The following is a 72,089-nucleotide window of genomic DNA, read 5'->3' on the forward strand; positions in this document are numbered from 1 at the left end:
GAGAGACTTCAGAACTAACACTTAATGACGTCAGTGACCCAGAGGTCAAAGTTCAAAGCAGAGACAGGAGGAGGAGCTGTTACTGCTCTACCTCCTGATGAATGAAGAGCCTCAGTAATAAACCTCCTTTTGTGTCGCTGCTCCTCGTGAACAGCTCAGTTCACAAACTGATCCTGTAACTGTAGAAACTGTTCCCTACAGTTTCCTTGTAACTACTGCAGAACTCTCAGCAGCTAAAGTCACCGTTACTGATCATTTAAATCATTTTTATTTGTTACATTTGCTCGTTGGAGCTGAAGCAGGTCTCAGTGAGGGCCGCTTCTCCCCCCGTGTGTCTCACACTTGTATTGTGCTTTACAAGCCTGTGTTGCCAAGTTTCTCAAAGAGACTCACCCCCACTGTGGTGGTAAGCTAGTATTGTAGCCACAGCTGCCCCGGAGGCAGACTGACAGGAGTGAGGCTGCTAGTCTGTGCCACCGTGTCTCACACTAACAACTGTATATGATTTAATATACGTATAATATCTAACCAAACATATAAAACTCCAGAACTGATTTACCTGAACTGTGATGAAGGAACATGAGGAAGATTCTCACAGTCATGTCTCTTTTACAGGAAGAAAACTCCGTGGACTTTTCTCTGGACTGTCGACTGGACTGGGCCTTATCTTGGTGATTGCAGTTCTGTGTTACTTCAACATAAGACGGTTCAAACGTTTACGCAGACGTTTAACCAACACCATCTCAGTGATCTGAGCTCCTTTAACCTGACCCCAGATCGACCCCCGTGTTTGTTTGGGGAAACTTTACTTCATGAACTCCATGTATCCAGTGTTTGATAAAGTTCAGGGAAATCATGTTTGAGCCGAGTCTGAACTGAAGTTGTTTCAGTTTGTAAAGTGAAGTGTTTTATTTAAATCATTAAATGAAGGGTGAGTTTTCTTCATGTTTCAGGCGTCTCAGAGTAAAAGTGGGTCCTGGTGGAGTTTGTCTGAGGAATGAGCCGAGTCTCAGTGAAGGTTCATACGATACACTTTAGTCTCTGCACTTTCTTTATCTGCAGATGTTCCAGATGTTTTGGTGAAGGAGCTCTGTGTTAAAGTCTGAAGGACGTTTGTTCCTCGTTATAATGTTTTTGTAATAAAAATGGAAGGATTTTAAAAGTGTTTCCGTCTCACAGCAGAGATTGTGAATCTGACTTTCTGCTTAAATAAACTCAAACACATGAATAAACCTGCAGATTATTGGTAAATACAGGTGAGAATGTGGACTGTTGTGGATGTAATACCTCCTGTCGTCAGACGGTGGTGCTGTTTCCTCAAGTATGGATTTCAGGAAAGGCTTTGTCTCACAGAGCTTTAAAGGAGAACTTTAAAACATGTTTTTTGTGGGTGTTTTTATATTTGTGTCTGTTGTAAAAGAAGTCATTTGTGAATAAATCTGAGATGTGACGTTTGTGCCGTATTTTGATTTGTGGATGTTGTGGATGTAACACAAACAGTCTGGTTTGGCTGCAAGTTCTACCTTTGTGACTCAGTCAGGGACAAAGTTGTACCTTTGTAACTCGGTCAGAGACAAAGTTCTACCTTTGTGACTCAGTCAGGGACAAAGTTCTACCTTTGTAACTCAGTCAGGGACAAAGTTCTACCTTTGTAACTCAGTCAGGGACAAAGTTTTACCTTTGTAACTCAGTCTGGGACAAAGTTTTACCTTTGTAACTCAGTCAGGGACAAAGTTCTACCTTTGTAACTCAGTCAGGGACAAAGTTTTACCTTTGTGACTCAGTCAGGGACAAAGTTCTACCTTTGTAACTCAGCCAGGGACAAAGTTCTACCTTTGTAACTCAGTCAGGGACAAAGTTCTACCTTTGTAACTCAGTCAGGGACAAAGTTTTACCTTTGTAACTCAGTCAGGGACAAAGTTTTACCTTTGTAACTCAGTCTGGGACAAAGTTTTACCTTTGTAACTCAGTCAGGGACAAAGTTCTACCTTTGTAACTCAGTCAGGGACAAAGTTCTACCTTTGTAACTCAGTCAGGGACAAAGTTTTACCTTTGTAACTCAGTCTGGGACAAAGTTTTACCTTTGTAACTCAGTCTGGGACAAAGTTTTACCTTTGTAACTCAGTCAGGGACAAAGTTTTACCTTTGTAACTCAGTCTGGGACAAAGTTTTACCTTTGTAACTCAGTCTGGGACAAAGTTCTACCTTTGTGACTCAGTCAGGGACAAAGTTGTACCTTTGTAACTCGGTCAGAGACAAAGTTCTACCTTTGTGACTCAGTCAGGGACAAAGTTCTACCTTTGTAACTCAGTCAGGGACAAAGTTTTACCTTTGTAACTCAGTCAGGGACAAAGTTCTACCTTTGTAACTCAGTCAGGGACAAACTCCTGAACACAGGGCTGTGAGCTTACATTAAATCACCTCATATGAAATTAAAAGGGTGACACTGCAGTGGAAGTATGTTTTTAAAGACATAAAAACAATAATAGATATTTACATTTAGACAATTTCACTTTTTTTAATTTTTTTTTTCAATTTAGTTATTTGGAAAGTCATTCAAAAATCTGATGTGCAAACAATAATAATAAAGGTCAAATATGAACTTGTTTGGGGGGAGGCAAATTATTCTGAAAAAACGAACAAACAAACAATTTAGACTTTAAAATATGTAACTGTTTTTGAAGTTCCCATAAAGATGTGTCTGCAGCGCCCCCTTCAGAAAACAATGTGACAAAATGCATTTGTCCTCAATGACCTGTTCCGAGGGCTCGGTGTGAGGAGGAGGGGCTCGGTGTGAGGAGGAGGGGCTCGGTGTGAGGAGGCGGGGCTCGGTGTGAGGAGGAGGAGGGGCTCGGTGTGAGGAGGAGGGGCTCAGTGTGAGGAGGAGGGGCTCAGTGTGAGGAGGAGGGGCTCGGTGTGAGGAGGAGGGGCTCAGTGTGAGGAGGAGGGGGGGCTCGGTGTGAGGAGGAGGGGCTCGGTGTGAGGAGGAGGGGCTCGGTGTGAGGAGGAGCCACTTTAGCATAGGGACCTCTGGTGCTAACTATCATAGCCACTTTAAAGAGGTAAACAGATTAAATGCTTTTGTTTTCATTTAGTAGAAACTTAAGCCACATGGATCATTTGCTGCTGTCGCTTTAAGAAACAGCTGTTGAAATAAAATAAGACTAAAGGGAAATGTTTGGATCATTTGGATTTATTTTTCTCCTTAAATGTCTTTGTTTGGACACTATGTTGTTGTTGGACACTAGGGGGCGACATGCACTTTTGTTTGGCCTGCTCCACCAATAACTTTAAAGAAGAAGAAAAGCAGCTGTTGGTGATGTCACTTCCCTTTCCCCTGTTTAAGGACGGATTGTGTAAATGCAGCTGAAGCTCTAGTTCCCTCACGGCACAGATCTAACAGTCGACCCATGAAAGGTTCAGGAGTTAGATACCTTAGAGGCTGTGATGTGATGGTTTCAGACGCAGCCTCTGTTCTCGGGGCTGAGACGTGTCTGCCTTGATTAGAGGCGCCTTTCTCCGCCCTCGGCGCCACCGCCTGGTCTCGTCTGGAATCGAGGCGAGGCCACTTCGTCTCATCTACGAGCGATCGCGACGTCGTCACATCTGTCGGCCGTGGGAGCCATTTTACATTTTCATGTTTGATAAACATTTTATTAAAATCCTATAATCAGCAAAAACCATGTCCATAAACAGGGCGTTGCTTCTCCTGCTGTAACAGATCTGTCATTTTATAAAAACGAGTTAGACCTGGTGCATCAGCTGTTGCCAAACATTCACCAAAACATCTGGCCAAAATTGTGGAAGTAACAATAACAGCGATCGCTCGTGTGGTGATGCTTCAGACGCAGCCAGAGGGGGAGGAGTGAGGCAGAGTGAGCAGAGACTTCCTGGGTTTCACGGTGGTTCAGCCGCGCCATGTTTGGGTCTGTTTGAGTTTGTTTAAGTCCGGTAACATGTGGAATATAAACAGCAGACATTCCTGAATATGGATTTATTTTTCAAACTGGTTTTACTTCAATCAATATTCTGCTTCTCAGGTGAGAAAACCTTTGACTTTGTTCAGTTTAACTGTGGAAATTAGTAAATATATCCTGGTTGTTCTGGTCCATGTCACATGTGGACCTTCAGAAATGTTCTGTAAATCTCACAGGTTTACTGTATGTACAAGTATTCACAAGTATCACAAGTATTCACAAGTATTCACAAGTATCACAAGTATTACAGTACATTTGGTGTCTATACGCCTTTATACACACATGGAGATCTGTGTTAGTAAATACTGCTGGTCTGTGATTGGCTGAGCAGCAGTCACATGATTTATAGAAAACGTCTCTGACAAATACCTGCCTGGAGCTTTTAGGGTTTTGCTGCAAACAAGTCATTTTAACAATATAATCATTAATAATGAGAAGTTTAAACTAAAAAGTAAAATATTATGAAATCCAAATAGAACTAGAATCTCCTCATTCAAAAAATGAGGCTTTGTTAGAGTCATTTTACTTCCATGTAACTTTCCACAGTATCACATTCTTATGAACCTGCATCAGATCAGATTATAACTTTATCAAAACAATCACAATCTAAACCAGGGGTTCCCAAACTGTTTGTCTCCGAGGCCAAAATGAAAAAGTGCCTGTGAGTCTCGGCCAAACACGGCGACGTCAAGCACGAAAAACACATAAAACTGCAAATTATGAAGCTACTTTACTTATTTACTTTTAATGTTTTTGATAGGCTACATTTGCATTTGATTCTCTCTATGCAAATAACATGCTATATTAAAACAAATGGTAACTCTGGCAAAAGCCTAGTTTTAGAAAAACAAAATCAACCATTGTAGCAATTTAGTGCAAAAAAACCCACACACCTGTATCTGCAGCTCCTACAGTGACTTTACCTCATTCATTAACTCAAAGAAAATGCCACATTAGATTATTTTGAAAGTGTCAGTTCAGCATCAATTCTTTTATAAGTCACTTTTTAACATATGCTGTTGTTGACGTCAATAACCTTTGCAATAAAAGTTGGAAAACTGTGAAAGTTGATGCTACAACGCTCTGTGATAAACACCAAGACACAACAGTGTTTCCTTAACTTTGTGAAAGGAGTGAAACAGCGCCCCCAATTTGACGCTGGTGGTCAGAAAGTGAACTGCATCCATATTTACCTTTGAGAATGAACGGAAGAGAGTCAGTATTAACCACATGCGGAGCAAAAGGAGGTCACTCTCTGGCGGGACAACAGCTTTGTGCCCGCGGGCCAAATGTGGCCACTTTGGGCCCCCCTGATTTAAACTTTCATTATGATTCATGTTGTTCATCTTCAAACTTAATGAGCAGCTGTCGTCTGTTGCAGGAGTTGCAGGAGTTGCAGGAGTTGATGAAGTTGGTGAAGTGTCCGTCTCTGCTGCAGTGGGAGAAGACTGTGAGCTGCCCTGCTCTGGTCTCTCAGGCTCCGAGGTCATTGTTTTGGAGTGGATTCAGTTAAATCAGCGCAGTTGCCTGCTGCTGTTCAGAAGAGGAGAGGACAGATATGAAGACCCGGTCTACACAGACCGAGTGCAGCTCCTGGATCCACAGCTGACCAGAGGAAACCTCAGTGTGGTCCTGAAGAACGTCACACTAAAGGACAGAGGGAAGTATAGATGCAAGGCTGTATATGAAGATGGGCAGGTTCAGAAGATCTGTCAGTTCATCCTCCTGAACGTCACAGAGCGAGGACCAGGTGAGAGCGAGAACATGGACATGAAGTCAGAGTCAGATTTTATCACATATTTACACCTTAAACACAGAAGGTCAAACAGAATCAGTGTCTGCAAACCAAATCATCCATTCACATCCTCTGTCATGTCTGATCAGCAGAAGTAAATGTGTTTCCACAAACTGATGTTCACAGAGACAAACATGTTTGTGTGTGAGGAGCCTCTGAGAGGAACCATCACAGGAACAACATTTACACTCATCTCACACAGTTCAATGTTGAAATAGAATTCACCCTGGATGAGTTTCTCACACTGACGTTTCCTTTTACAGATGCATCGCCCCCCACAGTGAGGACAGAACCTGCTGAGGGCCTGGGGGCTGGAGCTGTGGTCGCAATAGTGATGGGACTGATGATCGCACTGGGCCTTCTTATCGGATTTATTTTGTACTTTAAACGACCCAAGTGCTCACAGGTTCTCTCAGGTGGATCTGATTTGGAAAATGAAATTCCCCGTTCAAGAGATTCAAACACGTCATTCTCCAACTCCATCAAATCTCTCCAATGGGCCGTGAACAAAACCTCTTGTCAAAGCCCGCCCTCCTCCTGCTCCCAGGGAGACCCCCTACTGACCCCCCCTAACTCTGCTGCTCCCCCCTCCCTCAGCCCTCCGTGAGCTGCCCCCTTATTGCGGTGGAGGGGTTTTATTTGTGGTTCAGCTGTTAGTCCTGAGCCACGTCTGATCTAAACTCGAGTCAAAAATAATAATAATCCCCTGACCGTCCACAGAAACACGACAGAGACGCAAAAGCAAAACAATCTGGAACAGAAATGAGGAACAATTATCTTAAACTAGAAATGTTTGCAATTGCTGCGTAAATTGCGATTGACTGCGGAATAGATCTAACGCAGAAGTCACCTGAAAAATCCATGAAAAGGCCTTGAAACTGTTAAAATACTTGAACTTGAACCTCCTGAAATCCTTGAAACTCCTCAAATTATCCGGTAACTATGGTAATTTGAAATATTTGAAACTGCGGAAGTATTTGAAACCGCAGAAATGGCTGAAAGTACCTGAAGTCCCATTAAAATGAATGGGCAGAATTCCGTAGAAAAAAACTGGAAAACTGCAGAAGGCGGATTTTTTCTGAAAACTGACAAGCTGCGGAAGCTGAACAAGCACAAACTGCAGAAATTGCTGAAACTGCGGAAAAAACTGCAGAATCTGTGAATTTGCGGAAGCCCCATTATAAGTAATGGGAAAAATTGGCCGAATTCCGGCCCGATTGTGGAAAAACCGGAAATCGCTGAATTCCCAAAAGTAATAGCTGGATTCTGTGTAATGTATAACTTGCTGAAATTGCTGAAGCTGTGAAAGCTGTGAAAACTCCTGAAAAACGGGAAAAACATAGATTAACTAGAACATTTTGCGATTGACTGCGGAATAGATCTAATGCAGAAGTCACCTGAAAAATCCTTGAAAATGCCTTGAAACTGTTAAAATACTTTCTTTGAAACTCCTGAAGTCCTTGAAAGATTTAAAACATTGAAACTCCTGAAATCTTCAAAACTGTTGAAACCTTGAACCTCCTGAAATCCTTGAAACTGTTGAAACCTTGAAACTGTTGAAACCATGAAACTGTTGAAACCTTGAAACTGTTGAAACCATGAAACTGTTAAAACCTTGAAACTGTTAAAACCTTGAAATTCCTATAATCCTTAACACTGTTGAATTCCTGAACACTCATGAAATACTTGAAACTCCTAAAATTATCCGGTAACTATGGAAATGTGGTCTGGACTTGGCCTGGCTTCTGCAGTTTTCCTGGTTATGGTTTTAATTCCGGTAGCTATGGGGACTTGGTCTGGACTTGGTCTTGGTCCAGGTCTTGGTTCGGGTCTTGGTCTGGGTCTTTGTCCCAATCCTTGAAACTGCAGAAGTATTTGAACTGCAGAAGTATTTGAACTGCAGAAGTATTTGAACTGCAGAAGTATTTGAAACTGCAAAAGTATTTGAACTGCAGAAGTATTTAAACTGCAGAAGTATTTGAACTGCAGAAGTATTTGAAACTGCAAAAGTATTTGAACTGCAGAAGTATTTAAACTGCAGAAGTATTTGAACGGCAGAAGTATTTGAACGGCAGAAGTATTTGAACTGCAGAAGTATTTGAAACTGCGGAAGTATTTGAAACTGCAGAAATGGCTGAAAGTACCTGAAGTCCCATTAAAATCAATGGCAGAATTCCCGATCCCGTAGAAAAAAACTGGAAAACTGCACAAGGCGGAATTTTTCTGAAAACTGACAAACTGCGGAAGCTGAACAAGCACAAACTGCAGAAATTGCTGAAACTGCAGAAAAAACTGCAATGTGAATTTGCAGAAGCCCCATTATAAGTAATGGGAAAAATCGGCCGAATTCCGGCCCGATTGTGGAAAAAACGGAAATCGCTGAATTCCCAAAAGTAACAGCCGGATTCTGTGTAATGTATAACTTGCTGAAATTGCTGAAGCTGTGAAAGCTGTGAAAACTCCTGAAAAACGGGAAAAACATAGATTAATAATAATATTAAAGAACATGAAAACCAATGGTTGACTGCGGAATGTATTCTGCAGTCAATCATTAATCTCAGCCCTGATGTGAGGGTTTGGATGATGCTGTTTTTAATCTTATTTCTATATTTCATGAGACGTGAGATTCTTTTCAACATAAGGTGTAACATTATTCACTTCATGAAGCTGAACTTAATAACACTTTGTGACAGAACTTTTGGCTCCAGCGACGCCAAAGCTGATTTATGTTTGTTTATAATGTTTACAGATAATAAGTGCCTGAGTGCAGCTCAGCGGGAAATAATGAATCATTATGAGTTTAGCTCTGGACACATTCAGGTTTCCTGCTTTAGTTCTGACTGAGGAAAACTTTGTGCTTTAAGAGTTTAAGGGGATTTTCTCCAGTTCTTCCCCAAGTCTTTCAAAACCTTCTTGAGAAACGTGTGAAAACCTGCCTCTGCTGATACGATGTGTTTATGTGATGAAGGACAGAGTGAAAGAGACGTGTCCTGGTATAAATCCTAAGTATCACCATGTGTTTAACGATGAATCCTTTTATATAATGCACGAGCACAGACTCTGCATCTGCTGCTTCATGACAGATAATGAGTAAATGTATATATTTACTCAAGGGCAAACTCAACAGTTTTCAGCTCAAATAAATGAAAAAAAATGTAACAAAAAAGACGACACAAACATGATATTCCTGCCACATGTACTGAATATATTTTTTAAACATTTTGTTATTGCTGTGTTTTTATGTTTGTAGACGTTAAAGCTCTTTTTTAAAGCATTAAAGTATTATTAATATGAAAATAATGGGGCAAAAAAACAAAAGAGTCACAAAGACACTTCAACACGAGGGAGAATCTTACCTCAGTGTGGTCGTTCTTAGCTTTCAAATGAGGCGTTAGAGGCAGCTTAGTGTGTGACGCTGTTACGTAACATTTATGCACATTTATAACAAGGAAGTCAAAGCTGGAGAAATAAGACTAACTTTATTTTTTTATATATTTTATTTGAATTGCATGAATGTACCTTTATAGTGTTTAACGTGTTAACACTGGGTCAGGAATGATCTAAATGTGTCAATCAATAATCAATAATCTGCTGTTTAAGAGGCGCACTGGGGGGGGACTCAGGCCCCTCTATGAGCACCTTAAAGAACCTCCAGCCAGTTCTTACAGGCTCCTCCACTGACACTAAACAGAACTGATTTAATAGATTATCACTTTTAATCATTTTTATTGGTTCTGATTGTACTGCATATTTTTAATGTTGTTTTCAAATGTTGACTGTTTGCTCAGGTTCATGTTGTTTATTGTGTTTTTTTATAATCAGAGACTAAATGTGTTGAAGTTCATGTTTCTACAGGACATGAACAGTTCCTTCTTCAGCCTTTAACACTGAAACACTGAAAACAGAACCTGTGCAAACAAGGACAACGTTCTCCTTTACTGGGTCAGTGAAAACATTACGGGTCATTTTGAGTGTAGCCAAGAAGTATTGTAAAACTGATTGTATGTGCACGACTTTGGAGGCCGTTCATGTTGTAGCTAAACCTCTGGCTCCTCCCCATGACTTTGTTCTGTGTCTTATATAAATAAAGATATGATTTAAAATGTCCTTTGACCTGTTCTTCATTTGATCCGATTTCAAACGGTGGAGAAACGTCAGCCTGACCTCATGTGACCTCAGAGCGAGGACGGGGGCGGGGCTTAAGCAGAGGCTCTGCACCTGTCAGTCAACGACACCCAGTAAATAGAATAAAACAAACATGTGTTTGTATCTGGGTCAAAACAGTCAGAGGTTTGTACATGAAGCGACGCTGATGATCTGCAGTGACTTTAGGTTCAATATTACATTTAAAACTCTCTGTAGAACATCTCAGCCTCAGGGCGTCTCACACACAGTTATGAATCATATAATTATCCCTGACATAACGAGGCTTCTGAAAACATCGTTTAAACCACTTACCTTAACAGAGCACATTCTCTCTTCTTAATCTAAAAGCTTCTGCAAAAAAGTCACACAAATATGACAAAAACACACAGAAAATCAACAGAAAAATGAAGAAAAAACAACTTCATCGAGAGAAGTTCAGCTTTACATGAATCCATGATGTCACAGCCTACAGGCCAGGGCCTCATTTGAAAGCTAAGACCCACAAAACTCACCGTCACTTTTATTCAGGTTCTTTTTCATCTCATTTTTTGTGGCTTCTTGTGTTTTCGTCACATTTCTGTCACTTTTTTGCTGCGTCGCCTTTTTTTAGTCACTTTTCTGTTGTGGTTTTGTCACGTTTTGTCACAGGGGACGATGTGCTCAGTTCAGCTGTGGTTTAACCTCTTAACCCCCGCCTGAACTGAGCACATTTCCTCCAGTTTGGCTTTACCCAAATCTAAAAGCTTCTTGGAAAAAAAGCAACAAAACAGCAACAAAAACAAGGATGAAAATGCCACAAAAACGTGTTACAAAATGACCATAAAAAGCCACAAAAGAGCAACAAAAAAGTGACAAAAACTCAGTAAAATAATGGCAAGAATGAGCTGATGAAGAAAGTGAAAGAAGTGATGACAACATTGGCAACAACGCCTGGAAAAAGGTCCTTTAAGATCAGTTTTGTAGGTCTTAGTGTGAGAAACACCAAGACACCACAACAGTGTTTCCTTAACTCTGTGAAAGGAGTGAAACAGCGCCCCCAATTTGACGCTGGTGGCCAAAAAGTGAACTGCATCCATATTTACCTTTGAGAATGAATGGAAGAGAGTCAGTATTAACCACACACAGCACAAAAGTAGGTCACTCTCTGGCCCCACTTTGAACACCCCTGCATGAGACTGTTGCTCTCCTGTCACAGAGCTTTTTGATTTGGGTAAAGCCTGGACACCTGGGTAATAACTGGAGCAAATGTGCTCAGTGAAGGCGGGTGGTAAGAGGTTAAAGGTTCGTAAAGATTGTAAAAGTGTTTGGTTTTGATTCTCTCTGTTAACGGCTTTTCTACTTTGTCCTTTATATATAATGTTACAGATAAAGAACAATATAAGGCTCCCGATGATGATGATGATGATGATGATGATGACACATGCAGCAGCAGCATGAACTGAAGTGAACTTTGGTGTTTTGGCTCCAGCGCCTCGAGGTCGTTCCAGCCCTGGTGAAAAACCTGCAGACGAGTCTGAACCTGAACCTGTGACGACGAATCAGGAATTAAGTGTTTAAGCCGGAGTTCCTGAGTTTCACAATGAGCAAACTCTACAAAAACATCTTTAACCCCTTAACTCCCGCCTGAACCGAGCACATTTCCTCCAGTTTGGCTTTACCCCAATCCAAAAGCTTCTGGAAAAAAAGGTGTGAAAATAGCAACAAAACTGAGACGAAAAAAAGATGATCGAAATGTGACAAAAAAGTGATGAAAAATGTATGAAAAAGTGGCAAAAATGTCACAAGAAATTAGCAAAAAATGGACGAAAAAATGACGAAAATGTGACAAAAATGTGATAAAAAATTGACAAAAAAATACAAACATTTGACGAAAAAATGACAAAAAATTGATAAAAAATTGACCAAAAAAATACAAAAAATTGACAAAAAAATGTCAAAAATGTGAAAAAAATTTGATAAAAAACAAAACAAAAATGTGACAAAAAAGTGATGAAAAATTTATGAAAAAGTGGCAAAAATGTGACAAGAAATTGACAAGAAATTGACGAAAAAATGACAAAAAATTGACAAAAATGTGATAAAAAATTGACAAAAAAATACAAACATTTGACGAAAAAATGACAAAAATTAATAAAAAAAATTGACAAAAAAATGACAAAAATGTGATAAAAATTTGATAAAAATTTGACAAAAAAAATACAAAAAAAAAACGAAAAAATGACTAAAATGTCATAAAAATTTGATAAAAAACAAAACAAAAATTTGACAAAAAAAGACAAAAATTGATAAAAAATTGAAAAAAAATGACAAAAATGTGACAAAAATTTGATAAAAATTTGATTAAAAAAATACAAACATTTGACGAAAAAATGACTAAAATGTGACAAAAAATTGACCAAAAAAATACAAAAATTTGACGAAAAATGACAATAAATTTACACAAATGAGTTGAATCCCCAACAAAAAAAATGATGGAATAAAAATGTGCTGACTTGAGGAAAAAGATCCTCTCGGTTCAGGCGGGAGTTAAGAGGTTAAAACTGACTGAACTAATCAAATCTCACTTTTAGTCTGATTTTCACCCGTCGTTAAGCCCCGCCTTCTGGCTTTACCCAAATCTAAAAGAGAAGAGAACCCGGATGAGGCCACAGAGGAACGGTTCATTCATAAAAAGCACCTGTCGCCCCCTGGTGGTGGAAACACTCTGGGACGTTTGTGTTTCTATAATGACTGTGCTTTATTTAAATGTGTGAGCTGAACAGGTCAAAGGACATTCAAAATCTATCTTTATTTCATCATAACAGAGACAGAACATCAGGGATCAGCACAAAGTCATGGAAACGTCACATGAACTTTAACCACAGGACAAAACAAACAAACCTGTGACTGATTTAAGACTCGATGATAATAATAAGTATTAAAGCTGCTCCTCTGTAGCTGCACCGACAGCACGAACACGCCCCCTACTGTTCATCTGAAGTAACAGCTCTGTGCCGGGTCCTCAGAGTCAGGACTGTGGTCACTGAAGGATCCTCCACATCTGGACAGAGCAACAAACACAGGTCAAAGCAGTGAATCCATCATGTTTATGGGACAGACTGACCTGGGACGAGGCGGTAACAGACTGACCTGGGACGAGGCGGTCATTTTTGTCATTTTTTGTCATTTTTTGTCACATTTTTTGTCACATTTTTTGTCATTTTTTGTCATTTTTTGTCATTTTTTGTCATTTTTTGTCATTTTTTTGTCACATTTTTTTGTCACATTTTTTGTCATTTTTTGTCATTTTTTTGTCATTTTTTTTGTCATTTTTTTTGTCATTTTTTGTCATTTTTTGGTCATTTTTTGGTCATTTTTTGTCATTTTTTGTCATTTTTTTGTCATTTTTTTGTCATTTTTTTGTCATTTTTTTTGTCATTTTTTGTCATTTTTTTGTCATTTTTTTGTCATTTTTTGGTCATTTTTTGTCATTTTTTGTCATTTTTTGTCATTTTTTGTCATTTTTTGTCATTTTTTGTCATTTTTTGGTCATTTTTTGTCATTTTTTTGTCATTTTTTTTGTCATTTTTTGTCATTTTTTGGTCATTTTTTTGTCACATTTTTTTGTCACATTTTTTGTCATTTTTTGTCATTTTTTTTGTCATTTTTTTGTCATTTTTTGTCATTTTTTGTCATTTTTTGTCATTTTTTGTCATTTTTTGGTCATTTTTTTGTCACATTTTTTGGTCACATTTTTTGTTATTTTTTGTCACATTTTTTGTCATTTTTTGTCACATTTTTTGTCATTTTTTGTCACATTTTTTGTCACATTTTTTGTCACATTTTTTGTCATTTTTTGTCACATTTTTTGTCTTTTTTTGTCACATTTTTTGTCATTTTTTGTCACATTTTTTGTCATTTTTTGTCACATTTTTTGTCACATTTTTTGTCATTTTTTGTCACATTTTTTGTCACATTTTTTGTCACATTTTTGTGTCATTTTTTGTCACATTTTTTTGTCATTTTTGTCATTTTTTGTCATTTTTTGTCATTTTTTGTCATTTTTTGTCATTTTTGGTCATTTTTTGTCATTTTTTGTCATTTTTGTCATTTTTTGTCATTTTTTGGTCATTTTTTGTCATTTTTTGTCATTTTTTGTCATTTTTTGGTCATTTTTTGTCATTTTTTGTCATTTTTTGTCATTTTTTGTCATTTTTGTCATTTTTTGTCATTTTTTTGTCACATTTTTTGTCATTTTTTTGTCATTTTTTGTCATTTTTTGGTCATTTTTTGTCATTTTTGGTCATTTTTTGGTCATTTTTTGTCATTTTTTGTCATTTTTTGTCATTTTTTTGTCATTTTTTGTCATTTTTGTCATTTTTTTGTCACATTTTTTGGTTATTTTTTGTCATTTTTTGTCATTTTTGTCATTTTTTGTCATTTTTTGTCATTTTTTGTGTCATTTTTGTCATTTTTTGTCATTTTTTTGTCATTTTTTGTCATTTTTGTCATTTTATGTCATTTTTTGTCATTTTTTTGTCATTTTTTGTCATTTTTTGTCATTTTTTGTCATTTTTTGTCATTTTTGTCATTTTTTGACATTTTTTGTCATTTTTTGTCATTTTTTGTCATTTTTTGGTCATTTTTTGTCACATTTTTTGTCACATTTTTTGTCATTTTTTGTCACATTTTTTTGTCATTTTTTGTCATTTTTTGTCATTTGGCGGTAACAGACCCGGGTCTGACTCAGACTGACCTGGGACGGGGCGGTAACAGACTGACCTGGGACGGGGCGGTAACAGACTGACCTGGGACGGGGCGGTAACAGACTGACCTGGGACGGGGCGGTAACAGACCCCAGTGACCAGCGCCGGGTCCGTCTGACTCGGGCCACGTCCTGGAAAACACACATTTAACACTTTAATAAAAAAAATGATGAAAAAGTGGCAAAAATGTCACAAGAAATTGACAAAAAAATGGAAGAAAAAATGACAAAAAATGGACAAAAAAAATGACAAAAATGTGAAAAAAATGTGAAAAAAATTGATAAAAAATGGACGAAAAAATGACAAAAAAGTTACAAAAATGAGTTGAACACCCAGCCAAAAAATGATGGAAAAAAAAATGTGATGACGTGAGGAAAAAGATTCTCTCGGTTCAGGCGGGAGTTAAGAGGTTAAAGAGACAGAGGCCTATTTCAAGACATTCACTACAGCCATTTTGAGAGAGACATTTTATACAAGGCAGTTATTCTAATTTACTGCATTTACAGACCAACAGAAGGTTTGTCATCATTGTAGTGTGATATAGACTGGTGCTATGGGGCTGACAAAAGCAGAACACCCCCTCTTTAAAGCAGAACACCCCCTCTTTAAAGCAGAACACCCCCTCTTTAAAGCAGAACACCCCCTCTTTAAAGCAGAACACCCCCTCTTTAAAGCAGAACACCCCCTCTTTAAAGCAGAACACCCCCTCTTTAAAGCAGAACACGCCCTCTTTAAAGCAGAACACCCCCTCTTTAAAGCAGAACACCCCCTCTTTAAAGCAGAACACCCCCTCTTTAAAGCAGAACACCCCCTCTTTAAAGCAGAACACCCCCTCTTTAAAGCAGAACACCCCCTCTTTAAAGCAGAACACCCCCTCTTTAAAGCAGAACACCCCCTCTTTAAAGCAGAACACCCCCTCTTTAAAGCAGAACACCCCCTCTTTAAAGCAGAACACGCCCTCTTTAAAGCAGAACACCCCCTCTTTAAAGCAGAACACCCCCTCTTTAAAGCAGAACACCCCCTCTTTAAAGCAGAACACGCCCTCTTTAAAGCAGAACACCCTCTCTTTAAAGCAGAACACGCCCTCTTTAAAGCAGAACACCCCCTCTTTAAAGAGACAAAGCTCCGCCTCTCACTGGACTCTGCACCAATGAAAACCTTTGGAAAGAATTTGAATGTTCTGGAGTTTAGGAGAAAGACTTAAACCTATGAACACTTCCTTCTTTGTGAACGTTGGCCTTTGTTTTAAAAATAAGTTACTGTGAAAAACCACACGTTGTTTCAGTTCGTGTTGTGAGTCAGCCTCTGCTTTCATGTGCATGAGTCTGTGGTGGATGTAGAGGAGGATCTCGTGCAGACTCTGGACCTGCTGAAGCCAAAGGTGTTGCATTGAGCAGCTCTCAGACGTTCATGAAACCACAGAGAGTTCCTGTCAGAGTCTGTGGTCCGAGCTCACGCCTGCGTCTGAAACTCCACCAGCCGCCTTCGTTCAGCAGAGCCACAGGTTCTAGAAGCTCTGAGGGTCTGAGGGTCTGAAGGTCTGAGGGTCTGAGGGTCTGAAGCTCTGAGGGTCTGAGGGTCTGAGGGTCTGAGGGTCTGAGGGTCTGAGGGTCTGAGGGTCTGAGGGTCTGAGGGTCTGAGGGTCTGAGGGTCTGAAGGTCTGAGGGTCTGAAGGTCATCACGTCTAACTGTGTGTGAGGAACTGACCTGTTCGTCTGTTCAGCAGAACCAGAACCACCAGCAGCACCAGGAGAACCAGGAGGACAGGCCCGATGACGGAGCAGAGGAGGAGAGGGGAGGGGGAGGCAGAGGGGGAGGCAGGGGGGGAGGTCCACAGCGGGGGAGGGGAGCTGCTGCTGCTGTTCACCTCAACTGTAAAAACAAGTTTGATCATAAAGAAGGAAAATAATTCTCCTGTAAACGCGTAACATGCTGATGCGGCGCAATGTTTAATAAAGATTAAAGAAATAAAAGTTACGAAATGTACAGGATTTAATTGTTCAGAAACTGTCATATCGGCTGTGGAGGAGTTACAGAGTGATGCAGGTGCACGAAAGCTGTAGCGTATTAGAACATTTGTGCTACAGCTGCAGGATTCATTGAATTGGAAAACAAAAAAAAGTTGCTCCAAGCCCTGTGAAATGCGCTTCTTTCTTTTGGACTGAGCTGTGGCTCCACAAGGGTCTCCTTAAAACTCAGGTCAGACCTGGTGTTGTGACACTTGAGGCACGTGTGGTTTATTTATGGAAAACTGTTGTTGTTTTGGTGTTAGGGGTGTGCACGTTGATCTACTGTATCAAAGTAAACCGTGCGTAACCCTGGTTTACCGGATCCTCATGGCTTTTTATGAACAGCGTCAGAAACACGGAAATGTTTTTCTCTTTCTGATCACTGTAAATGTAAACGTTTGCAGATGTATTTTTACATATTTCTGAAGTTTACAAAGATTTCTCTTTACTTTTCCAGCTCAAATCTAGACCAAAACATCCATGAACCATGATCATGAGCAGATGACGGCACTCGCTATAAAATCATATTGTTTTGATTTTGGAGGAGGCGGAGCCTGACGTCGCGGCTGATCCCAGGTCTGTGTGACTGACCTGAGTGGACTCTCAGTCTGCTGCTCTCAGAGCGCTGTCCTCCGCTCTCACACTGGTACAGGCCTGAGTCAGACAGCGCCACCTGCTGGAGGCTCATGTGACCTTCAGGCTGCTCCGGGAGGAGGAGGAGTCCGTCTCTATAGAAACGAGCCGGGAGGGCGGGGCCAGACTCACGTCGACACCAGAGAAACACAGAGTCTCCAACAGATACAGGACGGACTGGAATCTGCAGCAGAATCCCCCTGTCTGAGAGAGACAGCTGTAACCAACCAACCACTGTAACCAACCACCCCCTGTAACCAACCACCCCCTGTAACCGACCCCCCCCTGTAACCAACCACCCCCTGTAACCAACCAGCCCCTGTAACCAACCCCCCCCTGTAACCAACCACCCCCTGTAACCAACCACCCCCTGTAACCAACCACCCCCTGTAACCAACCACCCCCTGTAACCAACCACTGTAACCAACCACCCCCTGTAACCAACCACCCCCTGTAACCAACCACTGTAACCGACCACCCCCTGTAACCAACCACCCCCTGTAACCGACCCCCCCCTGTAACCAACCACCCCCTGTAACCAACCACCTGTAACCAACCACCCCCTGTAACCAACCACTGTAACCAACCACCCCCTGTAACCAACCACCCCCTGTAACCAACCCCCTCAGTCTCTGTGTCTGCTTTAAGTTTCCAGGTGTGTTTTTACCTCTCACAGTGATGCTGACGGGCTCTGAGGTGCTTTCCTCTGTCTCACACCAGTACAGGCCACTGTCTTCAGTGTGTAGTCTCTCCAATGAACAGCTGAAGTCTTTCTGAACATCTCCAAACTCTGAACACGGCTCGTGATGTTCCCTGCTGGTGTTTCTCCTCAAGGTCCAGAGTCCAGAGGCTCCACAGCTGAAAGACACTTTGTCCTTTCTGAAGAACTGGGCCTGGTCCGGACTCACACTCAAAGAATCTGTTAAGAAAAGAGGATCTTAAAGGAAAGAAACTCCAGATTGTGGGCGGGATGAATGAATGTTTTATTTTGGTTTCTCACATTCAAAATAGTTATTTCCATAAGATCTAAATGATTACAAATAAAAAAGGGTTGGGCAGAAGCAGCACTGTTCACTGCATCAAACAACTCAACAACCAAACAAGCATTTTTACATGATCTTCACATGTTCCTGTGCCGTGCTCTACTGGAGGAACTTCATTATCCCCGTAGGGAAATGTGTGGACGGCAGAGCTGCACCCGGGGACCATCTCCAGGCTGATGGTCAGACTCACTTCACCCATTGTACATGTTTTCAGTGGTAAGAGAAACCTACGCAGACACGGGAGAACATACAAACTCCACAGAAAACCCCGTCCCATTGCATGAGAGCTGCAGATCAGAGCTGTACTCACCGCTCATGGTGGAGGCTGAAGCTGAGGCTCTTCCTGTGAACTCTGCTTTTAACAGCCTCCCCCGGAAACTGTCACAGGTTTAACTCTGACTGACAGGGACTGTAGCTCCTCCCCCTGGACTGAACTCTGTTCCTTCAGGGCAAACAAGCCATAGTTTTCTTACAGCCCTGTCATGTCCACACGTACCCTACAGAGGGCGCTGTCACTTTGTATAACAGGAGACTTTTCACTTGATTAAACTGAATGTTCTTTAGTGACTTTAACAGGTCATTGTGTCCTGACTTTGTCCTGATGCAAAGCTCTCCATCCCCGCTGAGGAACACAGGAACACAGTCAGATCCTGAGGTTGTGGAACAAAAGCTCCTGGACCCAAATGAAGCCGTTACTGCCTGGGTCCTGGTGTTTTATGCTCATTTTGGGGTCAAACCGGCCTTAAACATGTGGGAACTTCTGCTTTAGAAAAACAAATCTAAATCTAACCTGCAATAATCAGACTCCCCCCCCCCACACACACACTGCTCCTGCTGGAGACAAGTTCTAAAGGGTTCTGTGGGGTTTTCTTTCTCCTGTTGTTCTGAGCCTCTGACAATGTTCTCTGCCTGCAGTTCCGAGGGTCCAACCCTAGGGGGGGCCAAGTCCCCAGGTTAATAACCGCTCCATGAGAGTATCAAACTTCCTGATGACGACAGAGCAGAGGGAACCTCCTCACAGCTGTGGAGCTGGTCTATGTTCGTCACAGGGGGGAGAGAGTGAGACAGGCTGCAGTAGTGAAGCAGGTCGTACTGTCTGAGCCTGGACATGGACGATAAACTCTTCCTTCTCTGAATATGCAGCTCTTCTTCAGCCTCATTTTCGCCCTGGCTTTACTTCAGTCGATGTTTTTCTTCAGAGGTGAGAAAAACTTAAACATTTATCAGTTTAACTTTGTTTCAGAGTCTTTTTATAAATATATCTTTGTGTATCCGTGACCGCGGTGGCTGCTGAGGAGGACCAGCTTTCAGACTAAACTTTATTTTCCTCCACTGTTATAGATCTACATTTAAATGTTGTGCACTGGTTTAATGGGAGCACCTGTGATGATGCAAAAGAATAAACAAAGAGCAGATAATTAATGATAGTTTTCATCATTATAACAAATTATAGCTGCTTTGTCATGTGTGTCCAAAAGAAAAGTCATATAATGGATGTTGCTGTGGGTATAGCTCTCTACACACACACACACACACACACACACACACACACACACACACACACACACACACACACACACACTTCAGTTCTAACACTGCTGCTCTGTGATTGGCTGCTGTCAGTCACATGGTTTACTGGAAACTTCTCCACCAACCGGAGCTCAGGAAATGCTGCAAACTTTGCTGCTGAAGGTTTTTAAACTTTACTCAGACTCTCGGACATTTTGCCGAATGGACATAAATAATAAAGTTGAGGGACAGTTGTTTGTGTCGTTTTGAGCTCTTTTCCTCGGCCTCTTCATAGTCACAAAGCAACAACATGGTGTGAGGGTCAGGACAGGTCAGTGAGGAGCCAATGGGCTGGAATCAGGATAATAAAAAGACTCTTAAAGCCAATACTGTCTAAATGCACCGTCAGAGGGACTTATAACACTAACATCATAAGATAAAAACATCAGGTTTGTATAGTTCAACATGTATTCCTTTGTTCCTTTGTTTTTCCTTGTGTACTTTGTTACTTTGTGTTACTTATTGTGTGGATTTTGGGGGTGGGGCTTATGAGCTCAGCTTCAGCCCACTCCTTTTGAGTAGAGTGTTAACTGCTCAAATAAACAAATAAACTAAGAAGCAAATAGAAACTGAGTCGATCATAATGAGAGAGACTTTCGGTCAAACTCTGGAGAACAGTCAAAACCTTAGCCTGGCGTCCAGACTGATCTACGAGGTTTATTCATGAATAAACAGGAGACTCGTCTGGCGATCCCTGTGGTAGAAAAACTACTGCTGGAGGCGGGACTAATGTGGGACGACCGAAGCGCAGCAGCCAATGAGAACAGAGCGGATGTGACAGAAACAGCCACATTAACAACGGCGCTCCTGCCACACTGATTTTCACCCGTCGTTAAGCCCCGCCTTCTGGCTTTACCCAAATCTAAAAGAATAAAACCCGGATGAGGCCACAGAGGAATGGTTCGTTCATAAAAAGCACCTGACGCCCCCTGGTGGTGGAAACACTCTGGGACGTTTGTGTTTCTATAATGACTGTGCTTTATTTAAATGAGCTGAACAGGTCAAAGGACATTCAAAATCTATCTTTATTTCATCATAACAGAGACAGAACATCAGGGATCAGCACAAAGTCATGGAAACGTCTCTGAGTTTAGTTTCATGAACTTTAACCACAGGACAAAACAAACAAACCTGTGACTGATTTAAGACTCGATGATAATAATAAGTATTAAAGCTGCTCCGACAGCACGAACACGCCCCCTACTGTTCATCTGAAGTAACAGCTCTGTGCCGGGTCCTCAGAGTCTGGACTGTGGTCACTGAAGGATCCTCCACATCTGGACAGAGCAACAAACACAGGTCAATTTTTGTCATTTTTTGTCATTTTTTTGTAATTTTTTGTCACATTTTTTGTCACATTTTTTGTCACATTTTTTGTCACATTTTTTGTCATTTTTTTGTCATTTTTTGTCACATTTTTTGTCACATTTTTTGTCATTTTTTTGTCATTTTTTTGTCACATTTTTTGTCATTTTTTTGTCATTTTTTTGTCATTTTTTGTCAAATTTTTTGTCATTTTTTTGTCACATTTTTTTGTCACATTTTTTTGTCACATTTTTTGTCATTTTTTTGTCACATTTTTTGTCATTTTTTGTCATTTTTTGTCATTTGGCGGTAACAGACCCCAGTGACCAGCACCGGGTCTGACTCAGACTGACCTGGGACGAGGCGGTAACAGACTGACCTGGGACGAGGCGGTAACAGACTGACCTGGGACGGGGCAGTAACAGACTGACCTGGGACGGGGCAGTAACAGACTGACCTGGGACGGTAACAGACTGACCTGGGACGGGGCAGTAACAGACTGACCTGGGACGGGGCAGTAACAGACTGACCTGGGACGGGGCGGTAACAGACTGACCTGGGACGAGGCGGTAACAGACTGACCTGGGACGAGGCGGTAACAGAGTGACCTGGGACGAGGCGGTAACAGAGTGACCTGGGACGAGGCGGTAACAGACTGACCTGGGACGGGGCGGTAACAGACTGACCTGGGACGGGGCAGTAACAGACTGACCTGGGACGGGGCGGTAACAGAGTGACCTGGGACGAGGCGGTAACAGACTGACCTGGGACGGGGCGGTAACAGACTGACCTGGGACGAGGCGGTAACAGACTGACCTGGGACGAGGCGGTAACAGACTGACCTGGGACGAGGCGGTAACAGACTGACCTGGGACGAGGCGGTAACAGACTGACCTGGGACGAGGCGGTAACAGACTGACCTGGGACGAGGCGGTAACAGACTGACCTGGGACGAGGCGGTAACAGACTGACCTGGGACGAGGCGGTAACAGACTGACCTGGGACGAGGCGGTAACAGACTGACCTGGGACGAGGCGGTAACAGACTGACCTGGGACGAGGCGGTAACAGACTGACCTGGGACGGGGCGGTAACAGACTGACCTGGGACGAGGCGGTAACAGACTGACCTGGGACGAGGTGGTAACAGACTGACCTGGGACGAGGCGGTAACAGACTGACCTGGGACGAGGCGGTAACAGACTGACCTGGGACGAGGCGGTAACAGACTGACCTGGGACGGGGCGGTAACAGACTGACCTGGGACGAGGCGGTAACAGACTGACCTGGGACGGGGCGGTAACAGACTGACCTGGGACGAGGCGGTAACAGACTGACCTGGGACGAGGCGGTAACAGACTGACCTGGGACGAGGCGGTAACAGACCCCAGTGACCAGCGCCGGGTCCGTCTTACTCGGGCCACGTCCTGGAAAACACAAATTTAACACTTTAATAAAAAAAATTAAAAAATGATGAAAAAGTGGCAAAAATGTCACAAGAAATTGACAAAAAAATGGAAGAAAAAATGACAAAAATGTCAAAAAAATGTCAAAAAATTGTTAAAAAATGGACGAAAAAATGACAAAAAATTGATAAAAATTTGAAACAAAAATGACAAAAATGTGAAAAAAATGTCAAAAAATTTATAAAAAATGGACGAAAAAATGACAAAAATGTGATAAAAATTTGACAAAAAAATTGCAAAAATGTGAAAAAAATGTGAAATTTTTTTATAAAAAATGGACGAAAAAATGACAAAAATTTGATAAAATTTGAAAAAAAAATGACAAAAATGTGAAAAAAATTTGACAAAAAAAAAAAAAAAAATGTCAAAAAAATGTCAAAAAATTTATAAAAAATGGACGAAAAAATGACAAAAATGTGATTAAAATTTGACAAAAAAAATTGCAAAAATGTGAAAAAAATGTGAAATTTTTTTATAAAAAATGGACGAAAAAATGACAAAAATTTGATAAGATTTGAAAAAAAAATGACAAAAATGTGATAAAAATTTGATAAAAAAAATTACAAAAATGTGAAAAAAAATGTCAAAAAATTGATAAAAAATGGACGAAAAAATGACAAAAATGTGATAAAAATTTGACAAAAAAAATTGCAAAAATGTGAAAAAAATGTGAAATTTTTGTATAAAAAATGGACGAAAAAATGACAAAAATTTGATAAAATTTGAAAAAAAAATGACAAAAATGTGAAAAAAAATTGACAAAAAAAAAAAAAAAAAGGTCAAAAAAATGTCAAAAAATTTATAAAAAATGGACGAAAAAATGACAAAAATGTGATTAAAATTTGACAAAAAAAATTGCAAAAATGTGAAAAAAATGTGAAATTTTTTTATAAAAAATGGACGAAAAAATGACAAAAATTTGATAAAATTTGAAAAAAAAATGACAAAAATGTGATAAAAATTTGATAAAAAAAATTACAAAAATGTGAAAAAAAATGTCAAAAAATTGATAAAAAATGGACGAAAAAATGACAAAAAAGTTACAAAAATGAGTTGAACACCCAGCAAAAAAATGATGGAAAAAAAAAATCTGATGACGTGAGGAAAAAGATCCTCTCGGTTCAGGCGGGAGTTAAGAGGTTAAAGAGACAGAGGCCTATTTCAAGACATTCACTACAGCCATTTTGAGAGAGACATTTTATACAAGGCAGGTATTCTAATTTACTGCATTTACAGACCAACAGAAGGTTTGTCATCATTGTAGTGAGATATAGACTGGTGCTATGGGACTGACAAAAGCAGAACACCCCCTCTTTAAAGCAGAACACCCCCTCTTTAAAGCAGAACACCCCCTCTTTAAAGCAGAACACCCCCTCTTTAAAGCAGAACACCCCCTCTTTAAAGCAGAACACCCCCTCTTTAAAGCAGAACACCCCCTCTTTAAAGAGACAAAGCTCCGCCTCTCACTGGACTCTGCACCAATGAAAACCTTTGGAAAGGATTTGAATGTTCTGGAGTTTAGGAGAAAGACTTAAATCTATAAACATTTCCTTCTTTGTGAACGTTGGCCTTTGTTTTAAAAATAAGTTACTGTGAAAAACCACACGTTGTTTCAGTTCGTGTTGTGGGTCAGCCTCTGCTTTCAGGTGCATGAGTCTGTGGTGGATGTAGAGGAGAATCTCGTGCAGACTCTGGACCTGCTGAAGCCAAAGGTGTTGCATTGAGCAGCTCTCAGACGTTCATGAAACCACAGAGAGTTCCTGTCAGAGTCTGTGGTCCGAGCTCACGCCTGCGTCTGAAACTCCACCAGCCGCCTTCGTTCAGCAGAGCCACAGGTTCTAGAAGCTCTGAAGGTCTGAGGGTCTGAGGGTCTGAGGGTCTGAAGGTCTGAGGGTCTGAGGGTCTGAGGGTCCGAGGGTCTGAGGGTCTGAGGGTCTGAGGGTCCGAGGGTCTGAGGGTCTGAGGGTCTGAGGGTCTGAGGCTCTGAGGGTCTGAGGGTCTGAGGGTCTGAGGGTCTGAGGGTCTGAGGGTCTGAGGGTCTGAGGGTCTGAGGGTCTGAGGGTCTGAAGGTCTGAGGGTCTGAGGGTCCGAGGGTCCGAGGGTCTGAGGGTCTGAGGGTCTGAGGCTCTGAGGGTCTGAGGCTCTGAGGGTCTGAAGGTCTGAGGGTCCTCACGTCTAACTGTGTGTGAGGAACTGACCTGTTCGTCTGTTCAGCAGAACCAGAACCACCAGCAGCACCAGGAGAACCAGGAGAACAGGCCCGATGACGGAGCAGAGGAGGAGAGGGGAGGGGGAGGCAGAGGGGGAGGCAGGGGAGGTGGTAGGTGATGTCCACCGTGGGGGAGGGGAGATGCTGCTCACCTTCCCATCTGTAAAAGGCAAATGTCCAGTTAAGAAGAGTCCACTTTGCAGTAAAAACAAAAACATGGCTCTGTCGTGTTGGTGAGGGGGGGGGGGGGCGGGGGTCCAGAGGAAGAGTTATCTTTAAAACTAAAAGCATTTAAAGGGTTATATCACAACACCTCGACTCTGAGGACACTTTCAAAAAGGAATTGAGGACTTGTGATAAATAAACTTTTCTTCTGACTAAATCAGGCAGGAATGAGACTTTAGACGATCAGACGTTAATTCCTCATTTCTGAAATGTGTAAGTTCATTTAGTGCAAGTGCAGAAGCATTAAACTGTTTCAAACGTCACATCAGTGTAAATGAAGTGTAGAAATATTAGATGAATCACAGTCTAAAAGCTTCCACTTTATAATACTGTAAGTCCAAACATTACAGATAAGCTGATACTGACGTCCACAGCAGCTCCTCTCTCTGAGGAAACATCACTACTGTTAAAGACGTACTTTTCAAAGTCGCCTTTAGAGCAGAGTCAGACTCTGGCAGAATCAAATCAAACAGCTGGAATCAGGAATTCCCCTGGAGCTACTTCATATGCAAAAACAAAAATGACATAGTTCAGCTCCCAGAGTCTGGACGTCTTTACGAAGGAGTCAGGACTGTTCTACGAAGATGGTTTTACATGATGAGAAAGTGAGAAGCTGTGATTCATCTAATATTTCTACAGTTCTGGCTCGTTTACTGATGCTGATGTGAAACACTGTGTAAACTAGTCCAGCGTAAGGCAGGTGTTTGGAGATGAGGGGAACAGTTTGCCTGATGAAGGTCAGAACCGAAGAATCCCATTATTTCCAAATCAACTATTTTTGCAGGATTTGTGCAGGAAGTATTATTTTAATTCAGGAAGTAAATATTGAACAATCCTCCAAATGTTTATGTGGGAAAAATCCTTTCTGCTGTAGAGACACAGCGACCAATGATCAAGCAGGCCAGAGGGGGCGCTATCGAGTTCCTATGATACATCCATGAAGAAACAAGTGTGAGCTGATCCCAGGTCTGTGTGACTGACCTGAGTGGACTCTCAGTCTGCTGCTCTCAGAGCGCTGTCCTCCGCTCTCACACTGGTACAGGCCTGAGTCAGACAGCGCCACCTGCTGGAGGCTCATGTGACCTTCAGGCTGCTCCGGGAGGAGGAGGAGTCCGTCTCTATAGAAACGAGCCGGGAGGGCGGGGCCAGACTCACGTCGACACCAGAGAAACACAGAGTCTCCAACAGATACAGGACGGACTGGAATCTGCAGCAGAATCCCCCTGTCTGAGAGAGACAGCTGTAACCAACCACTGTAACCAACCCCCCCCTGTAACCACCCCCTGTAACCAACCACCCCCTGTAACCAACCACCCCCTGTAACCAACCACCCCCTGTAACCAACCCCCCCCTGTAACCACCCCCTGTAACCAACCACTGTAACCAACCACTGTAACCAACCACTGTAACCAACCAGCCCCTGTAACCAACCACCCCCTGTAACCAACCACCCCCTGTAACCAACCACTGTAACCAACCACCCCCTGTAACCAACCCCCCCCTGTAACCAACCCCCCCCTGTAACCAACCACCCCCTGTAACCAACCACTGTAACCAACCACTGTAACCAACCACTGTAACCAACCACTGTAACCAACCACTGTAACCAACCACTGTAACCAACCACCCCCTGTAACCAACCACTGTAACCAACCACTGTAACCAACCACTGTAACCAACCAGCCCCTGTAACCAACCACCCCCTGTAACCAACCCCCCCCTGTAACCAACCCCCCCCTGTAACCAACCACCCCCTGTAACCAACCACCCCCTGTAACCAACCCCCCCCTGTAACCAACCACCCCCTGTAACCAACCACCCCCTGTAACCAACCACCCCCTGTAACCAACCACTGTAACCAACCACTGTAACCAACCACTGTAACCAACCACTGTAACCAACCAGCCCCTGTAACCAACCACTGTAACCAACCACTGTAACCAACCAGCCCCTGTAACCAACCCCCCCCTGTAACCAACCACCCCCTGTAACCAACCACCCCCTGTAACCAACCACTGTAACCAACCACTGTAACCAACCACTGTAACCAACCAGCCCCTGTAACCAACCACCCCCTGTAACCAACCACTGTAACCAACCACTGTAACCAACCAGCCCCTGTAACCAACCACCCCCTGTAACCAACCACTGTAACCAACCACTGTAACCAACCCCCCCCTGTAACCAACCACCCCCTGTAACCAACCACTGTAACCAACCACTGTAACCAACCACCCCCTGTAACCAACCCCCCCCTGTAACCAACCACCCCCTGTAACCAACCACTGTAACCAACCACTGTAACCAACCACCCCCTGTAACCAACCCCCCCCTGTAACCAACCACCCCCTGTAACCAACCACCCCCTGTAACCAACCACTGTAACCAACCACTGTAACCAACCACTGTAACCAACCACTGTAACCAACCACTGTAACCAACCACTGTAACCAACCACCCCCTGTAACCAACCACCCCCTGTAACCAACCACTGTAACCAACCACTGTAACCAACCACTGTAACCAACCACCCCCTGTAACCAACCACCCCCTGTAACCAACCACTGTAACCAACCACTGTAACCAACCACTGTAACCAACCACTGTAACCAACCACTGTAACCAACCACTGTAACCAACCACCCCCTGTAACCAACCACCCCCTGTAACCAACCACTGTAACCAACCACTGTAACCAACCACTGTAACCAACCACTGTAACCAACCACTGTAACCAACCACTGTAACCAACCACCCCCTGTAACCAACCACCCCCTGTAACCAACCACCCCCTGTAACCACCCACCCCCTGTAACCAACCACCCCCTGTAACCAACCACCCCCTGTAGCCAACCACCCCCTGTAACCACCCACCCCCTGTAACCAACCACCCCCTGTAACCAACCACCCCCTGTAACCAACCACCCCCTGTAACCAACCACCCCCTGTAACCAACCACCCCCTGTAACCAACCACCCCCTGTAACCAACCACTGTAACCAACCACCCCCTGTAACCAACCACCCCCTGTAACCAACCACTGTAACCAACCACCCCCTGTAACCAACCACCTCAGTCTCTGTGTCTGCTTTAAGTTTCCAGGTGTGTTTTTACCTCTCACAGTGATGCTGACGGGCTCTGAGGTGCTTTCCTCTCTCTCACACCAGTACAGGCCACTGTCATGAGGATGCAGCTGATGTATTTCACAGCTGGAGTCTCTTTGAACATCTCCAAACTCTGAGCACGGCTGGTTAAATCTGCTGCTGGAGTTTCTCCTCACGGTCCAGAGTCCAGAGGCTCCACAGCTGAAAGACACTCTGTCCTTTCTGAAGAACTGGGCCTGGTCCGGACTCAGGGAAACTGCAGACGGATCAGACTCTGAACAAGGGAACCACTCTTAACATGTAAACCACTCTTAACATGTAAACGGCTCTTAACATGTAAACCACTCTTAACATGTAAACCACTCTTAACATGTAAACCACTCTTAACATGTAAACGGCTCTTAACATGTAAACCACTCTTAACATGTAAACGGCTCTTAACATGTAAACCACTCTTAACATGTAAACGGCTCTTAACATGTAAACGACTCTTAACATGTAAACCACTCTTAACATGTAAACGGCTCTTAACATGTAAACGACTCTTAACATGTAAACCACTCTTAACATGTAAACGGCTCTTAACATGTAAACCACTCTTAACATGTAAACGGCTCTTAACATGTAAACCACTCTTAACATGTAAACCACTCTTAACATGTAAACCACTCTTAACATGTAAACGGCTCTTAACATGTAAACCACTCTTAACATGTAAACGGCTCTTAACATGTAAACCACTCTTAACATGTAAACGGCTCTTAACATGTAAACGACTCTTAACATGTAAACCACTCTTAACATGTAAACGGCTCTTAACATGTAAACGACTCTTAACATGTAAACCACTCTTAACATGTAAACGGCTCTTAACATGTAAACGACTCTTAACATGTAAACGACTCTTAACATGTAAACGACTCTTAACATGTAAACGACTCTTAACATGTAAACGACTCTTAACATGTAAACCACTCTTAACATGTAAACGACTCTCAACATGTAAACCACTCTTAACATGTAAACCACTCTTAACATGTAAACCACTCTTAACATGTAAACCACTCTTAACATGTAAACGACTCTTAACATGTAAACGACTCTTAACATGTAAACCACTCTTAACATGTAAACCACTCTTAACATGTAAACCACTCTTAACATGTAAACGACTCTTAACATGTAAACGACTCTTAACATGTAAACCACTCTTAACATGTAAACGACTCTTAACATGTAAACCACTCTTAACATGTAAACGACTCTCAACATGTGTAATTATTAGATCTGACTCTGTCAGAGAAACGTTCTAGTTTTGTTTAGAGACGAGCATGTCTTGCACAGATACGTTTGTCTCTGTTGTTTTTCTGCACAAACCTTTGTTGTAAAAAGTGTGAATGATCTGTGATATTAAATGATCTGTGATATTAAATGATCTGATATTAAATGATCTGTGATATTAAATGATCTGTGATATTAAATCATCTGTGATATTAAATGATCTGTGATATTAAATCATCTGTGATGTTAAAAGCATGAATCATAAGTCCTTGTGCGTCAGGAGCGACTCACCGTCCATGGCTGAAGCGCTGATGCTGATGAGGCTCTTCCTGTGAACTCAGTCTTTAACCAGAGCACACCAGGAAACAGCTGCACGTGACGGTCCCTGAAGGGGGAGGAGCCGCCCCTGCAGGGGGAGGGGCCCCTGCAGGAGCCGCTCCTGACCTGATCTGCTCATTTCCTTCAGTGCGAACAGACGTGTTAGAGCCGTGAGGGGCAGACCACGCCTCCTGAGCAGAGCTCCACACTGAGCTCAACATGATGAACTCAAAAGGAACTGGTGCTAAACAGTGACATCCTGTGGTTGGATGAAGGCATTACATCTAACAGCTTTAAAGGGCCTATATCATGCAATGACAGCAAATGTGTTAGCATGTGTGTTAGCTTGTGTGTCAGCTTGTGTGTCAGCGTGTGTGTTAGCGTGTGTGTTAGCTTGTGTGTTAGCTTGTGTTAGCGTGTGTGTTAGCTTGTGTGTTAGCATGCGTGTTAGCATGTGTGTTAGCTTGGGTGTCAGCGTGTGTGTTAGCGTGTGTGTTAGCTTGTGTGTTAGCTTGTGTGTCAGCGTGTGTTAGCGTGTGTGTTAGCTTGTGTGTTAGCATGCGTGTTAGCATGTGTGTTAGTTTGGGTGTCAGCGTGTGTGTTAGCGTGTGTGTTAGCTTGTGTGTTAGCTTGTGTGCTAGCTTGTGTTAGCATGTGTGTTAGCTTGTGTGTTAGCTTGTGTGTTAGCATGCGTGTTAGCATGTGTGTTAGCATATGTGTTAGCGTGTGTTAGCTTATGTGCTAGCTTGTGTGTTAGCTTGTGTGTTAGCGTGTGTGTTAGCATGTGTGTTAGCTTGTGTGTCAGCATGTGTGTTAGCTTGTCTGTTAGTGTGTGTGTCAGCTTGTGTGTTAGCATGTGTGTTAACCTGTATGTTAGCGTGTGTGTTAGCTTGTGTGTGTTAGCCTGTATGTTAGCGTGTGTTAGCTTGTGTTAGCCTGTATGTTAGCGTGTGTGTTAGCTTGTGTGTGTTAGCCTGTGTGTTAGCGTGTGTTAGCCTGTATGTTAGCGTGTGTGTTAGCTTGCGTGTGTTAGCCTGTATGTTAGCGTGTGTGTTAGCTTGTGTGTGTTAGCCTGTGTGTTAGCGTGTGTTAGCCTGCATGTTAGCGTGTGTGTTAGCTTGTGTGTGTTAGCCTGTGTGTTAGCTTGTGTGTTAGCTTGTGTGTGTTAGCGTGTGTGTTAGCCTGTGTGTTAGCGTGTGTGTTAGCGTGTGTGTTAGCTTGTGTGTGTTAGCGTGTGTGTTAGCCTGTGTGTTAGCGTGTGTGTTAGCTTGTGTGTGTTAGCCTGTGTGTGTTAGCCTGTGTGTTAGCATGTGTGTTAGCGTGTGTGTTAGCCTGTGTGTTAGCGTGTGTGTTAGCGTGTGTGTTAGCTTGTGTGTGTTAGCGTGTGTGTTAGCCTGTGTGTTAGCGTGTGTGTTAGCTTGTGTGTGTTAGCCTGTGTGTTAGCATGTGTGTTAGCCTGTGTGTTAGCGTGTGTGTTAGCCTGTGTGTTAGCTTGTGTGTGTTAGCCTGTGTGTTAGCATGTGTGTTAGCCTGTGTGTTAGCCTGTGTGTTAGCATGTGTGTTAGCCTGTGTGTTAGCGTGTGTGTTAGCCTGTGTGTTAGCGTGTGTGTTAGCCTGTGTGTTAGCCTGTGTGTTAGCTTGTGTGTTAGCTTGTGTGTGTTAGCGTGTGTGTTAGCCTGTGTGTTAGCCTGTGTGTTAGCGTGTGTGTTAGCCTGTGTGTGTTAGCTTGTGTGTGTTAGCTTGTGTGTGTTAGCGTGTGTGTGTTAGCGTGTGTGTTAGCCTGTGTGTTAGCCTGTGTGTTAGCTTGTGTGTTAGCTTGTGTGTGTTAGCGTGTGTGTTAGCCTGTGTGTTAGCCTGTGTGTGTTAGCTTGTGTGTGTTAGCTTGTGTGTGTTAGCTTGTGTGTGTTAGCGTGTGTGTTAGCCTGTGTGTTAGCCTGTGTGTTAGCTTGTGTGTTAGCTTGTGTGTGTTAGCGTGTGTGTTAGCCTGTGTGTTAGCGTGTGTGTTAGCTTGTGTGTGTTAGCCTGTGTGTTAGCATGTGTGTTAGCCTGTGTGTTAGCGTGTGTGTTAGCCTGTGTGTTAGCTTGTGTGTGTTAGCCTGTGTGTTAGCCTGTGTGTTAGCTTGTGTGTGTTAGCGTGTGTGTTAGCATGTGTGTTAGCTTGTGTGTGATAGCCTGTATGTTAGCGTGTGTGTTAGCTTGTGTGTGTTAGCCTGTGTGTTAGCGTGTGTGTTAGCTTGTGTGTGTTAGCCTGTGTGTTAGCATGTGTGTTAGCCTGCGTGTTAGCTTGTGTGTGTTAGCCTGTGTGTTAGCATGTGTGTTAGTCTGCGTGTTAGCGTGTGTGTTAGCCTGTGTGTTAGCCTGTGTGTTAGCTTGTGTGTTAGCGTGTTAGCGTTAGCCTAACCCAGTCTTAAAAGCAAATCTAAGGCTTAATTAAAACAAAAACATGAGTGGTTAATACAATATTTTATACGATATATGATATATATCGCAGCTTGTCATTAAGGTAATGGTGGGTCTTGGAGCTGGACCACTTTAGAACCACAGATGTAAAACACTGGCATTTACAGAAAATGGTTCTTAACATCAGGCTACGGTGGTGTGGTTGGCCTTTGGTGTTTTGGCAATGATGAAAATTGACCCTCCTTGATGCAAACTTGCCGACCCCTGTTTTAAAGTTTAAGCTAACAGGCCCTGCAGCACTGTGGAGCCGCCTCATGGGGGCGCAGTTTTCTGCCTTTTGCTCTGTTTCCAGAACATGCTCTGTGGGAGGAGCCTGAGCTTCATCCACTGGATACTGTAATGGGGAGGAGTGAGCCGCAACAGTAAACAGTAGGTTTAGGTGTGTTTGAGATGCCGTTGCTTCTCGCCTGGATGATCGAGAGTAGCCGACGCAACGGTGGCGGAGAAAAAAGTCTGAAGCCCATCCGACCCTCCACATGCAGAACAACGAGAGCCTCAGATCAGCAGCGTCTCGTTCAGATATCACGTTCATTTAAAGTTTATCCTAAATAAAAGTCCTTCACCTCCTGCTCTGTTTCCTTTACTGCAGAGACGTCATTCTTCATCAGAGGAAACTTTACATTTGTTTGTGTGGTGTATTCACCCTTATTGTTGGAAGACACATTTTGAGCCGAAGCCCATTTTAGTTGCTGAAAGGTTCTGTTTTAATAAGTGCAACCAAAAACAAAATCAGACTGTTGTCCAGTATGTAGCAGAGCTAAAGCAACAAGCTGCAAACTGTGAGTTTGGCGCTAATTTGGATTCTGCATTGCGGGACAGGTTCGTCAGTGGGATCAAAAATGAAACGTGCCAAAGAAGATTGCTCTCAGAAGAAAGACTCACTTTTGCAAAGGCTTTTGAGATCGCGCTCAACATGGAAACTGCAGATCGGGACACACGACAGCTAAGAGGAGCTGACGGTGAATTTGTCGGTGCTGGAGCGATTCACAAAGTGACACCAGACAAAACAAAAACATGTTACAGATGCAAAGGAAAAAATCACAATGCAAACGAGTGCCATTTTAAAGAGACTAAATGTCACAACTGTGGAAAGATTGGACATCTCAAAAAGGCATGTCGTACAAAATCACAAAAAGCATATCAAAATGTACAACCAAATAAAAGATTTCAATGTAAAGACACAAAGTACATGACAGCAAACAAGGATGCAGATCAAGAGGAATTTGCCATAATGACAGTCAGTAGTGAAGATGATGAGCTGTACAGGGCCACGTTCTCTATTGACAAGGTGAATCTTGACATGGAAATAGACACCGGAGCGGCAAGAACTGTGATTTCACAGGCAAAGTTATAATGGATACTTATAATGGAGGGCACATTCCTGTTTTGGGACAGTTTCAGGCAAAAGTGGAGCATGAGGAGCAAAAAGTTGAACTGCCACTGTTGGTTGTCAAAGGACATGGAGCATCGCTCTGTGGCAGGAACTGGCTCAGAGAACTAAAGCTCAACTGGAAACTGATCAAATATGTGACTGAAACAAAGCCACATACCATTAACGACTTGCTGGAAAAATATAGTGAAGTGTTCGAGGACACATTGGGCACTCTCAAGGACATTACAGCCTCCATCGTTGTGAAGCCTGAGGTACCTCCTAAGATTTGCAAACATAGGCCACTTCCATTTGCAATGAAAGAAAAAGTTGAAAATGAACTAAAAAGGCTGGAAAAAGCAAACATAATCTCGCCTGTAAAGCACAGTGAGTGGGCAGCACCTGTTGTGCCGGTGCTGAAGAGAAACACATCACTGCGCTTATGTGGAGACTACAAGGTGTCAGTGAACCAGGCCATTGAGACAGACACATACCCGCTGCCACGTCTGGAGGAGCTGCTCGCGACCCTCAGTGGAGGTAAAATCTTTTCAAAGATAGATCTTGCAGCAGCTTATCAGCAAGAGTTGTTAGATGAAAAATCTAAAAAGTACACAACCATCAACACACACAAGGGACTGTTTGTCTACAATAGGCTTCCTTTTGGAATTAGCTGCGCCTTCAATTTTCCAGCGCATTATGGAAAACATCATGAAAGATTTGCCAGTGGTTGTCTACCTGGATGACTTGTTAATCACTGGACGCAACATAAAGGAGCACAATGTCAACTTGGAAAATGTTCTGCAACGTCTACAGGTAAATGGGTTGCGAGTGAAACGTTCCAAATGTGAGTTTGACAAGGAGCAGATTGAGTACCTGGGACGCGTGTTGGACGAGCGCGGCATCCACCCAGCAAAAGACAAGGTGAGAGCAATACAGGACGCTCCTGCTCCAACGAATGTGAAAGAGTTACAAGCATTTTTGGGACTTGTGAACTACTACGGCAGATTTGTACCAATGCAAAGCACAGTACTTTCCCCACTGTACAAGCTCCTAAGAGACAATGTTACTTGGAAATGGACTGTGAGTGAGCAGGCAGCATTCGTCAAATGCAAAGAACTACTAACTAGTGATCAGGTCTTAGCACATTATGACCCAGAACTACCGCTCACCTTAGCTTGTGATGCCTCTGCATATGGCATCGGGTCAGTCATCCAACACTCAATGCCAAATGGGGAAGAGAGGCCCATAGCTTATGCTTCTCGCACTTTGTCTCCAGCTGAAAAGAAGTATTCCCAAATAGAGAAAGAAGCTCTGGGACTGATTTATGGTGTCAAAAAGTTCCACCAGTATCTGTGGGGTAGACATTTTATTTTAGCAACGGACCACCGCCCCCTGCTGACGCTTTTTGGTGAGCACAAGAGTCTACCCACACTGGCAGCTGCACGTATTCAAAGATGGGCGACCATACTTTCAGCGTATGACTACCACATTGTTTACAAGAAATCGGCAGAGCACAGCAACGCAGACGGACTGTCACGTTGTCCGTTACCAGAGACTTGTGATGTTGGGACAGCTGTGAGTTCAGAGACAGTACACTCACTGCTTACAGAGCACTTAAATGAAGCGCCACTGAATGCAACTCAAATTGCAAGAGCAACACGCACTGACTCGGATTTGTCAAAAGTTTACAAGTAAGTGATGAAAGGTTGGCCTGCTCTCACAGATGAGAATTTAAAGGTCTACTATTCGAAAAGAAATGAACTTTCCACAGAGCAAGGCTGTGTACTGTGGGGAACCAGAGTCATCGTACCTGCAAGAATGAGAAAAGCAGTACTGATGGAGATACATTCAGGACACCAAGGGATTGTGAAGTCAAAGGCCCTAGCCCGCAAATACACTTGGTGGCCTAACCTGGATTTGGACATTGAAAAGGTATGCAAAGAATGTGCAACATGCCAACTTGAGCAGAAAATGCCACAGCATGTACCACTCCACCCATGGGAGTTTCCAGGTGAGTCCTGGAAGAGACTGCACATAGATTTTACAGGCCCTTTTCTGAACAGTATGTTTATGATCATCGTGGACTCATACACAAAGTGGTTGGAAGTTTTTCGCATGTCACAAATAACTACTCAAGCAACAGTAACAAGGTTGAGAAGAATGTTTGACTGTTTGACTGTGTGACGACTCCCACCTCCTATTGAACACAACAAAGACGAGGGAGCTGGAGTTCAGGCGGGAGTCCACACGCAGCCCGACCATCATCAAAGGAGAAGTCATTGATTCTGTCTCTGAGCACAAGTATCTGGGTGTGATCTTAGATGACAAATTAAAGTGGGATAAAAATACAGATCACATCACAAAAAAGGGTCAACAAAGACTATATTTTATGAAGAAATTGGTGTCCTTTCAGGTGGATAGAAACATGTTGAAAATGTTTTACAGTGCTTTTGTGGAGAGTGTTCTGACCTTCTGTATCATCTGCTGGTTCGGGGCCATGACTGAGGCACAAAAGAACTCCCTCAGGAAAATATGTACAGTTGCAAACAAAATCCTGGGTGTTCCTATGAAGGGTCTGCAGGACATTTATTTTGCTCGAGCTCTGAATAAAGCAGACATAATATTATCGGACTCAAAACATCCTCTGTTTAGTGAGTTTGAGCTGCTCCCCTCAGGTCGAAGGTACAGGAGCCCCACCCTGACTACAAACAGGACCAGGCAGTCATTTGTGCCACAAGCCATTTTACAATTAAACAAACCAACAATTCGAAGTAACCAACAATGATTTTTTTTTTTTTTTAAACTGCACAACAGGTCAGTCTCCAGCGGATCTATTTCTTCACAGACACGTCCGCACCAGGCTGGATTTCCTGAAGCCTAACACCAAAGTAACTGTTTGTAAAAAGCAATATCAACAAAAGGCCCAACACGACTACTCAGCGGAGAACCGCACTTTTGAAATGGATGAGTATGTGTATTTGCGCAACACAGCGGGAGGAGCTCACAAGTGGATTCCGGGACAAGTTGTGAGACAAACTGGACCAGTGTCCTATCAGGTCAAAGAGAGAGACTCTGACACGGTGCACAGACGTCATGGAGACCAACTACGTGCCAGAGCCCCACCAGAAAGGACTGATACAGACACTTTTGAACCAGAAATGCAAAATACCGGAAATGACACACCTGTTGAGACTATGGTGGATTTGCCTGCGCAACCATCAGTTCCTTCAGAACCACCATCAGAGACCTTAAGACGCTCAGAGCGTCTTCGCAAACTACCAAACAGATACCTTGAATAAATATTAATCAGCTAAAATAACATTGAATACTACCTATTCTGATATTTTTGTTCTCACTTGTGCATCAGAGAAATGTTGTTTGATTTTGGAGAAAGTGAATGCTAATTAGTCAGCCGTGAGCATGATTATTCGTATAATTTCATTATTAGCATAATTATTTTGGTAACTTACATTGTTCAAATGTACAAGCTAAAAACTGCACTATTTGAATGTAAAAATATTGTTCACATCTTAAAAGGGGGATGATGTGGTGTATTCACCCTTATTGTTGGAAGACTTGGTACAGTCCATTTGTTACGCATGCGCGAGATCCCGCAGCGTCTATTCAGACAGATCTTTGGCAAGTAAAGTTCGCCACGAAAAGTGATCGCTGTCCGAGTCTTATTCAAATACATTACAGTTTGTTTGTTTAAGTTTGTGAGATAAAGAAGCCTCCCACAGGAGAGCGGCGAGATACGGGCGAGATATGGGCGAGATACGGGCGAGATATGGGCGAGATACGGGCGAGATACGGGCGAGATACGGGCGAGATACTGGCGAGATACTGGCGAGATACTGGCGGCCGGAGCGGAGACTAGCGTTAAAAAAATGTAAACGCTATGCAAATACAGAGCCATTTCCACAACCACAGAGCTGGATGTGACAGACACCTGTGCGTCATTGGCTCATGCGCAAAAGCTGCGTCTCAAACCCACCTCCACACGGCAGGAAGTAGAGCAAACTGAGCGACGGAAAGCGTTTTTTTGCCGCTCGGTGTGAGCCCGGCGCAAGTTGGCCGATCTCGTTGGGGTCTCAGATCTTTCCGTGTCCCACGTGCCCGTGACGTCAGATTCTCTGGAGCAAGAACAGAAATCTAACGGCACCGAGAGTCTGCAGCCGCTGTAAAACTGCTCCGTCTGGCTCATCTCGAACACACCTGTTGTAGACGACGCAGTTTCCCAGAAACCTACAGAAAACAAGAGGATACATACTGTAGATGGATGGTTTTATGATCATGGATAGTTTATTTTTGTTCCTGCTCTTTCTGACTTTATTCAGCCCGAAGTCCTGCACAGGTGAGAACATGTTTCTATTAGAGTTATACATTTAACATGTTTATACAGCCTGAAAACACACAAGACTCATGACCGAACATGAGTTCAAGTTAAACTTTTACAATATGAGCAGAATATTGTAAATGTGAGGCTTTTCTGACTGGTTAAGAGTGAGTTCCGCATTTGGCCTCGATCGCACGCACGCAAGTGCGCACACACACACACACACGCGCACGCACGCACGCACGCACAGCTCTGTTGATGTCACATGATTTACTGGATGGCACACGCACACGCACACACACACACACACACACGCGCAGCTCTGTTGATGCAGCAGCCGCTCTGTGATTGGCTGCAGAGAGTCACATGATTTACTGGAAGGCTGTTTCTCCCTCCAGGCGTCCGGGTGACATTTGTTAAACATTAAAGTGATGAGTCTTTGTAATGGCTCAAAGGACAAAGGAGACAAATACAGAGGAGACAAATACAAAGGAGACAAATACAGAGGAGACAAATACAAAGGAGACAAATACAAAGCAACAATAAAACTAATAATAATGATACAAAAGTGTGTTCCTGCAGACGTCACTTAATACTATTATTTTGGTTTTGTAACCTGCACTTCTTCAGAAAGTCCATGTAAATGTGCTTCATGTTCCTGCAGATTCTGAAGCATCCGTCTCATCTGCAGAGGGACAGGACTGTGTGCTGCCCTGCTCTGGTCGCACAGGGGTCAGATTCTGGGTTCTGGAGTGGACTCAGGTCAATCAGAGCAGAGACCTGCTGATCTACAGATCGGGGAACGTCATGCAGGGATATGAAGACCCGGTCTACACAGACCGAGTGCAGCTCCTGGATCCACAGCTGACCAGAGGAAACTTCAGTGTGGTCCTGAAGAACGTCACATTGAAGGACAGTGGGACGTACAAATGCCTGGCTTTATATGAAGATAAACAGCAGATCTCTCAGTTCATCCGTCTGAGCGTCACAGAGCGAGAACGAGGTGAGAGCTTTGAACATTTAAATGAACTTTCGAAGTCGATGCAGGCGATCACTGTCACACTGGAAACAGATGCAAATGAATGTCGGGGACTGGACTTCATCTAAAATTCACCGTCAGTCACCAAAAGCTGGATATCTCATAAATCCCGTGTAAATAATGAGCTGCGGATCCTAATCTTTTCTTTATTTCCAACACTACTTCCATTGTTGACTGATATGGTTCAATGTCTGTGAAAATCAAACCATTTTTATTATGACGTCGTATTAAATGTTCATTGAGAATCTACCAAACTTCGCCCTGTGCTGTAGTTCATTCAAGGACCAGGTCAGTGCGTCGTGATAAGTAACAATTGTCCAACTAAACTGAATCCTTTTCCTTTTACAGACACATTGATTCAGACAAACACAGAGGGGAGGAACCGTGGACTCTTCAGTGGACTGTCTCTGTTACTCGGACTGGTCGTAATCATCATTGCTGCTGTTCTGGTCTTTCAGAAGTCACACAAACGAATCAGACACTTCTGTTCTGAAAGGCCAAGAAAACGCAGGCGCCCTTTGTTGTCTCCATCCTCCACAACCTCTTCAGAAGCATCAGACAGCTCCACAAGGGTTCTTATCCACCGCGACACACACCTGCACGATGTTCTGCTAAACCCCGGCCCCCCCCTGAAGCCCCTGCCCCCCTTTACTCACCCGCTCCTCCCGTCTTCATCCCCGTCCTCCAGTCTGCCCAGGAGCTACTCAGACCCTGCTCTTTCAGGCTTTGAGTCTGACGCTCCAGTCTCCAAACCCCTCATTCCCCGTCGCAGCGCATCTTTTTAGAGTGAAGTCTTTTGGCTTTAGTTTCTGGACGGTAACACAGCGGTTAGACAGAAACTGCACATGTTGAAATGATATCTGGGAGCTGCAGGTTGGAGGAAAGAGGAGAGGTTTGCCTCAAGTGTCAAACCACTGTCACTAAAGCACAAGCAAATTCAGGTTTTCATTCATGTCTTAGTTTGACAGCTGTGACTCCTGAAGTGAACACATGTGAGCGACCGACTGCGAGCCTTTCAAGCGACAAGATAGAGGCGGCAGCTCCATTTGACCGTTAAGGTCTGTACGTACCTTTAAGGTGCTTTTCAGGCGTCAAAAACGCGCCTAAAGCCCGTAGTTAGACGCTTGTGCTGACCTGAAGTCAGACGCTGGACACGTTCTGGCCGCAGGTCAGCGTGTGTTCGTAGCTACAACAGCTGCGTCCTCGAGGCCCAAACACTTTCCCAGCGCAGAGTCAGCCTCTCAAATAAGTTTTCTTGTTGCTGTTTTTAATCCTGGGTGTTTAGGTAAAGAAACACTGACGTGTCTTTGTAAAAGTCCCAGAGCTGCTGTAGCTCCGGCTCACAATGAAGCTAAACCTCCGTGACTTGTTTACATCTGAGGGCCGGCAGAACATCTGCCCCAGTGGCTCAGCTACATTGTACGTCACTGTTGGAGAAAGCTCCTGATTGGTCGACGCTCGCAAATTTCTCTGTTACGCCCCCAGGCCTCCAAGTTCCCTCCTTTAACGCCGGGCTCACACCAAGCGGCAAAAAACCGCTTTCCGTCGCTCAGCTTGCTCTGCTTCCTTCGGCTGTGATTGGAGTGCATTGGGGTCCTGGCTGCTGGTTGGGTCTCTGGCTCTGCTGCCGCCTGATTGGGGGAGCAGTTCTACACCTGGGGAGAACTCGTTAAAGCCACCTGTGCAGCCATCCCTATAAAAGGGCTCCACCGTGGCTCATTCGGGACGGCTGGTCTTTGTGGCCAGGATGCCGTTTTGTGTTCTGTGTCTCTTCGTTGTTAATGCTAAACTTTCGTGTATTCAGAGACACTCCCTCCCTGTTGCCGTTTGTGTTGCGTCACTTTTTGGTATGTTCACGTTTACATGACGTGGAATCAAGTGACACTTCTTGTCTAGCCATGACTTTGTTTGGTTTTGTTAGACCTGATTTTGTCTGTTTAGTTTGACTAACTTTGTTTCGGGTAACCTTTTTGTACTTACTGTAAATAACCTTTGTTTGGTTATTTTTGTTGAAATTACCTTTTGCACTCCTTTTATTAAATTACAACTTTATTTATCCATTTTACACCTTGGGTTTTGTTACTTCCATTAACTAGCTGAGCCGGGTCGTAACATTCTCCCAAAAGTTCAACATTTCCCAACTCTAGCGTGGGCCGCGCTGGAGGCGTCTAAAGCTTCAAACCGCGCCTCCTGTGCGGCGCGTGACTCGCTGCAGGACATTTTGACCTCCCTGAGGCGCGTCCTCCATGTTGTTTTCAATGTAAACCCGACGCTTCGCCGCGTTTGGTGTGAACGCACCTTTAGATCGGTACAGCCTTTTTGGCCCTTTGTTTGGGCCTTTCCTTTACATCGTCGTTGCTGATATCGCCTTGTCATTCTCGGGCTTTTGTTTTATGTGTATTTACTGTTTTATGTTTTAATTCTGTCTTTTTGTTTCATGCATTAGTGGGGGTAAAAATTGTTCAATATATACTTATGTTTTAATGATTAGCACTATTATTGTATTATTATTGTTTTTTTTTTCTTATTCAATGTATTTTTCTACTGGGCCTGTGTGTCTTGTGGTTTTATGTGTTGATGAACAAAAATTAACAAATCAATTGTATTCTTTCACATGTGCTGTATAAACAAAGCTGACTTGATTATTGTAGGTCCTCCCTCAGGTAATGATTTATTAAACAGGTTAGTGAAATCTGTTGTGTTTTATTTATATCGGTGACTTTTGTGTATGTTTTTATTTATGTTTTAATTATTTGATGAAATTAAAGGGTGATTTTCAAAGACTCATTACATTTTCAGTGTTACTTGAGCGACACCACAAAGTATGTACACACAAACTCAGATCCAAACATTGTTTTAACGACAGAGGCCCCGGCGATGCAATCTGTCTGACACTGACTCACCTGGAGTGACAAATTCTTTACTCACAGCTCATGGGAGGAACCTGTTGGACCAGTCTCAAGTCTGCCGCTTTTTCTCATGAAGCCATCAAAGAATGGACTGGGCTCGCAGACAATCTAAAGAACAACACAGATTATCACAGTTTCTCACGGGACTGGCTTTTAGACCAGTCCTGCTCAGACGGGTATTTGGCCATCAGGTGACCCCCTCGTTGCTTGAAAAGAGTTTGCAGATCTTTACAGAAGGACAGTCCAGTTCACTCCGTCCAGCTCCTGCAGATAAAAGACTCAAAAACAGAAGAAGTTCAAACTGGAACCTCTCGTCATCTGTGCTCCTCTCCAGTCACCTCTGTTTCATTCTTTGGACTCACCGTTCCCCTCTCTCCCCCCGTCTCTAACCCCCACCCTTCCTTCAGCATGTTTCTGCAAAACCTCAGATGTTTCACTTGATTAAACTGAATGTTCTTTAGTGACTTTAACGGGTCATTGTGTCCTGACTTTGTCCTGATGCAAAGCTCTCCATCCCCGCTGAGGAACACAGGAGCACGTCAGATCCTGAGGTTATGGAACAAAAGCTCCTGGACCTAAATGAAGCCGTTACTGCCTGGGTCCTGGTGTTTTATGCTCATTTTGGGGTCAAACCGGCCTTAAACATGTGGGAACTTCTGCTTTAGAAAAACAAATCTAAATCTAACCTGCAATAATCGGTGTGGGGTTTTCTTTCTCCTGTTGTTCTGAGCCTCTGACAATGTTCTCTGCCTGCAGTTCCGAGGGTCCAACCCTAGGGGGGGCCAAGTCCCCAGGTTTATAACCGCTCCATGAGAGTAACAAACTTCCTGATGACGACAGAGCAGAGGGAACCTCCTCACAGCTGTGGAGCTGGTCTGTGTTCTTCACAGGGCGAGTGAGAGAGTGAGACAGAGTGAGAGAGTGAGACAGGCTGCAGTAGTGAAGCAGGTCGTACTGTCTGAGCCTGGACATGGACGATAAACTCTTCCTTCTCTGAATATGCAGCTCTTCTTCAGCCTCATTTTCGCCCTGGCTTTACTTCAGTCGATGTTTTTCTTCAGAGGTGAGAAAAACTTAAACATTTATCAGTTTAACTTTGTTTCAGAGTCTTTTTATAAATATATCTTTGTGTATCCGTGACCGCGGTGGCTGCTGAGGAGGACCAGCTTTCAGACTAAACTTTATTTTCCTCCACTGTTATAGATCTACATTTAAATGTTGTGCACTGGTTTAATGGGAGCACCTGTGATGATGCAAAAGAATAAACAAAGAGCAGATAATTAATGATAGTTTTCATCATTATAGCTGCTTTGTCATGTGTATCCAAAGGAAAAGTCATATAATGGATGTTGCAGTGGGTATAGCTCTCTACACACACACACACACACACACACACACACACACACACACACACACACACACACACACACACACACACACACACACACACACACACACACTTCATTTCTAACACTGCTGCTCTGTGATTGGCTGCTGTCGGTCACATGGTTTACTGGAAACTTCTCCACCAACCGGAGCTCAGGAAATGCTGCAAACTTTACTGCTGAAGGTTTTTAAACTTTCCTCAGACTCTCGGACATTTTGCCGAATGGACATAAATAATAAAGTTGAGGGACAGTTGTTTGTGTCGTTTTGAGCTCTTTTCCTCGGCCTCTTCATAGTCACAAAGCAACAACATGGTGTGAGGGTCAGGACAGGTCAGTGAGGAGCCAATGGGCTGGAATCAGGATAATAAAAAGACTCTTAGTTTAGTTTAGTTTAGTTTAGTTTATTTCAGTCAGTATCTTCACACAGACACGATTTACTACAAAACATGAAAACACAGAAAAATGACTGAAAAGGGTTTTGGCTGAAGTGAAACACTGATCTAATGCCAAACCCTATTACAACTTATAGCAACTTAGAGTCTACAGCAGTTTTACCATCTGCAAGATGAGGACAAATGATTATGTTTCTGTATCAATTGGTTACAAAATGAATTCGCACAAGTCACACATCAATCAATAATGTAATGTAAAGACAGAATATAATGTACACAGGGGAGTTTATATGCGAGTTTGCGCTAGTGCCTTATAACTACTAATTACACCAGATTTGAACATTTTTTTGAAAGCGTTTAAGGATGTTGAGTTTTTGAAGGTGTCATTCAGACTATTCCAGACGTTTCCTCCTCTGACTGAGACACATCTGGCTTTGGTGTTTGTTCCAAATGCACTTTTCTGATAGATGTGAGTTCCTCTGAGATTATAGCCAGTCTCTCTGGGTTTAAACCTTTCTTGTATACATTCAGGAAGCTTATGGTTATGCACCTTCTACAAAACAATAGCTGTGCCAAGATCAACTAAGTCGTGTAGTTTTAGTATTTTTAATTTAATGAACAAAGGATTTGTTGGGGCATTATAATCTGCATAGCTGACTATTGTAACCGCTTTTTTTTGTAGGATAAAAATGGGTTGGATTGTACTTTTATAATTATTCCCCCAGAGAACCACACCATCATTTAGGTCTGGAAGAATGAGAGCATTGTATAATAAATGGAGTGATTTTCTTTGATTTTACACAATATGCCAATTATTTTTGATACTTTTGATTTCACATAATTTACATGTACTTTCCAATTTAGTCTTTCATCAACATGTACTCCCAAAAATTTTGTATGACACACCCTTTCAATTTCCATTTGGTTGATTTTTAGTGTTGTTGGATTATCAATTCTCTTATTACCGAATATAATATATTTTGTTTTATTCACATTCATTGATAATTTATTATAGTCAAACCATCTTTTTAGCAATTCTCGTTCCTTTTCAGCTGTATGCATTAACTGTTCAACATTTTGTCCAGAACAATCGAGGCTGGTGTCATCAGCAAACAAAATACACTGCATGTTCTTAAGGACTTAACAGATGTCATTAATGTACATCATAAACAATTTTGGCCCAAGAACAGATCCCTGCAGGACACCATGAGTTATGGTGTGTTTTTCAGAATTAACATGATCAATTTGTACATATTGCTGCCTCCCACTGAGATAACTTTTTAGCCATTCGTACGCGACTCCCCTAAAACCATATCTTTGCATTTTTGATAAAAGTAATTGATGATTAATAGTGTCAAAGGCCTTACTTAGATCTATAAAGACACCAACTGTATTTTCTCCATTGTCTGTTGCAGTTGTAATCTCCTCCACCAGATCCATGACTGCCATAGAGGTTGATCTATTTGCTCTAAAACCAAACTGCCTATCGTTAATTATTTTGTGCTTATTTAAAAATTCGTTCATTCTCGTGTCAAACAGCTTTTCTAGAATTTTGGAGAATTGGGAAAGCCAATACTGTCTAAATGCACCGTCAGAGGGACTTATAACACTAACATCATAAGATAAAAACATCAGGTTTGTATAGTTCAACATGTATTCCTTTGTTCCTTTGTTTTTCCTTGTGTACTTTGTTACTTTGTGTTAGTTAGTGTGTGGATTTTGGGGGTGGGGCTTATGAGCTCAGCTTCAGCCCACTCCTTTAGAGTAGAGTGTTAACTGCTCAAATAAACAAATAAACTAAGAAGCAAATAGAAACTGAGTCGATCATAATGAGAGAGACTTTCGGTCAAACTCTGGAGAACAGTCAAAACCACAGCCTGGCGTCCAGACTGATCTACGAGGTTTATTCATGAATAAACAGGAGACTCGTCTGGCGACCCTGTCGTAGAAAAGCTACTGCTGGAGGCGGGACTAATGTGGGACGACCGAAGCGCAGCCAATGAGAACATAGCGGATGTGACAGAAACAGCCACATTAACAATGGCTCTCCTGCCACACTGATTTTCACCCGTCGTTAAGCCCCGCCTTCTGGCTTTACCCAAATCTAAAAGAATAAAACCCGGATGAGGCCACAGAGGAACGGTTCATTCATAAAAAGCACCTGTCGCCCCCTGGTGGTGGAAACGCTCTGGGACGTTTGTGTTTCTATAATGACTGTGCTTTATTTAAATGTGTGAGCTGAACAGGTCAAAGGACATTCAAAATCTATCTTTATTTCATCATAACAGAGACAGAACATCAGGGATCAGCACAAAGTCATGGAAACGTCTCGAGTTTAGTTTCATGAACTTTAACCACAGGACAAAACAAACAAACCTGTGACTGATTTAAGACTCGATGATAATAATAAGTATTAAAGCTGCACCGACAGCACGAACACGCCCCCTACTGTTCATCTGAAGTAACAGCTCTGTGCCGGGTCCTCAGAGTCTGGACTGTGGTCACTGAAGGATCCTCCACATCTGGACAGAGGAACAAACACAGGTCAAAGCAGTGACTCCATCATGTTTATGGGACAGGCTGACCTGGGACGAGGCGGTAACAGACTGACCTGGGACGAGGCGGTAACAGACTGACCTGGGACGAGGCGGTAACAGACTGACCTGGGACGAGGCGGTAACAGACTGACCTGGGACGAGGCGGTAACAGACTGACCTGGGACGAGGCGGTAACAGACTGACCTGGGACGAGGCGGTAACAGACTGACCTGGGACGGGTCTGACAGACTGACCTGGGACGAGGCGGTAACAGACTGACCTGGGACGGGTCTAACAGACTGACCTGGGACGAGGCGGTAACAGACTGACCTGGGACGAGGCGGTAACAGACTGACCTGGGACGGGGAGGTAACAGACTGACCTGGGACGAGGAGGTAACAGACTGACCTGGGACGAGGCGGTAACAGACTGACCTGGGACGAGGAGGTAACAGACTGACCTGGGACGGGTCGGTAACAGACTGACCTGGGACGGGTCTAACAGACTGACCTGGGACGGGTCTGACTCAGACTGACCTGGGACGAGGCGGTAACAGACTGACCTGGGACGAGACGGTAACAGACTGACCTGGGACGGGTCTAACAGACTGACCTGGGACGAGGCGGTAACAGACTGACCTGGGACGGGGCGGTAACAGACTGACCTGGGACGAGGCGGTAACAGACTGACCTGGGACGAGGCGGTAACAGACTGACCTGGGACGGGGCGGTAACAGACTGACCTGGGACGAGGCGGTAACAGACTGACCTGGGACGGGTCTGACAGACTGACCTGGGACGAGGCGGTAACAGACTGACCTGGGACGAGGCGGTAACAGACTGACCTGGGACGGGTCTGACAGACTGACCTGGGACGAGGCGGTAACAGACTGACCTGGGACGAGGCGGTAACAGACTGACCTGGGACGAGGCGGTAACAGACTGACCTGGGACGAGGCGGTAACAGACTGACCTGGGACGAGGCGGTAACAGACTGACCTGGGACGAGACGGTAACAGACTGACCTGGGACGGGTCTAACAGACTGACCTGGGACGAGGCGGTAACAGACTGACCTGGGACGGGTCTGACAGACTGACCTGGGACGAGGCGGTCATTTTTGTCACATTTTTTGTCATTTTTTGTCACATTTTTTTGTCACATTTTTTTTGTCATTTTTTGTCATTTTTTGTCATTTTTTGTCATTTCTTTGTCATTTTTTTGTCATTTTTTGTCACATTTTTGTCATTTTTTGTCATTTTTTGTCATTTTTTTGTCATTTTTTGTCATTTTTTGTCATTTTTTGTCATTTTTTGTCATTTTTTTGTCATTTTTTGTCATTTTTTGTCAAATTTTTTGTCACATTTTTTGTCACATTTTTTGTCATTTTTTGTCATTTTTTTGTCATTTTTTGTCATTTTTTGTCACATTTTTTTTGTCATTTTTTGTCATTTTTTGTCATTTTTTGTCATTTTTTGTCACATTTTTTGTCATTTTTTTGTCATTTTTTGTCATTTTTTTGTCATTTTTTGTCATTTTTTTGTCATTTTTTGTCATTTTTTGTCATTTTTTGTCATTTTTTGTCATTTTTTTGTCATTTTTTGTCACATTTTTTTGTCATTTTTTGTCATTTTTTGTCATTTTTTGTCATTTTTTGTAATTTTTTTGTAATTTTTTGTCATTTTTTGTCATTTTTTTTGTCATTTTTTTGTCATTTTTTGTCAAATTTTTTTGTCATTTTTTTTGTCATTTTCTGTCATTTTTTGTCATTTTTTGTCATTTTTTGTCATTTTTTTGTCATTTTTTGTCACATTTTTGTCATTTTTTGTCACATTTTTTGGTCATTTTTTGTCACATTTTTTTGTCATTTTTTTTGTCATTTTTTGTCATTTTTTGTCATTTTTTGTCATTTTTTGTCATTTTTTGTCATTTTTTGTCATTTTTTGTTATTTTTTGTCATTTTTTGTCATTTTTTGTCATTTTTTGTCTCATTTTTTGTCATTTTTTGTCATTTTTTGTTATTTTTTGTTATTTTTTGTCATTTGTTTGTCATTTGTTTGTCATTTTTTGTCATTTTTTGTCATTTTTTGTCTCATTTTTGTCTCATTTTTTGTCTCATTTTTTGTCATTTTTTGTCATTTTTTGTCATTTTTTTGTCATTTTTTTGTCATTTTTTGTCATTTTTTGTCATTTTTTGTCATTTTTTGTCATTTTTTGTCATTTTTTGTTATTTTTTGTTATTTTTTGTCATTTTTTGTCATTTTTTGTCACATTTTTTGTTATTTTTTGTCATTTTTTGTCATTTTTTGTTATTTTTTGTCATTTTTTGTCATTTTTTGTCTCATTTTTTGTTATTTTTTGTCATTTTTTGTCATTTTTTGTTATTTTTTGTCATTTTTTGTCATTTTTTGTTATTTTTTGTCATTTTTTGTCATTTTTTGTCTCATTTTTTGTTATTTTTTGTCATTTTTTGTCATTTTTTGTTATTTTTTGTCATTTTTTGTCATTTTTTGTCATTTTTTGTCATTTTTTGTCATTTTTTGTCTCATTTTTGTCTCATTTTTTGTCTCATTTTTTGTCATTTTTTGTCATTTTTTGTCATTTTTTTGTCATTTTTTTGTCATTTTTTGTCATTTTTTGTCATTTTTTGTCATTTTTTGTCATTTTTTGTCTCATTTTTTGTCATTTTTTGTTATTTTTTGTCATTTTTTGTCATTTTTTTGTCATTTTTTGTCATTTTTGACATTTCTGACCTGGGACAAGGCGGTAACAGACTGACCTGGGACGAGGCGGTAACAGACTGACCTGGGACGAGGCGGTAACAGACTGACCTGGGACGGGGCGGTAACAGACTGACCTGGGACGAGGCGGTAACAGACTGACCTGGGACGGGTCTGACAGACTGACCTGGGACGAGGCGGTCATTTTTGTCACATTTTTTGTCATTTTTTGTCACATTTTTTTGTCACATTTTTTTTGTCATTTTTTGTCATTTTTTTGTCATTTTTTGTCATTTTTTTGTCATTTTTTTGTCATTTTTTGTCACATTTTTGTCATTTTTTGTCATTTTTTGTCATTTTTTTGTCATTTTTTGTCATTTTTTGTCATTTTTTGTCATTTTTTGTCATTTTTTTGTCATTTTTTGTCATTTTTTGTCAAATTTTTTGTCACATTTTTTGTCACATTTTTTTGTCACATTTTTTGTCATTTTTTGTCATTTTTTTTGTCATTTTTTGTCATTTTTTGTCACATTTTTTTTGTCATTTTTTGTCATTTTTTGTCATTTTTTGTCATTTTTTGTCACATTTTTTTTGTCATTTTTTGTCATTTTTTTGTCATTTTTTGTCATTTTTTGTCATTTTTTGTCATTTTTTTGTCATTTTTTGTCATTTTTTGTCATTTTTTGTCATTTTTTTGTCATTTTTTTGTCATTTTTTGTCACATTTTTTTGTCATTTTTTGTCATTTTTTGTCATTTTTTGTCATTTTTTGTAATTTTTTTGTAATTTTTTGTCATTTTTTGTCATTTTTTTGTCATTTTTTTGTCATTTTTTGTCAAATTTTTTTGTCATTTTTTTTGTCATTTTCTGTCATTTTTTGTCATTTTTTGTCATTTTTTGTCATTTTTTTGTCATTTTTTGTCATTTTTTTGTCATTTTTTTGTCATTTTTTGTCACATTTTTTTGTCATTTTTTGTCATTTTTTGTCATTTTTTGTCATTTTTTGTAATTTTTTTGTAATTTTTTGTCATTTTTTGTCATTTTTTTGTCATTTTTTTGTCATTTTTTGTCAAATTTTTTTGTCATTTTTTTTGTCATTTTCTGTCATTTTTTGTCATTTTTTGTCATTTTTTGTCATTTTTTTGTCATTTTTTGTCACATTTTTGTCATTTTTTGTCACATTTTTTGTCATTTTTTGTCATTTTTTGTCTCATTTTTTGTTATTTTTTGTCATTTTTTGTCATTTTTTGTTATTTTTTGTCATTTGTTTGTCATTTTTTGTCATTTTTTGTCATTTTTTGTCTCATTTTTGTCTCATTTTTTGTCTCATTTTTTGTCATTTTTTGTCATTTTTTGTCATTTTTTTGTCATTTTTTTGTCATTTTTTTGTCATTTTTTGTCATTTTTTGTCATTTTTTGTCATTTTTTGTCATTTTTTGTTATTTTTTGTTATTTTTTGTCATTTTTTGTCATTTTTTGTCATTTTTTGTTATTTTTTGTCATTTTTTGTCATTTTTTGTTATTTTTTGTCATTTTTTGTCATTTTTTGTCTCATTTTTTGTTATTTTTTGTCATTTTTTGTTATTTTTTGTCATTTTTTGTCATTTTTTTCTCATTTTAACTATCTCTGAAACCTGGTTACATACCAATATAACAAATACTGAAATTTCAATTGATGGCTTCACAATATATAGAGCCGACCGAGGTACAAGAGGAGGTGGTGTAGTTATATATGTGGATAACAACCTCAATTCAAAATGTGTCCTTCCCGCTGTAGAGCCCGTTAATTTTGAAAGTATTTTTGTTAAAATAATATTTCATGTCAACAAGTCAATAATAATTGGCAGCATATATAGGCCTCCCGCCTCATCAGCTGACTCAATGTTGGATATCGCTAAAACGATTGGTTCACTTCATGAGCATAAAGTAAAAGAACTCATTATACTGGGTGACTTCAATAGAAATTGGCTTAATCGGTCAGCAGCGAATGACAAAAATGTGATCAAAAATATTAACCTAACTCAAATAATTAATGAACCTACAAGGGTTGATGACCGGTCATCCTCTCTACTTGATTGGATACTTGTCACTAACCCAGAGCGAATAACGGCCTCTGGGGTGATGTCTGATTGTATGAGTGACCACTCTATTATCTACTGCGTATGGAAAATTAAAATTGCCAACTCTCCTCCTAAATATATTAAATTTAGACAATTTAAAACTCTTAACTCTGATCACTTTAACTCCGATATGCTCAGCATTAACTGGGAGCGCTTGTCACTCATACCATCTATGGACGAGGCCTGGGATTTTTTTCACTCAGAGGTTACTAAAGTAATCAATAAACATGCTCCTGTGAAAATTCAAAGAGTAAAAGGGAGAACTCTACCATGGATAAGTCCTGCTCTCATAAACCTGTATAGACAAAGGGATAAAGCCTGGACCAAATATCGTACAAGTAAGCACCCTGATGACTGGGAAATCTATAGACGATTACGTAATGATAGTAAGACCAAAACAAGGAATGCAGAATCAAACTACTACAAAGAAAGTCTCTCCAGAGATTTTAATAACACAAGGCAATTCTGGAAAAAATTAAATTTAGTACTAAATAATAATAATAAAGATCATATTAAACAACTATGTATGAACGATGAGATAACAACTGAACCTGAAAGAATTTCACAAATCTTAAATCAGCATTTTTCTATGGTCTGTCAAACTAGCCAAACACCATATTGGATCACAACCTACCCAAATGAAACTCCTTCATATTCTTTCTCATTTAGAAGGATTACACCTCATGAAATTCACCATGTCATAAATAAGATGAACACCAATACTGGCCCTGGCCCTGACGGGATGGAAGCTAAATTTGTTAAAATGGCCGCCCATATCTTAATTTATCCTCTGGCAGAACTCTTCAACCTCTCTCTCTCCTCAAAGTCACTGCCATCAGTCTGGAAAAGCGCCAGAGTAACACCAGTGTTTAAAGGAGGTGATTCAGCAGATGTCAATAATTATAGACCTATTTCCATTATCTGCACCGTACAAAAAATCTTTGAAAAATTAATTTTTACTCAACTATCTTCCTTTGTCAATGAACATAACATCTTGTCCCAAAGTCAATCGGGATTCAGAAATAATCACTCAACTACAACAGCATTACTTGATCTTACCAATAATATTTATACAGCCTTTGATAATACACAGCTCACTGGTGCAATATTTCTAGATTTCACAAAAGCATTTGACACTGTTGATCATTATTTACTTCTGGACAAGCTTTATTCAATTGGCCTCTCCAGAGATGCAGTACTTTGGTTCAATGCGTACCTACACGGAAGAAGACAATTTGTTACCATTCAGGGTAAGTCCTCAGATACAGTCACAGTGAGTAAAGGGGTGCCCCAGGGGTCCTCACTGGGCCCATTATTATTCTCAATATATATTAATGATCTATCTAAAGTTATTAAAAAGTCAAAAATTCACCTATATGCTGATGACACAATAATTTATAGTTCGCATATGAATAAATCTTACATTGAAGAATCACTTCAGTTTGACTTTAACAATGTTCAATCTTGGTGTTTTCAACATAATTTGATACTTAACAAGAAGAAGTCCTACAGTATGCTTTTTAAGAATCGTCTCTCTTCCCTGCAGAGCCTCAATATACACTACTCAAATGGAAACCTGATTGAAAACACTGATGAATTTAAATATTTAGGACTATGGCTTGACCAAGAACTAACCTATAAAAAACATATTGAATATGTAACTAATAAAGTAAATGCTTGTCTTGGTCAACTATATAGATCTATCAATTGTTTTACCCTCGACATCAGGAAAAGAATAGCTCAGCAACTCATACTACCAATAATCGACTATGGAGACATTGTTTACCAAAACACTACAGATAATGTTCTTAAACCACTGACAACACTCACAAACTCGCTCTGCAGATTTGTGCTTCGATGTAATTATTTGACTCATCACTGTACTATGTATAACACACTTGACTGGCTACAACCCAAAGACAGAAGACGGCTCCACTGGATTATTCTAGTTTATAAATGTATCCGATATGATTATCCCACATATTTAAAACAGCATCTGGTTCTTTTTACGTCATCATATGCACTTAGAGATCTGGACCAACCGTTCTATCGAGTACCACATGTAAAAAAGGAGGCCGGCAGGAAAGCCTTTCGTTATAAAGCCCCATCTGACTGGAATCACTTATCAATAGAACTCAGATCAATGACATCTTTACATATATTCAAAACATCCATGTACAATCATCTAAAATGTCAATGTCAATGTTATTAGCATTTTTTCCTAATGTCCAATTTCTTTTCTTTTCTATTATCCCTCTTCTTATGTTAATTTATTTTCTCTTTATAGAGATATTGTTTTATATTGAAAGTGGGGGCACTGGTGGGGTGGGCGGGGATGGGAACAAGACATGAGACCTTGTGATGTGATGTTATGTTGTTATGTGTATGTGACTGCTGTATGTATGTGTCAATACTTGCTATGTTTTGTTTTGTTACTTTGTGTTCAGGACCCCCTTGAAAAAGAGATGGTTCATCTCAACGGGGCTATCCTTGAAATAAATGAAATGAAATGAAATTTTTTGTTATTTTTTGTCATTTTTTGTCATTTTTTGTCATTTTTTGTCATTTTTTGGTCATTTTTTGTCTCATTTTTTGTCATTTTTTGTCTCATTTTTGTCTCATTTTTTGTCTCATTTTTTGTCATTTTTTGTCATTTTTTGTCATTTTTTTGTCATTTTTTTGTCATTTTTTGTCATTTTTTGTCATTTTTTGTCATTTTTTGTCTCATTTTTTGTCATTTTTTGTTATTTTTTGTCATTTTTTGTCATTTTTTTGTCATTTTTTGTCATTTTTGACATTTCTGACCTGGGACAAGGCGGTAACAGACTGACCTGGGACGGGGCGGTAACAGACTGACCTGGGACAAGGCGGTAACAGACTGACCTGGGACGGGGCGGTAACAGACTGACCTGGGACGGGGCGGTAACAGACTGACCTGGGACGGGGCGGTAACAGACTGACCTGGGACGGGGCAGTAACAGACTGACCTGGGACGAGTCTAACAGACTGACCTGGGACGAGGCGGTCATTTTTGTCATTTTTTGTCACATTTTTTGTTATTTTTTGTCATTTTTTTTTATCATTTTTTGTCATTTTTTTGTCATTTTTTGTCATTTTTTGTAATTTTTTGTAATTTTTTGGTCATTTTTTGTCACATTTTTTGTCACATTTTTTGTCACATTTTTTGTCACATTTTTGTCACATTTTTTGTCACATTTTTGTCACATTTTTTGTCACATTTTTTTTCATTTGGCGGTAACAGACCCCAGTGACCAGCGCCGGGTCTGACTCAGACTGACCTGGGACGGGGCGGTAACAGACTGACCTGGGACGGGTCTGACAGACTGACCTGGGACGAGGCGGTAACAGACTGACCTGGGACGAGACGGTAACAGACTGACCTGGGACGGGTCTAACAGACTGACCTGGGACGAGGCGGTAACAGACTGACCTGGGACGGGGCGGTAACAGACTGACCTGGGACGAGGCGGTAACAGACTGACCTGGGACGGGTCTGACAGACTGACCTGGGACGAGGCGGTAACAGACTGACCTGGGACGAGGCGGTAACAGACTGACCTGGGACGGGGCGGTAACAGACTGACCTGGGACGAGGCGGTAACAGACTGACCTGGGACGAGGCGGTAACAGACTGACCTGGGACGGGTCTGACAGACTGACCTGGGACGAGGCGGTCATTTTTGTCACATTTTTTGTCATTTTTTGTCACATTTTTTTGTCACATTTTTTTTGTCATTTTTTGTCATTTTTTGTCATTTTTTGTCATTTTTTTGTCATTTTTTTGTCATTTTTTGTCACATTTTTGTCATTTTTTGTCATTTTTTGTCATTTTTTTTGTCATTTTTTGTCATTTTTTGTCAAATTTTTTGTCACATTTTTTGTCACATTTTTTTGTCACATTTTTTGTCATTTTTTGTCATTTTTTTGTCATTTTTTGTCATTTTTTGTCACATTTTTTTTGTCATTTTTTGTCATTTTTTGTCATTTTTTGTCATTTTTTGTCACATTTGTTGTCATTTTTTTGTCATTTTTTGTCATTTTTTGTCATTTTTTGTCATTTTTTTGTCATTTTTTGTCATTTTTTGTCATTTTTTGTCATTTTTTTGTCATTTTTTTGTCATTTTTTGTCACATTTTTTTGTCATTTTTTGTCATTTTTTGTCATTTTTTGTCATTTTTTGTAATTTTTTTGTCATTTTTTGTCATTTTTTGTCATTTTTTTGTCATTTTTTTGTCATTTTTTGTCAAATTTTTTTGTCATTTTTTTTGTCATTTTCTGTCATTTTTTGTCATTTTTTGTCATTTTTTGTCATTTTTTTGTCATTTTTTGTCACATTTTTGTCATTTTTTGTCACATTTTTTGGTCATTTTTTGTCACATTTCTTTGTCATTTTTTTGTCATTTTTTTTGTCACATTTTTTTGTCATTTTTTTTGTCATTTTTTGTCATTTTTTTGTCATTTTTTGTCATTTTTTGTCATTTTTTGTCATTTTTTGTCATTTTTTGTCATTTTTTGTCATTTTTTGTTATTTTTTGTCATTTTTTGTCATTTTTTGTCTCATTTTTTGTTATTTTTTGTCATTTTTTGTCATTTTTTGTTATTTTTTGTCATTTGTTTGTCATTTGTTTGTCATTTTTTGTCATTTTTTGTCATTTTTTGTCTCATTTTTGTCTCATTTTTTGTCTCATTTTTTGTCATTTTTTGTCATTTTTTGTCATTTTTTTGTCATTTTTTTGTCATTTTTTGTCATTTTTTGTCATTTTTTGTCATTTTTTGTCATTTTTTGTTATTTTTTGTTATTTTTTGTCATTTTTTGTCATTTTTTGTCTCATTTTTTTTTATTTTTTGTCATTTTTTGTCATTTTTTGTTATTTTTTGTCATTTTTTGTCATTTTTTGTTATTTTTTGTCATTTTTTGTCATTTTTTGTCTCATTTTTTGTTATTTTTTGTCATTTTTTGTCATTTTTTGTTATTTTTTGTCATTTTTTGTCATTTTTTGTCATTTTTTGTCATTTTTTGTCATTTTTTGTCTCATTTTTGTCTCATTTTTTGTCTCATTTTTTGTCATTTTTTGTCATTTTTTGTCATTTTTTTGTCATTTTTTTGTCATTTTTTGTCATTTTTTGTCATTTTTTGTCATTTTTTGTCATTTTTTGTCTCATTTTTTGTCATTTTTTGTTATTTTTTGTCATTTTTTGTCATTTTTTTGTCATTTTTTGTCATTTTTGACATTTCTGACCTGGGACAAGGCGGTAACAGACTGACCTGGGACGAGGCGGTAACAGACTGACCTGGGACGAGGCGGTAACAGACTGACCTGGGACGGGTCTGACAGACTGACCTGGGACGAGGCGGTCATTTTTGTCACATTTTTTTGTCACATTTTTTTTGTCATTTTTTGTCATTTTTTTGTCATTTTTTGTCATTTTTTTGTCATTTTTTTGTCATTTTTTGTCACATTTTTGTCATTTTTTGTCATTTTTTGTCATTTTTTTGTCATTTTTTGTCATTTTTTGTCATTTTTTGTCATTTTTTGTCATTTTTTGTCATTTTTTGTCATTTTTTGTCAAATTTTTTGTCACATTTTTTGTCACATTTTTTTGTCACATTTTTTGTCATTTTTTGTCATTTTTTTTGTCATTTTTTGTCATTTTTTGTCATTTTTTGTCATTTTTTGTCATTTTTTGTCACATTTTTTTTGTCATTTTTTGTCATTTTTTTGTCATTTTTTGTCATTTTTTGTCATTTTTTGTCATTTTTTTGTCATTTTTTGTCATTTTTTGTCATTTTTTGTCATTTTTTTGTCATTTTTTTGTCATTTTTTGTCACATTTTTTTGTCATTTTTTGTCATTTTTTGTCATTTTTTGTCATTTTTTGTAATTTTTTTGTAATTTTTTGTCATTTTTTGTCATTTTTTTGTCATTTTTTTGTCATTTTTTGTCAAATTTTTTTGTCATTTTTTTTGTCATTTTCTGTCACATTTTTGTCATTTTTTGTCACATTTTTTGTCATTTTTTGTCATTTTTTTGTCATTTTTTGTCATTTTTTGTCATTTTTTTGTCATTTTTTGTCACATTTTTGTCATTTTTTGTCACATTTTTTGTCATTTTTTGTCATTTTTTGTCTCATTTTTTGTCATTTTTTGTCATTTTTTGTCATTTTTTGTCTCATTTTTTGTCATTTTTTGTTATTTTTTGTCATTTTTTGTCATTTTTTTGTCATTTTTTGTCATTTTTGACATTTCTGACCTGGGACAAGGCGGTAACAGACTGACCTGGGACGGGGCGGTAACAGACTGACCTGGGACGGGGCGGTAACAGACTGACCTGGGACGGGTCTAACAGACTGACCTGGGACGAGGCGGTAACAGACTGACCTGGGACGGGTCTAACAGACTGACCTGGGACGAGGCGGTAACAGACTGACCTGGGACGGGTCTGAAAGACTGACCTGGGACGGGGCGGTAACAGACTGACCTGGGACGGGGCGGTAACAGACTGACCTGGGACGGGGCGGTAACAGACTGACCTGGGACGGGGCGGTAACAGACTGACCTGGGACGGGGCGGTAACAGACTGACCTGGGACGGGGCGGTAACAGACTGACCTGGGACGAGACGGTAACAGACTGACCTGGGACGGGTCTAACAGACTGACCTGGGACGAGGCGGTAACAGACTGACCTGGGACGAGGCGGTAACAGACTGACCTGGGACGGGGCGGTAACAGACTGACCTGGGACGGGGCGGTAACAGACTGACCTGGGACGAGGCGGTAACAGACTGACCTGGGACGAGGCGGTAACAGACTGACCTGGGACGAGGCGGTAACAGACTGACCTGGGACGGGGCGGTAACAGACTGACCTGGGACGAGGCGGTAACAGACTGACCTGGGACGGGTCTGACAGACTGACCTGGGACGAGGCGGTCATTTTTGTCACATTTTTTGTCATTTTTTGTCACATTTTTTTGTCACATTTTTTTTGTCATTTTTTGTCATTTTTTGTCATTTTTTGTCATTTTTTTGTCATTTTTTTGTCATTTTTTGTCACATTTTTGTCATTTTTTGTCATTTTTTGTCATTTTTTTGTCATTTTTTGTCATTTTTTGTCATTTTTTGTCATTTTTTGTCATTTTTTTTGTCATTTTTTGTCATTTTTTGTCAAATTTTTTGTCACATTTTTTGTCACATTTTTTTGTCACATTTTTTGTCATTTTTTGTCATTTTTTTGTCATTTTTTGTCATTTTTTGTCACATTTTTTTTGTCATTTTTTGTCATTTTTTGTCATTTTTTGTCATTTTTTGTCACATTTTTTGTCATTTTTTTGTCATTTTTTGTCATTTTTTGTCATTTTTTGTCATTTTTTTGTCATTTTTTGTCATTTTTTGTCATTTTTTTGTCATTTTTTTGTCATTTTTTGTCACATTTTTTTGTCATTTTTTGTCATTTTTTGTCATTTTTTGTCATTTTTTGTAATTTTTTTGTCATTTTTTGTCATTTTTTGTCATTTTTTTGTCATTTTTTTGTCATTTTTTGTCAAATTTTTTTGTCATTTTTTTTGTCATTTTCTGTCATTTTTTGTCATTTTTTGTCATTTTTTGTCATTTTTTTGTCATTTTTTGTCACATTTTTGTCATTTTTTGTCACATTTTTTGGTCATTTTTTGTCACATTTCTTTGTCATTTTTTTGTCATTTTTTTTGTCACATTTTTTTGTCATTTTTTTTGTCATTTTTTGTCATTTTTTTGTCATTTTTTGTCATTTTTTGTCATTTTTTGTCATTTTTTGTCATTTTTTGTCATTTTTTGTCATTTTTTGTTATTTTTTGTCATTTTTTGTCATTTTTTGTCATTTTTTGTCTCATTTTTTGTTATTTTTTGTCATTTTTTGTTATTTTTTGTCATTTTTTGTCATTTTTTGTCTCATTTTTGTCTCATTTTTTGTCTCATTTTTTGTCATTTTTTGTCATTTTTTGTCATTTTTTTGTCATTTTTTTGTCATTTTTTGTCATTTTTTGTCATTTTTTGTCATTTTTTGTCATTTTTTGTTATTTTTTGTTATTTTTTGTCATTTTTTGTCATTTTTTGTCTCATTTTTTGTTATTTTTTGTCATTTTTTGTCATTTTTTGTTATTTTTTGTCATTTTTTGTCATTTTTTGTTATTTTTTGTCATTTTTTGTCATTTTTTGTCTCATTTTTTGTTATTTTTTGTCATTTTTTGTCATTTTTTGTTATTTTTTGTCATTTTTTGTCATTTTTTGTCATTTTTTGTCATTTTTTGTCTCATTTTTGTCTCATTTTTTGTCTCATTTTTTGTCATTTTTTGTCATTTTTTGTCATTTTTTTGTCATTTTTTTGTCATTTTTTGTCATTTTTTGTCATTTTTTGTCATTTTTTGTCATTTTTTGTCTCATTTTTTGTCATTTTTTGTTATTTTTTGTCATTTTTTGTCATTTTTTTGTCATTTTTTGTCATTTTTGACATTTCTGACCTGGGACAAGGCGGTAACAGACTGACCTGGGACGAGGCGGTAACAGACTGACCTGGGACGGGGCGGTAACAGACTGACCTGGGACGAGGCGGTAACAGACTGACCTGGGACGGGTCTGACAGACTGACCTGGGACGAGGCGGTCATTTTTGTCACATTTTTTGTCATTTTTTGTCACATTTTTTTGTCACATTTTTTTTGTCATTTTTTGTCATTTTTTTGTCATTTTTTGTCATTTTTTTGTCATTTTTTTGTCATTTTTTGTCACATTTTTGTCATTTTTTGTCATTTTTTGTCATTTTTTTGTCATTTTTTGTCATTTTTTGTCATTTTTTGTCATTTTTTGTCATTTTTTTGTCATTTTTTGTCATTTTTTGTCAAATTTTTTGTCACATTTTTTGTCACATTTTTTTGTCACATTTTTTGTCATTTTTTGTCATTTTTTTTTGTCATTTTTTGTCATTTTTTGTCACATTTTTTTTGTCATTTTTTGTCATTTTTTGTCATTTTTTGTCATTTTTTGTCACATTTTTTTTGTCATTTTTTGTCATTTTTTTGTCATATTTTGTCATTTTTTGTCATTTTTTGTCATTTTTTTGTCATTTTTTGTCATTTTTTGTCATTTTTTGTCATTTTTTTGTCATTTTTTTGTCATTTTTTGTCACATTTTTTTGTCATTTTTTGTCATTTTTTGTCATTTTTTGTCATTTTTTGTAATTTTTTTGTAATTTTTTGTCATTTTTTGTCATTTTTTTGTCATTTTTTTGTCATTTTTTGTCAAATTTTTTTGTCATTTTTTTTGTCATTTTCTGTCATTTTTTGTCATTTTTTGTCATTTTTTGTCATTTTTTTGTCATTTTTTGTCACATTTTTGTCATTTTTTGTCACATTTTTTGTCATTTTTTGTCATTTTTTGTCTCATTTTTTGTCATTTTTTGTCATTTTTTGTCATTTTTTGTCTCATTTTTTGTCATTTTTTGTTATTTTTTGTCATTTTTTGTCATTTTTTTGTCATTTTTTGTCATTTTTGACATTTCTGACCTGGGACAAGGCGGTAACAGACTGACCTGGGACGGGGCGGTAACAGACTGACCTGGGACGGGGCGGTAACAGACTGACCTGGGACGGGTCTAACAGACTGACCTGGGACGAGGCGGTAACAGACTGACCTGGGACGGGGCGGTAACAGACTGACCTGGGACGGGGCGGTAACAGACTGACCTGGGACGAGGCGGTAACAGACTGACCTGGGACGAGGCGGTAACAGACTGACCTGGGACGAGGCGGTAACAGACTGACCTGGGACGAGGCGGTAACAGACTGACCTGGGACGGGGCGGTAACAGACTGACCTGGGACGAGGCGGTAACAGACTGACCTGGGACGAGGCGGTAACAGACTGACCTGGGACGAGGCGGTAACAGACTGACCTGGGACGAGGCGGTAACAGACTGACCTGGGACGAGGCGGTAACAGACTGACCTGGGACGGGGCGGTAACAGACTGACCTGGGACGAGGCGGTAACAGACTGACCTGGGACGGGGCGGTAACAGACTGACCTGGGACGAGGCGGTAACAGACTGACCTGGGACGGGGCGGTAACAGACTGACCTGGGACGGGGCGGTAACAGACTGACCTGGGACGAGGCGGTAACAGACTGACCTGGGACGAGGCGGTAACAGACTGACCTGGGACGAGGCGGTAACAGACTGACCTGGGACGGGTCTGACAGACTGACCTGGGACGAGGCGGTAACAGACTGACCTGGGACGAGGCGGTAACAGACTGACCTGGGACGAGGCGGTAACAGACTGACCTGGGACGAGGCGGTAACAGACTGACCTGGGACGGGGCGGTAACAGACTGACCTGGGACGAGGCGGTAACAGACTGACCTGGGACGAGGCGGTAACAGACTGACCTGGGACGGGTCTGACAGACTGACCTGGGACGAGGCGGTCATTTTTGTCACATTTTTTGTCATTTTTTGTCACATTTTTTTGTCACATTTTTTTTGTCATTTTTTGTCATTTTTTGTCATTTTTTGTCATTTTTTTGTCATTTTTTTGTCATTTTTTGTCACATTTTTTGTCATTTTTTGTCATTTTTTTGTCATTTTTTGTCATTTTTTGTCATTTTTTGTCATTTTTTTGTCATTTTTTTGTCATTTTTTGTCACATTTTTTTGTCATTTTTTGTCATTTTTTGTCATTTTTTGTCATTTTTTGTAATTTTTTTGTAATTTTTTGTCATTTTTTGTCATTTTTTTGTCATTTTTTTGTCATTTTTTGTCAAATTTTTTTGTCATTTTTTTTGTCATTTTCTGTCATTTTTTGTCATTTTTTGTCATTTTTTGTCATTTTTTTGTCATTTTTTGTCACATTTTTGTCATTTTTTGTCACATTTTTTGTCATTTTTTGTCATTTTTTGTCTCATTTTTTGTCATTTTTTGTCATTTTTTGTCATTTTTTGTCTCATTTTTTGTCATTTTTTGTTATTTTTTGTCATTTTTTGTCATTTTTTTGTCATTTTTTGTCATTTTTGACATTTCTGACCTGGGACAAGGCGGTAACAGACTGACCTGGGACGAGGCGGTAACAGACTGACCTGGGACGAGGCGGTAACAGACTGACCTGGGACGAGGCGGTAACAGACTGACCTGGGACGGGGCGGTAACAGACTGACCTGGGACGGGGCGGTAACAGACTGACCTGGGACGGGTCTAACAGACTGACCTGGGACGAGGCGGTAACAGACTGACCTGGGACGGGTCTAACAGACTGACCTGGGACGAGGCGGTAACAGACTGACCTGGGACGGGGCGGTAACAGACTGACCTGGGACGGGTCTAACAGACTGACCTGGGACGAGGCGGTAACAGACTGACCTGGGACGGGGCGGTAACAGACTGACCTGGGACGAGGCGGTAACAGACCGCAGTGACCAGCGCCGGGTCCGTCTGACTCGGGCCACGTCCTGGAAAACACACATTTAACACTTTAATAAAAAAAAATAAAAAAATGATGAAAAAGTGGCAAAAAATGTGACAAAAAATGTGTCAAAAAATGACAAAAAATGTGAAAAAAAAATGACAAAAAAATGACAAAAAATGACAAAAAAATGACAAAAAATGACAAAAAATGACAAAAAATGACAAAAAATGACAAAAAAATGTCAAAAAATTGTTAAAAAATGGACGAAAAAATGGCAAAAATTTGATAAAAATTTGAAACAAATTACAAAAAATTGATAAAAATTGACGAAAAAATGACAAAAATGTGAAAAAAAATGTACAAAAATTGATAAAAAATGGACGAAAAATGACAAAAAAGTTACAAAAATGAGTTGAATACCCACAAAAAAATGATGAAAAAAAAATCTGATGACGTGAGGAAAAAGATTCTCTCGGTTCAGGCGGGAGTTAAGGGGTTAAAGAGACAGAGGCCTATTTCAAGACATTCACTACAGCCATTTTGAGAGAGACATTTTATACAAGGCAGTTATTCTAATTTACTGCATTTACAGACCAACAGAAGGTTTGTCATCATTGTAGTGAGATATAGACTGGTGCTATGGGGCTGAAAAAAGCAGAACACCCCCTCTTTAAAGCAGAACACCCCCTCTTTAAAGCACAACACCCCCTCTTTAAAGCAGAACACGCCCTCTTTAAAGCAGAACACCCCCTCTTTAAAGCACAACACCCCCTCTTTAAAGCAGAACACCCCCTCTTTAAAGAGACAAAGCTCCGCCTCTCGCTGGACTCTGCACCAATGAAAACCTTTGGAAAGAATTTGAATGTTCTGGAGTTTAGGAGAAAGACTTGAATCTATAAACATTTCCTTCTTTGTGAACGTTGGCCTTTGTTTTAAAAATAAGTTACTGTGAAAAACCACGTGTTGTTTCGGTTCGTGTTGTGGGTCAGCCTCTGCTTTCAGGTGCATGAGACTGTGGTGGATGTAGAGGAGGATCTCATGAGTCTGTGGAGGATCTCGTGCAGACTCTGGACCTGCTGAAGCCAAAGGTGTTGCATTGAGCAGCTCTTTGACGTTCATGAAACCACAGAGAGTTCCTGTCAGAGTCTGTGGTCCGAGCTCACGCCTGCGTCTGAAACTCCACCAGCCGCCTTCGTTCAGCAGAGCCACAGGTTCTAGAAGCTCTGAAGGTCTGAGGGTCTGAAGGTCTGAGGGTCTGAGGGTCTGAGGGTCTGAAGCTCTGAGGGTCTGAGGGTCTGAGGGTCTGAGGGTCTGAGGGTCTGAGGGTCTGAGGGTCTGAGGCTCTGAGGGTCTGAGGGTCTGAGGGTCTGAGGGTCTGAGGGTCTGAGGGTCTGAGGGTCTGAAGGTCATCACGTCTAACTGTGTGTGAGGAACTGACCTGTTCGTCTGTTCAGCAGAACCAGAACCACCAGCAGCACCAGGAGAACCAGGAGGACAGGCCCGATGACGGAGCAGAGGAGCAGAGGAGAGGGGGAGGCAGAGGGGGAGGCAGAGGGGGAGGCAGAGGGGGAGGCAGAGGGGGAGGTAGATGATGTCCACAGTGGGGGAGGGGAGATGCTGCTCACCTTCCCATCTGTAAAAGGCAAATGTCCAGTTAAGAAGAGTCCACTTTGCAATGAAAACAAAAACATGGCTCTGTTGTGTTGGTGAGGGGGGGGGGGGGGGGGGCATTTAAAGGGTTATATCACAACACCTCGACTCTGAGGACACTTTCAAAAAGGAATTGAGGACTTGTGATATAAATAAACTTTGCTTCTGACTAAATCAGGCAGAAATGAGACTTTAGACGATCAGACATTAATTCCTCATTTCTGAAATGTGTAAGTTCATTTAGTGCAAGTGCAGAAGCATTAAACTGTTTCAAACGTCACATCAGTGTAAATGAAGTGTAGAAATATTAGATGAATCACAGTCTAAAAGCTTCCACTTTATAATACTGTAAGTCCAAACATTACAGATAAGCTGATACTGACGTCCACAGCAGCTCCTCTCTCTGAGGAAACATCACTACTGTTAAAGACGTACTTTTCATGTCGCCTTTAGAGCAGAGTCAGACTCTGGCAGAATCAAATCAAACAGCTGGAATCAGGAATTCCCCTGGAGCTACTTCATATGCAAAAACAAAAATGACATAGTTCAGCTCCCAGAGTCTGGACGTCTTTACGAAGGAGTCAGGACTGTTCTACGAAGATGGTTTTACATGATGAGAAAGTGAGAAGCTGTGATTCATCTAATATTTCTACAGTTCTGGCTCGTTTACTGATGCTGATGTGAAACACTGTGTAAACTAGTCCAGCGTAAGGCAGGTGTTTGGAGATGAGGGGAACAGTTTGCCTGATGAAGGTCAGAACCGAAGAATCCCATTATTTCCAAATCAACTGTTTTTGCAAGGTTGACGGTTGTGCAGGAAGTATTATTTTAATTCAGGAAGTAAATATTGAACAATCCTCCAAATGTTTATGTGGGAAAAATCCTTTCTGCTGTAGAAACACAGCGACCAATGATCAAACAGGCCAGAGGGGGCGCTATCGAGTTCCTATGATACATCCATGAAGAAACAAGTGTGAGCTGATCCCAGGTCTGTGTGACTGACCTGAGTGGACTCTCAGTCTGCTGCTCTCAGAGCGCTGTCCTCCGCTCTCACACTGGTACAGGCCTGAGTCAGACAGCGCCACCTGCTGGAGGCTCATGTGACCTTCAGGCTGCTCCGGGAGGAGGAGGAGTCCGTCTCTATAGAAACGAGCCGGGAGGGCGGGGCCAGACTCACGTCGACACCAGAGAAACACAGAGTCTCCAACAGATACAGGACGGACTGGAATCTGCAGCAGAATCCCCCTGTCTGAGAGAGACAGCTGTAACCAACCACCCCCTGTAACCAACCACCCCCTGTAACCAACCACCCACTGTAACCAACCACCCCCTGTAACCAACCACCCCCTGTAACCAACCACCCCCTGTAACCAACCACCCCCTGTAACCAACCACCCCCTGTAACCAACCACCCCCTGTAACCAACCACCCCCTGTAACCAACCACCCCCTGTAACCAACCACCCCCTGTAACCAACCACCCCCTGTAACCAACCACCCCCTGTAACCAACCACTGTAACCAACCACCCCCTGTAACCAACCACCCCCTGTAACCAACCACCCCCTGTAACCACCCGCCCTCACACACTAGAGCCCCCTCACACTGACTGTCTCTGTGTCTGCTTTCAGTTTCCAGGTGTGTTTTTACCTCTCACAGTGATGCTGACGGGCTCTGAGGTGCTTTCCTCTGTCTCACACCAGTACAGGCCACTGTCACGAGGAAGCAGCCAATGTATTTCACAGCTGGAGTCTTTCTGAACATCTCCAAACTCTGAACACGGCTGGTTAAATCTGCTGCTGGTGTTTCTCCTCACGCTCCAGAGTCCAGAAGCTCCACAGCTGAAAGACACGTTGTTGCTTCTGAAGAACTGGGCCTGGTCCGGACTCACACTCAGGAAAACTGCAGACGGATCAGACTCTTAACATGTGTAATTATTAGATCTGACTGTGACTCTGTCATCGCGCTGACTCTGTCAGAGAAACGTTCTAGTTTTGTTTAGAGACGAGCACGTCTTGCACAGATACGTTTGTCTCTGTTGTTTTTCTGCACAAACCTTTGTTGTAAAAAGTGTGAATGATCTGTGATATTAAATGATCTGTGATGTTAAATGATCTGATATTAAATGATCTGTGATATTAAATGATCTGTGATATTAAATGATCTGTGATATTAAATGATCTGATGTTAAATTATCTGTGATATTAAATGATCTGTGATATTAAATGATCTGATGTTAAATGATCTGTGATGTTAAATGATCTGTGATGTTAAATGATCTGTGATGTTAAATGATCTGTGATGTTAAATGATCTGTGATATTAAATGATCTGTGATATTAAATGATCTGTGATGTTAAATGATCTGTGATGTTAAATGATCTGTGATATTAAATCATCTGTGATATTAAATGATCTGTGATATTAAATCATCTGTGATATTAAATCATCTGTGATGTTAAATCATCTGTGATGTTAAATGATCTGTGATATTAAATCATCTGTGATATTAAATGATCTGTGATGTTAAATGCATGAATCATAAGTCCTTGTGCGTCAGGAGCGACTCACCGTCCATGGCTGAAGCGCTGATGCTGATGAGGCTCTTCCTGTGAACTCAGTCTTTAACCAGCGCACACCAGGAAACAGCTGCACGTGACGGCCCCTGAAGGGGGAGGAGCCGCCCCTGAAGGGGGAGGAGGGGCTTCCAGCGCTTGGGCGCGGTTCGGATGGACAAGTGTGAGTGCGCCCTTAGTGTGCACATTCCTGTTTTGGGACAGTTTCAGGCAAAAGTGGAGTATGAGGAGCAAAAAGTTGAACTGCCACTGTTGGTTGTCAAAGGACATGGAGCATCGCTCTGTGGCAGGAACTGGCTCAGAGAACTAAAGCTCAACTGGAAACTGATCAAATATGTGACTGAAACAAAGCCACATACCATTAACGACTTGCTGGAAAATAGTGAAGTGTTCGAGGACACATTGGGCACTCTCAAGGACATTACAGCCTCCATCGTTGTGAAGCCTGAGGTACCTCCTAAGTTTTGCAAACATAGGCCACTTCCATTTGCAATGAAAGAAAAAGTTGAAAATGAACTAAAAAGGCTGGAAAAAGCAAACATAATCTCGCCTGTAAAGCACAGTGAGTGGGCAGCACCTGTTGTGCCGGTGCTGAAGAGAAACACATCACTTATGTGGAGACTACAAGGTGTCAGCGAACCAGGCCATTGAGACAGACACATACCCGCTGCCACGTCTGGAGGAGCTGCTCGCGACCCTCAGTGGAGGTAAAATCTTTTCAAAGATAGATCTTGCAGCAGCTTATCAGCAAGTGTTGTTAGATGAAAAATCGAAAAAGTACACAACCATCAACACACACAAGGGACTATTTGTCTACAATAGGCTTCCTTTTGGAATTAGCTGCGCCTTCAATTTTCCAGCGCATTATGGAAAACATCATGAAAGATTTGCCAGTGGTTGTCTACCTGGATGACTTGTTAATCACTGGACGCAACAAAAAGGAGCACAATGTCAACTTGGAAAATGTTCTGCAACGTCTACAGGTAAATGGGTTGCGAGTGAAACGTTCCAAATGTGAGTTTGACAAGGAGCAGATTGAGTACCTGGGACGCGTGTTGGACGAGCGCGGCATCCACCCAGCAAAAGACAAGGTGAGAGCAATTGGCTTGTTGCACAATGTGGCTATGCTAGTTCCTCTGAGCTGAAGCTGTGGGCGCTAGTACTTCCTGTTCGTATTCATTTCCATTAGGATGAGCTCAGACCAATGAGTTTCTGGTAGAAATATTTCCATAGAGGAGACGTTTATGTTTGTGAGGATCAGGGAGTTTGTCTTGAAGCTAAAGGCTAATTTAACCTCTTAACTCCCGCCTGAACCCAGAGGATCTTTTTCCTCACGTCATCACATTTTTTTTCCCATCATTTTTGTCACTTTTTTGTCATTTTTTGGTCACTTTTTTTCTTTATTTTTTTGTTTTTTTGTCAAATTTTTATCACATTTTTATCACATTTTTGTCATTTTTTGGTCATTATTCTGTCAATTTCTTTGTGACATTTTTGCCACTTTTCCATCATTGTTTTCGTCGAGAAAATGTGCTCGGTTCAGGTGGGAGTTAAGCGGTTAATGCATTACACAACTTGAAATAGTGCCTTTATATATATTTTCATAGCATGTTAGCCTTTAGCTTCAAGACAAACTCTCGATCCTTCATGATCACCAGTGTCTCTGATCTGAACTTCATGATTTGAACACAGTAAATGATCATCTACCGGGAACTCACCGCCCACAACGTAATCTTTAGAAAATATGATTATTATTCCAGGAAAAGAAAGCAGACAGGAAGTCCTGGCGCTCACAGCTTCAGGTCAGAGGAACTAGCATAGCCACACCGCGCAACAAGCCAATACAGGACGCTCCTGCTCCAACGAATGTGAAAGAGTTACAAGCATTTTTGGGACTTGTTAACTACTACGGCAGATTTGTACCAATGCAAAGCACAGTACTTTCCCCACTGTACAAGCTCCTAAGAGACAATGTTACTTGGAAATGGACTGTGAGTGAGCAGGCAGCGTTCGTCAAATGCAAAGAACTACTAACTAGTGATCAGGTCTTGGCACATTATGACCCAGAACTACCGCTCACCTTAGCTTGTGATGCCTCTGCATATGGCATCGGGGCAGTCATCCAACACTCAATGCCAAATGGGGAAGAGAGGCCCATAGCTTATGCTTCTCGCACTTTGTCTCCAGCTGAAAAGAAGTATTCCCAAATAGAGAAAGAAGCTCTGGGACTGATTTATGGTGTCAAAAAGTTCCACCAGTATCTGTGGGGTAGACATTTTATTTTAGCAACGGATCACCGCCCCCTGCTGACGCTTTTTGGTGAGCACACTGGCAGCTGCACGTATTCAAAGATGGGCGACCATACTTTCAGCGTATGACTACCACATTGTTTACAATAAATCGGCAGAGCACAGCAACGCAGACGGACTGTCACGTTGTCCGTTACCAGAGACTTGTGATGTTGGGACAGCTGTGAGTTCAGAGACAGTACACTCACTGCTTACAGAGCACTTAAATGAAGCGCCACTGAATGCAACTCAAATTGCAAGAGCAACACGCACTGACTCGGATTTGTCAAAAGTTTACAAGTACGTGATGGAAGGTTGGCCTGCTCTCACAGATGAGAATTTAAAGGTCTACTATTCGAAAAGAAATGAACTTTCCACAGAGCAAGGCTGTGTACTGTGGGGAACCAGAGTCATCGTACCTGCAAGAATGAGAAAAGCAGTACTGATGGAGATACATTCAGGACACCAAGGGATTGTGAAGTCAAAGGCCCTAGCCCGCAAATACACTTGGTGGCCTAACCTGGATTTGGACATTGAAAAGGTATGCAAAGAATGTGCAACATGCCAACTTGAGCAGAAAATGCCACAGCATGTACCACTCCACCCATGGGAGTTTCCAGGTGAGTCCTGGAAGAGACTGCACATAGATTTTACAGGCCCTTTTCTGAACAGTATGTTTATGATCATCGTGGACTCATACACAAAGTGGTTGGAAGTTTTTCGCATGTCACAAATAACTACTCAAGCAACAGTAACAAGGTTGAGAAGAATGTTTGACTGTTTGACTGTGTGACGACTCCCACCTCCTATTGAACACAACAAAGACGAGGGAGCTGGAGTTCAGGCGGGAGTCCACACGCAGCCCGACCATCATCAAAGGAGAAGTCATTGATTCTGTCTCTGAGCACAAGTATCTGGGTGTGATCTTAGATGACAAATTAAAGTGGGATAAAAATACAGATCACATCACAAAAAAGGGTCAACAAAGACTATATTTTATGAAGAAATTGGTGTCCTTTCAGGTGGATAGAAACATGTTGAAAATGTTTTACAGTGCTTTTGTGGAGAGTGTTCTGACCTTCTGTATCATCTGCTGGTTCGGGGCCATGACTGAGGCACAAAAGAACTCCCTCAGGAAAATATGTACAGTTGCAAACAAAATCCTGGGTGTTCCTATGAAGGGTCTGCAGGACATTTATTTTGCTCGAGCTCTGAATAAAGCAGACATAATATTATCGGACTCAAAACATCCTCTGTTTAGTGAGTTTGAGCTGCTCCCCTCAGGTCGAAGGTACAGGAGCCCCACCCTGACTACAAACAGGACCAGGCAGTCATTTGTGCCACAAGCCATTTTACAATTAAACAAACCAACAATTCGAAGTAACCAACAATGATTTTTTTTTTTTTTTAAACTGCACAACAGGTCAGTCTCCAGCGGATCTATTTCTTCACAGACACGTCCGCACCAGGCTGGATTTCCTGAAGCCTAACACCAAAGTAACTGTTTGTAAAAAGCAATATCAACAAAAGGCCCAACACGACTACTCAGCGGAGAACCGCACTTTTGAAATGGATGAGTATGTGTATTTGCGCAACACAGCGGGAGGAGCTCACAAGTGGATTCCGGGACAAGTTGTGAGACAAACTGGACCAGTGTCCTATCAGGTCAAAGAGAGAGACTCTGACACGGTGCACAGACGTCATGGAGACCAACTACGTGCCAGAGCCCCACCAGAAAGGACTGATACAGACACTTTTGAACCAGAAATGCAAAATACCGGAAATGACACACCTGTTGAGACTATGGTGGATTTGCCTGCGCAACCATCAGTTCCTTCAGAACCACCATCAGAGACCTTAAGACGCTCAGAGCGTCTTCGCAAACTACCAAACAGATACCTTGAATAAATATTAATCAGCTAAAATAACATTGAATACTACCTATTCTGATATTTTTGTTCTCACTTGTGCATCAGAGAAATGTTGTTTGATTTTGGAGAAAGTGAATGCTAATTAGTCAGCCGTGAGCATGATTATTCGTATAATTTCATTATTAGCATAATTATTTTGGTAACTTACATTGTTCAAATGTACAAGCTAAAAACTGCACTATTTGAATGTAAAAATATTGTTCACATCTTAAAAGGGGGATGATGTGGTGTATTCACCCTTATTGTTGGAAGACTTGGTACAGTCCATTTGTTACGCATGCGCGAGATCCCGCAGCGTCTATTCAGACAGATCTTTGGCAAGTAAAGTTCGCCACGAAAAGTGATCGCTGTCCGAGTCTTATTCAAATACATTACAGTTTGTTTGTTTAAGTTTGTGAGATAAAGAAGCCTCCCACAGGAGAGCGGCGAGATACGGGCGAGATATGGGCGAGATACGGGCGAGATATGGGCGAGATACGGGCGAGATACGGGCGAGATACGGGCGAGATACTGGCGAGATACTGGCGAGATACTGGCGGCCGGAGCGGAGACTAGCGTTAAAAAAATGTAAACGCTATGCAAATACAGAGCCATTTCCACAACCACAGAGCTGGATGTGACAGACACCTGTGCGTCATTGGCTCATGCGCAAAAGCTGCGTCTCAAACCCACCTCCACACGGCAGGAAGTAGAGCAAACTGAGCGACGGAAAGCGTTTTTTTGCCGCTCGGTGTGAGCCCGGCGCAAGTTGGCCGATCTCGTTGGGGTCTCAGATCTTTCCGTGTCCCACGTGCCCGTGACGTCAGATTCTCTGGAGCAAGAACAGAAATCTAACGGCACCGAGAGTCTGCAGCCGCTGTAAAACTGCTCCGTCTGGCTCATCTCGAACACACCTGTTGTAGACGACGCAGTTTCCCAGAAACCTACAGAAAACAAGAGGATACATACTGTAGATGGATGGTTTTATGATCATGGATAGTTTATTTTTGTTCCTGCTCTTTCTGACTTTATTCAGCCCGAAGTCCTGCACAGGTGAGAACATGTTTCTATTAGAGTTATACATTTAACATGTTTATACAGCCTGAAAACACACAAGACTCATGACCGAACA

Source organism: Gobius niger (assembly GCF_951799975.1).
Source record: "Gobius niger genome assembly, chromosome: 21".
Taxonomy (NCBI): domain Eukaryota; kingdom Metazoa; phylum Chordata; class Actinopteri; order Gobiiformes; family Gobiidae; genus Gobius; species Gobius niger.